The sequence below is a fragment of the Podarcis vaucheri genome, assembly GCF_965113315.1.
Source record: "Podarcis vaucheri genome assembly, chromosome: Z".
NCBI classification, from domain to species: Eukaryota; Metazoa; Chordata; class Lepidosauria; order Squamata; family Lacertidae; genus Podarcis; species Podarcis vaucheri.
The window spans coordinates 18,611,923-18,682,780 of record NC_138758.1 but is presented as its reverse complement, the minus strand read 5'-3'; the positions used below and the strand labels follow the sequence as shown (position 1 = coordinate 18,682,780).

The 70,858-nt window shown below is 43.3% G+C and overlaps 3 protein-coding genes and 1 long non-coding RNA gene across 8 annotated transcripts in view; 1 reads left to right on the top strand and 3 right to left on the bottom strand.

The window, feature by feature from the left end:
* Positions 1-25,876, bottom strand: part of CENPI (centromere protein I) — a 28,977-nt gene extending 3,101 nt beyond the window's left edge. The window contains exons 1-19 of one of the 2 annotated variants that reach the window (XM_082208021.1): positions 25,711-25,876; positions 24,161-24,295; positions 23,878-23,996; positions 23,592-23,699; positions 21,793-21,841; positions 21,340-21,386; positions 17,753-17,872; positions 15,612-15,698; positions 13,227-13,355; positions 12,469-12,606; positions 10,029-10,146; positions 9,533-9,624; positions 8,645-8,762; positions 8,485-8,549; positions 7,236-7,330; positions 6,970-7,105; positions 6,534-6,658; positions 2,233-2,281; positions 1,292-1,513 (exon numbers count right to left, since the gene is read on the bottom strand). In XM_082208021.1, the coding sequence (XP_082064147.1) occupies positions 1,292-1,513; positions 2,233-2,281; positions 6,534-6,658; positions 6,970-7,105; positions 7,236-7,330; positions 8,485-8,549; positions 8,645-8,762; positions 9,533-9,624; positions 10,029-10,146; positions 12,469-12,606; positions 13,227-13,355; positions 15,612-15,698; positions 17,753-17,872; positions 21,340-21,386; positions 21,793-21,841; positions 23,592-23,699; positions 23,878-23,996; positions 24,161-24,295; positions 25,711-25,843 (2,085 nt within the window). In that variant the 5' untranslated portion in view covers positions 25,844-25,876. The remainder of the gene's footprint in view (positions 1-1,291; positions 1,514-2,232; positions 2,282-6,533; positions 6,659-6,969; positions 7,106-7,235; positions 7,331-8,484; positions 8,550-8,644; positions 8,763-9,532; positions 9,625-10,028; positions 10,147-12,468; positions 12,607-13,226; positions 13,356-15,611; positions 15,699-17,752; positions 17,873-21,339; positions 21,387-21,792; positions 21,842-23,591; positions 23,700-23,877; positions 23,997-24,160; positions 24,296-25,710) is intronic. The other variant, XM_082208022.1, reaches the window with a different exon arrangement.
* Positions 25,877-28,436: 2,560 nt separating this feature from the next.
* Positions 28,437-48,280, bottom strand: TMEM35A (transmembrane protein 35A). 3 transcript variants are annotated; one of them, XM_082208632.1, is made up of 3 exons: positions 48,141-48,280; positions 41,647-41,848; positions 28,437-30,419 (listed from the first exon to the last, which is right to left on the bottom strand). In XM_082208632.1, exons 2-3 carry the CDS (start codon positions 41,764-41,766, stop codon positions 30,033-30,035), a joined length of 507 nt encoding a protein of 168 aa, XP_082064758.1. In that variant the 5' UTR covers positions 41,767-41,848; positions 48,141-48,280; the 3' UTR covers positions 28,437-30,032. The 3 variants fall into 3 exon arrangements, with proteins under 3 accessions (XP_082064758.1, XP_082064759.1, XP_082064757.1); XM_082208633.1 differs by lacking the exon at positions 48,141-48,280 and adding an exon at positions 42,457-42,563; XM_082208631.1 differs by lacking the exon at positions 48,141-48,280 and having other exon boundaries at positions 41,647-41,955.
* A 3,697-nt stretch (positions 48,281-51,977) lies between these two features.
* On the bottom strand, positions 51,978-67,918 carry ARL13A (ARF like GTPase 13A). Of its 2 annotated transcripts, none has more exons than XM_082208615.1 (10): positions 67,836-67,918; positions 66,578-66,697; positions 65,207-65,277; positions 63,818-64,067; positions 60,738-60,843; positions 59,369-59,574; positions 58,006-58,099; positions 55,624-55,843; positions 54,227-54,325; positions 51,978-52,972 (listed from the first exon to the last, which is right to left on the bottom strand). In XM_082208615.1, exons 1-10 carry the CDS (start codon positions 67,850-67,852, stop codon positions 52,896-52,898), a joined length of 1,260 nt encoding a protein of 419 aa, XP_082064741.1. In that variant the 5' UTR covers positions 67,853-67,918; the 3' UTR covers positions 51,978-52,895. The 2 variants fall into 2 exon arrangements, with proteins under 2 accessions (XP_082064741.1, XP_082064742.1); XM_082208616.1 differs by having other exon boundaries at positions 55,624-55,840; positions 67,836-67,917.
* On the top strand, positions 65,710-68,622 carry LOC309524186. Its single transcript, XR_014215833.1, has 2 exons — positions 65,710-66,116; positions 67,946-68,622. It is a non-coding gene; the product is annotated as an uncharacterized lncRNA (long non-coding RNA).
* The last annotated feature ends 2,236 nt before the right edge of the window (positions 68,623-70,858 follow it).

Sequence of the window (70,858 nt, the reverse complement as noted above, 5' to 3'; positions counted from 1 at the left end):
CTCTGCCTCTTCTAAATCCAGCTTGCACTTCTGGGAGTTCTCGGTCCACATACTGCTTGAGCCTTCCTTGTAGAATTTTAAGCATAACCTTGCTAGCATGTGAAATGAGTGAACCAAGCCTACTAAACTTCTAAAAAAGGCCGATGAAGCAAAGAAAAAGAGAAAGAAAAAAGCCCAGTTATGGACAAAGCAGATCAAAGAAAGAGGTCTGGTTGTGGTATGAAAATGAATCCACAGAAGGGGCAACAGGTATAATAAATTGTATCACATTGTCTTCTGTTGCAACAAAGAATTGTACTGAAGTTTGGTACTCCCTGCACACTGATTTGGGTAGCTGCTAACAGTTTGCTTCCTGGAAATAAAGCAGTAGTAGCTCCTGGAAGCTTTCCAGACCAGATATAGGAGGCTGGTCTCCCATTTTGAGAACTGCTGGTCAAAAAAACCAGACAGGGGGTACTGTTTACCCTGACAGGAGAGAGTGCACCTACTGATGAACCTGGAACTTCATCTGGCAATTCCTTTGGTTTTATACTTCACCAGACATTGCCCAAATACTCAGGCATATTTTTGCAATGGCAAAGGCTGGAAACTTGCTTTTTTAAAAAAAAGAAAAAAGGAACAAACAAGACTGAGGTGAAGTCAAATTCTTCAGCCCCCACAAGAAGCTGCTATATTACCAAAACAGACCAATGGTCCATTTTGTTCTGTATTGTTTACATTGATTGCAACCACTCTCCAGTTTTCCAGACATAGAGTCTTTTCCTGTCGTGTGTGGGGAATCCAGTGCTTGAAACTGGGACTTTCTGCATGAAAAACATGTGCTCTACCACTGAGGTATGGCCCCTCCCATATCCCATATCTTTAGTACACTTCTAAGGAAGAGAGTTGGTAATGATTCAAGGAGGAGGAGAAGCCTTCCTTTAAACTTGGGGTTCCAAAGAATGGAGCCAGAATGACTTGGAACTGCAAGGAGATCTCTTTTGTCTCTGCTAGTTGTTGCCAGAGGCTTGGCACTAAGCTTTCACGGTTAAATGGAGTGGTGAACCCAGGTCTCCCCATTCCTCCCTGCACAGTACTTATTCTTAATAAGCCCATGTACAGCTTGACTTTATATGGCATGGTAGAAGGTAGGCCATGGTGTGCCAAAGGCTGGAGTTTTAAAGGACACAATGCAGACATCATAGTAACTAACAGTGATCATACACACTCATGCTCAGTAGTCCTCAAGTATTACAGTGTTAAAAATAATTGGAAATGATTCTACTTGAAAAATGCAAACTGCTCTCCTCACCTTCTTCAAGAAGAGCATAGCATATCCCATCAGTGCAGGGTGGAAAACTACATTGAAGCCCTTCCTGTGGTCCTTCACCCTTGTCATCTCCAGCACTTCTGGGTCCAGCTGAATCCCCTGAGGGCAGGGGGACTCCTGGAATGCTTGTGAGGTCCACAGATACCCAACTATGGTTGATAGGTATCGGTTGTATTCCTGGCAAATCTGGTGGCTGAACTTGAACTGCAGTAGCACATGGTAAGACATAACATGACAATCTAGACAATATTTCAGGTTCATGATAGCTCCACATCATCAATTACTAGCAAGAAGTATCACTCCAACATGCATCCTGTCTACTCCATAATAATTACAGAATACCATTGATCAATCAACTAAACATCAAGCTTGAGCAGCTTGTGACCCACTAAGACAAATGTAGCACCACCATGTGTGTATACTATTGTGGATTGCCAGGTTCTTACGACTGAAGCATAATGGGAGGTGGTGGGGGGAGAGAAGAAAAGGAAAACATGTTAAATCTTTGCTTGACACTGAATGAAGTCAGATACATGTTATGTTTATAACTAAACCAGATGCATAAAATTTGCAAGCCACCTACTGGCAGTTTGGAAACAAGATCAAGAAGAAACAATGACTTGGGATGAAGCTTACTTGCGTGGGTGTCCCCCTCCCACCCCATTTCCAGCACCATATACGTTAGTTGGCCATTAGAATCACACAGAACCATCTATTTTCCTAAAGTCTGTAGAAGAGATTTTTCTCTTTGATTAGATATGCACTGAATCTTTGAAGTCCAAGAACATCTCATATGGGAGAAGAGATGTGAAAGATAAGGGAGGCAAGTTTTGTCAGTGAAATTATATTAAATTTCAGATGGAGCCATTAAATATATTTGTTCCAATCCAAGCATTTGCCATTAAGCACCTTATCTGCAGTACCTTTTTAATCTCGGGTTTTTGTTTTGCAGCCACCAGGTTGATTCGATACCTAAGTAAGAATTAAAAAAGATGATTATTCTGAATTGTAATATACCATATGTGCGCAGAATGAAACTGTGTAGTGGCTAAAGAAATCCCTTGCATGAGTCTTGATTCTTCAATTAACTCACTAGGTGGTATTTGGCAAAGCCAGTTTCTCTTAATTTCTGCTCCCTCATTTACTGTGAACAGTTCTTCAGGGGGGTTGTTTTAAGGACCACAGCTAGATAAAGCATGTGAAGCACTTTGAACACATGACAGTGCCATACAATTATTACTATGCACAGGTGAGCAGTGACTATCCCAGAGTACATAGCTATCTTTCACTTAGCATTATGAGGCAGCAAGATAGCACATATCTTTTCTCATTTGGTTCCATTTCTTGGGTTATGTTACATAAATCTCTCTCTTGCTTACCTACCACATGTCCTTGCAATAGGAGAGCCATCTACAGAGTATACTTTGAGAGAAAAACACAGACGCCATGCAGAACAGTTACTAATCACCCAATAGAGAACATGCTGAATTTGGTTCTGAATATAAAGAGATTCAATGAGTTCAAAGGGCACTTTTCACCGTTCAGAAGCAACTGTTACTTAGAAAGAAAGACAAACACTTGAATGGATGCTCATTTCTGTTCACAAGGGTGCGTGTGTGAAAAGAAACTGTCATGCATGAGCTGTAAGCATGAGACAAAAAGGTGGAGCACGACCTCAAGCAGCAAACAGCAGCACTGACTCCTTGTTCAGTCACTATAGAAACTGGAAGGAAATAGAAGTATAGGTCCTGGCAGCTGCTCTGTATAATAGACACTAGTTTCAGTGCATCTTCAGCAACTGCATCCTTCCATATTAATTACTCTGCAGCTTCCTCAAGCAGGAAGCTGCACAGAGCTCTACACCAGCTGACAACAATTGGCTACTTCTCACATCAGACACAACTGCTGGAACTAATGTTAAGAATGGCACTCTTATGTAGCATTTCCTGAAGAGAACAGGGCATTAAAAAAAAATATCACCCAGATGCATAACTGGCCTCAAAGGCTTGGACTTTTGTTAGTCAGTAATCAGCACAGCAATGCCATCCCAACACATATCACCTGTTTGAGACTCTGGGTTAAAAATTTGACTACTGGGTTAAAAATTTGATTCAAAAATCAGAATAGCTTCATCAGTGTCACACAGGTAAGTGTATGGGTTATGCAACAGAGAAGCTCAGTTCAGTTGAATTTCTGCATATGCACCACAAATGTGTGTGTAATTTAGCTTTGCTCTGGGCAATGAGGGTATAACCAGTGGCAGAGCTTCATGCTCCGGCACTGGGGGCTGGAGAGCAGGTGGGGACGTGGCACCCAGTGCGGGTTGGGAGGCAGCTCCCCCCGCACTCCTCTTCCTCTGCCAATGGGTATCATTGTAGTCACTAAAGAATAATATGAGCCAGCCTGATATAATCTGGCATGCCAGTCACAAATACAAGGTTCTCACCAACTGCAAAATCCAATACCACATCTAACACAAGTAACATTCCCAGTTCAGCCATTAATCTCCTACTTGGAAAAAATGAGCACCAGTCAGCAAACCTAAGTTATGTACCATGGTTTTATTTCCTGAGAAGTCCAAGTCTATCCCATTTCAGCAAAAGAAAGAGCACTTTGCTAAAAATAGATTAAATGAACAGAAACATCCTAGTGGCTGGGTTCTAACTCTGTGGCATGACAATTGACTCAATTCAAGATGTCTCAAGAACATCACATCTTTCTTTTTTATTTAATGTTGCTTATATCTGAAACTAGACCGTGTGAAAGAGCCCTTTCACTTGCATGGCGTGGTATTCTTAAGTTTTCCCTTTAACTGGGTGCACAAGGCACCTTTATTTCACCTGACATTCTCCCCAAGAGGTTGCTCTATGTTGCTCCTCCACACCACTTTTCTCCAAGACATACTATCTGGATGATGTAGCGGGTGAGGACCAGACCGCGGTGGCGTCTTCAACTGGAGGTATATCGCGAGTGAAACTACATACTGCCGCTCCTGAGTCTCTTTGCCACCAGCGCCATGCGTGCCGAGAGAGAACCAAGCTGCAGATGGATGCTGGTAGCAGAGGGACTCAGGAGTGGTGGTGGTTTCACTTGTGATACACCGCTGGGTGAAACAGCCATCTCACTATGGCCCTCATACCACAGAGGGCTGATGTAGCTTGTTCCTCCCTTGTGCTCGTGCGGGCAGGCACCCCCTTTAGACTTCTCCACTTAGGGGAATGTGGCTGCCTGCCCCTCAGTGGAGAAGTCTAACAAAGACCCCATCCTGCCTCCGGCTCACACAAGCTGGGGTGGGGGTTCCTTTACTCTTCTCCATTGAGGAGCGCATTCACAACATATTGATGATGGTTCACAACATAAAAATATAAGATAAAAACACAAAGTACATAAAAAAGCAAACACAAACCACCAATGCCCATCCCACAAACACATTTAAAAGGTCTTATAATATTAATCAGCCAAAGGCCTCTTTATTGAGAAATATTTTCACCTGGCACCTAAAGATATGCAAAGACACCAGGTGAGGCTCCTTAGGAAGAGCATTCCACACACAGAAAGTCACCTCAGAAAAGACCTGATCTTGTGATACCACCCGCCAGACCTCTCATGGAGGAGGCACACAAAGGTGGCCTCAGGACTTCCTGTTTGGCTGCTTTAGCGAACGGCTGCCCATTACCTCAGAGCCATCTCACACGACATATTTTGAAGATGAGATGGGAGTAATCATCCAACTTTCCCAAGGTTGGGGGGGGGGGCAGCTTCACCAGCAGATCACCCAAGACTTGCTCCTGGTCCGGAAGGAATGAGGGGGCAGGGAGCACTGGGTGTAAAGCACCGTGCGTTTCTTTGGCAAGTCTCCAAAGCTGTTGCCATGAGCAACGAATACCTGCTTTTTTAAGATGAAATTTGGACTTAATTAACAGGCATGCTCTGAGCGAGGGGAGATAAAGTATTCTGCTAACTGATTCAGCCACTGGGGTGCCAAGGATTTGAGTGGAAGGATTACCATCATTATGGGACTGGTATGTCAGAACAGAAGGGGGGGGTGAGCCTCCATTATTTCTTTTTGATATATTTTGTATTTGCTATCTTATTTGGCAAATCTCCCTGGAAGGACTGCCTGCCTGCCTGTTTGAGTAAGCAAGCAGGACTGGAAAGAAAGAGTATTTCATTATTGTTATAATTATGGTTTGACTATAGAATTAACTGTGTGTAACTGGTTTATGAATTTTGCAATCACTTTCAATGGCTCAATGAAAAAGAATAGGTGATGGAAATTATGGTTTCTAGCTAAAGTACAGGCTTATTTGTCTTGGAAGGAGATGAAACAAAGAAGTTTGGACATATGCATGGTACAAATGGTGGATGTCAGATTTCCTCCAGCTCAAGATGTGTCGCAGTAGAAAATTACAGGCATGAGAAAGTGAAAGTGAATTGCCACAGACTGCCAGAGTACAAAGAAGAAAATAAACACGAAGGAACTTTTTCACATAGAATCACACTATATTGGTTTAATCTGCTTGCTAGACGAACTCAGAGGCTGTTAAAAATAAACAAAGGATCAACATCAGAATGTCTTATTTGGAACTATCTGGACTAATTAAGAGAAGCAGCACAATTATGAGATCATCACTCCCCAAACCTCAGAGCATGGGAAGTCAACCAAAGACTTAACATTTGGCATAAAATTTGGACTGTTTGATTATTTTATAATTTGGAATGTTTTTAATGTGGCCTTTATTGGCTTGTTAAAATGGAAAACTTAATAAATATTATTTAAAAAACAAAAAACAAAACAAAAACAAAGGTGGCCTCAGATGATAATCTCAAGGCCCAGGTTGGTTCATATGGAGAGGTATTGCATCCCGAGCCTGAAATGAGGACTCTCTCATGGGAAATTTCTTTAGCAAGGAAAAACTCATTAAAAAACTTAAGCATCAGGGCCACAAGCGCCCCCCCCCCCAGGAATCCAAAGAAACCTACAACACTGTGAAAGTTAGCAAACTGCCTTCATAACACTCACTAAATGTAAGCACAACAAGTTAGAAAGGACAAATTGACATTCTGCCTTCTGGCATTATTATAGTGTGGAGAATCAAGTGGGCAATCGCAGATTAGTAGAGAAGTTGAAGTGGCAATTGGTAGTCTAGTACAGGCGAGATTATGGCCATGCAGAAAGGCTGAGGAAAAGCACAAGGGGCAGAAAAAGGAATTTTCTCAGTACCTGTACATAATGTAGCAGAGTTGGTCAAGTGTGGCAGAATTCATGCTGAGAAGTGCTGGATAGAAGACTCCAGTAGGAAGCATAATAACCAAGGGGAGGTTGTACTTCAGATATATATCAGATACCTACAAGTAGGAAAGATTGCTGTATAAGTTTGTATTCTCAGCTCTCTGCCCTTAGCACATTACCGTCACAGGAAAAACGGAGGAACAGCCTTGTTCTTGCCTACTCAGACATTATGTCTCAGTCTACAACATTATATACAGACGTTATACTTCAGAGGCAAACATGGGCTTCAAACAATCTACCCACTTTTCCCCCTTTGGATTTCTCTTTCTCTGCCTCCCCCTCAAATTATCAGAACCTCCCTCAGGATTGTCAAATACATAACGTCTAAAGCTATTAAACAAATTTGCAGTGTGAACAGCTTACATACTGTCTCATAGAAATCCAGGATAACATTCATCAACAAAGTAGAGTTGTTCTCCAAGCACAGACCAACAGATGAGAGCCTGTTTACAAAGTGAATGAGCTCTGCCAAGGAGCTTATCAGGTCAACTTGGGTGGTGTTCCTGCAACCAAACAAGATAGATATCAGCCTTAGCATCTAGTAGGAAGAGAATGGTTGTGCCCACGTGAGCTGCATTATTGCTTGATTGCCTCTGTTCTAGAGGTGTACCACTTTGTAAAGATTATACTTACAACACATCAACATTTGATTCTGTTGCCATGTCTGCTTGCATGTGGCAGTTCAGCATGTTCAGTAACAGTTCCCTTAGGCTTTCAAGAACTTCATACTATGGAAGAGCAAAAAACAAAAAAAAGGATCCATTGTATTTCAGATTTGGGGGAGCTCCATACCGGCAGTAATATGCTTGAAAAGGTTTTTAAAGCCCAGGTTATCCATACACACAAGTTTAAGAATTCTCCTAGGGTGCTTCAGTAGCCTGCAGTTGTGATGTTAGCCCCCAGAGAGACAGGAGATAAAAGCAGAGAAAAATTATAGGAAACTTGCATACTTCCAGCTGAAGGAAGAAAAGCAGCAACCATTCTTATTGCTATGGTGCTGTATTTGTAATTCCAAAAGGCTAGTTCACACATAATGCTAAATGTTATGTGCATTATTGTTATAATGCACTAGTGTTATATGTGAAATAAGAATCATGGCTTATGGCAAACAGTTTGTAGCTATACAAACCAGCTTCATAGCCCATTGTCTGAAGTGAGCTTGCTTGGTAACCACCAATGATTGTTGCAAGCTAGGATTCCTAGTTTGCGCGTAGCAAAAAGCAGAGATTCTGTACGTGCAATTAAAGCTCATTCAACTAGTTTACATACAACAAGAAATTCATCTGAGTCTGACAAGTATTTGGTCTCCTTCCTTTAACAAGGATAGCAATCCCAAACATATTCAAGGATTTGTCTTTTATCAACCGCAATGCGCCTGGTATTTTGCTCCCAACTGCCCTACTCTTGGGCACCTCAGACAAACATATTTCCTAGTTGTATGTCAGGGATCTAATTTGGTAATTCTTACATGCCAAAGCGGGACGCAGGTGGCGCTGTGGGTAAAACCTCAGTACCTAGGACTTGCCAATCGTATGGTTGGCGGTTCGAATCCCCGTGGCGGGGTGAGCTCCCATCGTTCGGCCCCAGCTCCTGTCCACCTAGCAGTTCGAAAGCACGTCCAAGTGCAAGTAGATAAATAGGTACCGCTTTATAGCGGGAAGGTAAACGGCGTTTCCATGTGCTGCGCTGGTGCTGGCTCGCCAGCTGCAGCTTCATCACGCTGACCCAGAAGTATCTTTGGATGGCACCGGCTCACAGCCTCTAGAGCAAGATGAGCACGCAACCCTAGAGTCGGACACGATTGGCCCGTACGGGCAGGGGTACCTTTACCTTTACCTTACATGCCAAAGCAGGCATTCACTGCCCACTTTCTCTCCATTACCTTAAAATAAAGAGATGATATGGAAAAAAGCTTCAACAATGGCTGGTAGAGATACGTCTTCATTTCTGAAAGGAAAGAAACAAAAAAAGGAACAGAGACTTTGAAGCAGGCCTGTCTGGACCACAAAGCAGGGTAAGATTGGTTTGGCTGCATCACATACCTGAGAAGCTGTTGGGAGAGATCCATCTCACCAGCTGCAGGACCTGTGACTGACAGCAACAGCCATCCCAGAAGCGCAGACTCTTCCACAAGAATTCTTCGCAGGCCAAGAAACCCCTCTGAAAGGCACAACTAACACTGCTAAAGATTCTTGAAAGCCAGCCCTTTTCATGCACCCACCCTGACAGTGCTCTTCCATAGCAGAAAATACTTAAGAAGGCCAAGACAGATAACTTCTAAGAATTCAAGGGATAAGCTAGTGAAGCAGATTAGTTGAGAGCTGCCATCTTAAAAGTACTTTGCTAGGGATAGCAAAAGTTTCTAATAATTCAGGTGATCTTCTTTGGCCCAAGAGCCTCTACCGCTCCTCCTAAAAAGCAGATCTGAAATTACTTTTGTTCATGCCACTCTTTTCTGCTTCCCAGTTTGCCTTCTTCAGGAACCCTATTTCTTGACTGCACAGATTTAGGCTGTGTCATTCACCACCTGCCCCTGGATGCCCTCTCTGTTTCCTTCATCATGCAGCTCTTAGGAAAAAAATAAGGAGAGCTGCAATTTGGCCACCACTGTCCTTTGATAAGGAAGCCCACAGCTGTGTAATTGATTTGGATAGCTTCATGACTTTCAATAGAATAGTTTTTTACTTATGGCTTATTATTAGGGTTTTCACATTACTACAAGAGAACAGTACATCCCCTTCGTCTCTTCCCACCTCCGCTTCTCTCCCTCCTGTGCTTTTTAAAAAAAAGCTACAGTATTTTCATTTCTGACATACCATTATTTAACATCCTACTAACAGAATATTGATGTTTTAGTCAAGGCATAGAATGGTGGTGGACAAAAGACAATGTCCAAGGAATGATGGGATGAGAATTGCATATGAACCAACCTGCAAGAAACACTCTGCTTTGAAGACTTCCTCTAAGAAGACCTTAAAGTTCAATTCATCTTCCTGGTTCGTCATCTTATACCAAGGGCATCCTGAATCAAGAGACAAAGGGGTAAAACATTGCTTATCCTCCAAATTCTTATTCTCTGACATCCCCAAGTTTTCACCTTTGTATATAGTCTGCCACCCATTTTGCCTTGGCACAGTTGAGGTACACTGAGATGGTGACCTGTGTCTGTGCAGTACCAAGTCAGATATTTGGAGAGGGGATGGACTCATAAGATGAAATGCTTCTCTGTACAAAAAAAATGTTCTGCAGATAGAATATTTGCATATTAGGTTAAAACTCAGCTCTCCAAGATCTATAATGCAGCAGAACAATCAATCATGTGAGCTCTCACATCTCAGACACAAGATTATCTCTGTGAGAATGAGGCCGTAGCCTAGATCTAAGGCATCAGTTTCTCCTATGTGGGAATCCAATTAGTCTCCCTACCTTCTTTTAATGTATGACCCATCCAGTAATGCATCCTCCTAGAGACCGATTTATCTTTGAGGCTGAAGTAGTGGAGCAACAGAGGATTGCCTATCACCGAGCCTATTTGGGCTGGAGGCTGGAAGAGAAGCCAGAAGAAACTGTTCAGAAGGGAACACAAAAACTCAGACTTCCAGCGCTCCGCCACGATGAAAGCAAATTTCATGTTAGCGGAGTCTGTTCACGGAACGTAAACCAGGACTAATTGGAGGCTAATTGTCCTTGCAAGCCACCCCCAGGGTTGGAAACAGTCAAAGATTTTGATTTTAACAGAATGTCTCATTTAATCAGCAGTATTTTTTTAAAAAATCTTCAGTTTATAGCAGTGTTTCCCAACCTTTTTTGGGCAAAGGCACACTTGTTTCATGAAAAAAATCTTGAGGCACACCACCATGCCAGATGGGGAAAGGTCACTTTTTACTTATGTAAAAAAAAAAAAAAAATAGTAACAGCATAGAAGGTAATGGTTAGGCTAGCATCCCTCTTCCAAATATGCTAGGTTTTTATTTGCAGGGACTGTTCTACATGGGAAAGCATTCAGCACTGTCATTCTCCCATCTGCCATCTGAATTGGTACTATTCTGGGTCAACTTACTCTGCTGCATGTGTAGATGAAAATGGCACCAAGTGTGGGGGAGGGGGCAGAACAGGTTTCAGATACAGGATATTAAGCATACACGTACTTCAGATTGAACTGGTTGCTTGCTTTGCAAGTTTTCATTTCCCAAATGACTGCCTTGGCAAGCGCAATACCTACCAGGCTCAACGCCGGTCTCGCGCTGCCGCTTCCCGCGCTATCAAGGACCCGGGAGGAGAAAGGCGTGAAGGGAATCCCGAAGGCGCGAAAACCTCGCGCATGCGCAGGCCTTCCGCCTGCGACAGCCCAGTAGGCCGGCCGAAGCGAGCGGCGATGGGATGTGGAAGGGAGCTCGCTCGCCGCCCCGCGTGTGCCTATGTGGGGCACGTTACAGCCCCGTGACGTCAGTGCCAGGCAGGCAGACGGCGAGAGCCCCGCGCTGGGCGGCCTCTCCTCGCCGTCGCCGCCCCACCTCTCGCCGCCCGACTTGCCCGCCTCCCTCCCACGGCACACCAGGCAACGTCTCGCGGCACACTAGTGTGCCGCGGAACACCGGTTGGGAAACACTAGTTTATAGAAAAGCCATTGCTTCTAAGAACACATATACTAGAGATCTCACATAACCAGAATTGAACAGGTTGGTTCAAGTCAATGGAAAATTTAGAGCCCTCCCACCACACCCCAACCCATGGTTCTTCAACCCACTTGCTCTTCTTTGCCTGTCCATACCCTTGCTGCCAACAGAATGCAGGTCCTCACGTCCCTAAGCGTTTTGCATAGCCAAAAGGAACCTTGCCTCACAGAAGTGCTTAATCAGCATGGCTGCTGCACCCTGAGCAAGCAGAACATATGGCTATTCCTTGGCACTACCCTGGCACAGCTGCTGCCCATCCAACTCCCCTAATAGTAGCCATCCCACATCTGGCTGTAGTGAATAAAGAGATGGATCAGGAAATAGGGCCTTCACCATTGACTTGACTGATGTACAAGTTCATTTTGCTCCTTCCTGGACTGTTTCCGTTCAAGCTAGTGTTTTCAAAAACTGGCATCAGAGTTTCCTTGCTTTCTTTTTGAATTACATCTTTTAGATTGCAAGTCTGTGGGCAGGAACTGTCTTGTTCTTAATCTGTGTAAGTGCTTAGTAAATCTTATTATAAATATAGTTCATAAGTGCCACCCACACCAAAGGATGAAGTCTAGTCGTGTCTAACTAAAAATCCATCATGTAGCTAGCTATCCTACACATTTAGTAAATAGCTCCAATGTGGCATTAAATACACATATTTCCTCCCAAATATGTGCAATTTCATATTCCGTAGGCTTTGTTACATTATGCTTTTTGCCATGTTTCAAATCTCTCACCTATTGTGCACACATAGTGCCTCTTTTCCACTCTGAATATTTCGTTCAAAGCAGTTTAGTTAAGCCCTCATTTTACGTGGTTTTTTGGGGGGCAGGTGAATGAATTGTTGCACATCTATAGTTGCAGTGGTTCAAGAAAAACATTATGACTACCACAGTATCTCACTTAACTGTTGCACTGGTGTTAACATTCACCTTTAACCATTCCTTTTTGTTTAGAATCCATGCTTCCAGGTTAAGTTACAGAAAAAATTGCCTGAGTAAGCAAAAACCCTATGGCTAGAAATTAGGAGAAAGGCCATGATGGTTGTTTAACAGAAGGCTACAATAAATCTTTACATTCATATTTTTACATTAAATTGGAATCATTGTCATACATTCTTAATTGTTTTAAAGCTATGTTTCATTTGGGGTCTATTTGACCCCTGCATTATATTAGTAAAGTGCTATTCACAAACCTACCTCTAAATATTGAATGTTCTGCAGAAGCTGGGAGAAGGTCTGCAGCTGTTCCAATGAAAAGAATTTATGCTTTTCACTCTCAGCTAAGCTTTCTGCATTGGAGCTGCATACAGGCGGAATCAACTTTGTATTCCTTTCCTATGGAGAAAACAAAATGCCAAAATCAAATGGCTCACAGCTACATCTCTAGATTATGCCTCTGTCAACCCTAATCCCAATTTAGGCTATCATATTATCTTCCAAATCTTTTCTAAAGTTGTTCCTTCAGTGATTAATTTTCTTTACAATTCTGTGTAATTGTAATGTTCAGGTGGAAGAAGAAAACCAAACAGTATTTCAAGCTTTGTGTGCTTTAAATATTCAATAAAAGGTTTACACTCCTCCTTAAAGTCTGCCTCTTCCTGATCAGAATTATAATAATAAAAAATGTGTGAGCTTTACATATTGCATTCCATTTATAATGTAATTGAAAAAATAAATGACCACAGAGCATCTGTTGCTATAGCAAGTGTGAATCCAATAATAATCAGAACAGGAGTCTACTAAAAGCATCATGTAAGCTACTCTAAACTTTTTCAAATATGAAAATATAATAAAGTTATTCAACACTTGCTACCATCAGGAAACCCTTTCCATATCTGAGTGGACAGAGATTCTCATGCCATCACTGACACTAACCAGTTGTCAATAAAGTAAATAAAATTAGCATGCACAGTTGTAGCCCAATAACTGCATTCAAACTATCCCCAGCAACAAACCTTCTTCTGAGATTGGGGATACTCCATGCATTTTAAAGTTAGCTGGGATGCAGATGGTGTTCCGTGAATTCGCAGTTTTACGTTGTCAATTGCTGTTTTCCACGGATGTGAAAAAGTCCTAAATGACATCTGGCGGGGGAAGAAGAAGATTGGTTTTGTTGAGATGAAGTTCCTTTTCTGTGGCAAATGGAGGGTATCCTCAAATGCGTTGACTCTGCACTTGCTCCAACAGGCTACGCAAATCAAACTTTTTACTGCCAACATGTGTGGAAGAGAACCTCTCCACTTTTGGGACATAACATAACAAATTGAACCATGAATGCTCAAACTGTCCTTGATAGAAGAGGGACTGCAATCCTTAATAGCAAAAACAGCAGGCATTGGGGGGAAACTGATATGGGTGATATCAAAACCCAAATAGAACTGAGAGCATACAACCACCCCCAACTTTTGCCAGCAATGGGAATCACCCCTCCAGGGCAGGTAAGCTATCCTCCATCCAGCGTGGAAGAGGAACTTTGCATACTAAGTCCAATGTTCTATTTACCTACAGTGGAGGAGGGTACCATTGAATAGGATGCTCTATACCAGCCTTGTACTCAACAATTAGCCTGGTACCATAAACAACTAGGAATTTCATGCAGATGAGTGAGCTGGTTGGTGGTGAAAGGACATGTAGCTCACTCCTTACCCAGCAACTTTGTTTTCATGTTTGCTGTGGAGGAAAGCAAATTTCTTCTTTCATTATAGAGCAGGCTGACAAATCTGCCAGTCTGCTTTAAAAAAACACAGCAGAACGAAAAAGGTAGCTCAGCTGATCCATTGGCAAGGTCAGCTCTGTGCTTCAGGCCTAGTAGGAGCAGCCCAGCAAACCTCAACAAAGTTTATTGGCAGAGGAGAACTCAGCACAAGAGTAATAAATGTCAGTTAAGATGACAGCTGGCTGCTCAATTTAATTTCTGCTTTGATTTGGCTAAGCTATATGGGCACATCCTTACCATATTTGGAGCTGGCATTATTTCATCATGGATCTTACAACAGGAGTACAGAATCTCCAGTCTGTGGGTCCATTTTGGTTTGACAGGTAATTTCCTCCAAACCACGCCCACCTATCCATCAGCTGGTGTTGCAAAGCAATAGCATTAAATTTGGGCTCAATTAGCTGATGACTGGGTGCTAATCCTGCTCAGTTCAGCCACGCTCTCTGGTTCCTACTGGGAACAGGCACAGGCAGCCAAAGACAAGCATTGAGAAAGGTAGCTGTCCCTCTTAAGGCCATCTACAAAAGGCAGCTTTTTAAAGTGTTTTTTTGCAGATCAGATGCAAGAAGGCTTTTTCACGTGTGCAGCGATGGCTGTAAAATACTGTCAGATGGCTGTTAATTTGTTTTTGTGAGGAACCCAGTTCAGTTGATTGATTGTGTGACTGCGGAAATGGATAAATGCCCCCCATCCAAACAATGACTATCATCACTGCAGATAAGAAAATAATAATAATTTTAATTGTTATCATCTACAATACTGTCTAGGGATGCGGGTGGCACTGTGGGTTAAACCACAGAGCCTAGGACTTGCTGATCAGAAGGTTAGCGGTTTGAATCCCCATGATGGGGTGAGCTCCCGTTACTCGGTCCCTGTTCCTGCCAACCTAGAAGTTCAAAAGCACATCAAAGTGCAAGTAGATAAATAGGTACCGCTCTGGCGGGAACGTAAACGGCATTTCCGTGTGCTGCTCTGGTTCACCAGAAGCAGCTTAGTCATGCTGGCCACATGACCCGGAAGCTGTATGCTGGCTCCCTCGGCCAATAAAGCGAGATGAGCGCCGCAACCCCAGAGTCGGTCACAACTGGACCTAATGGTCAGGGGTCCCTTTACAATACTGTCTTATTTATTTCATAGTACAGTACATTGATTATTGCTTTCATTTTATGGATCAATGGTCATCGATAGTAAAATTCATGTTAAATTGCTGTTTTAGGGGTTTTTTTTAAAAAAAGTCTGGAATGGATTAAATCGTTTTGCATTAGTTTCTATGGGAAAGCGTGCCTTGGTTTTGGAACGGACTTCCAGAACAGATTAAGTTTGAGAACCAAGGTACCACTGCACTTCAAAAGTAACTCATGAAGGATTTTTTATAACTATTATTGTCTGGTAGAAATTACAACAATCACATGACACCCTTTGCTTCACCTTCATTATCAATTTAATATTAAGCAACATGATATGCAAAGTTTAAGAATTCAGTTATGTGTACACCAGTTCCAATCTAACTGTTTCTTCCTCAACAATGAGTAGTTTAATAATTTGGCAACACTGAATTCAGATGCCTAGTCTCCCAGCGCAGATCTCACAGCACAGCACAGATCTCATTTGAAAGTATCCTCACCTTTGTTTTTGTAGGCAAAGTTATTGTTACCATTTCAGGACTAAAGATCTTGTACTTCCATAGCAGAGTCTGCAGAGAAGCTGATGTCTGAAAAGAAATGAGTTCGATGCTGTTGCACTCGATAATGTTCAAACATAGTAGCTGAGAAACTATGAAACCCACTGCATGTGCTTTTTTTCTGGCGGCAGTGGGGACGGACGGACGGGGGACGGCGACGCACACCCCTAAACATTTTGTGAAGCTAAGTTTGGTCTCATTGAGGGGCAGTATTTCAATATGTGAAGGGTAATGAAAGTGCCCCTAAACAAATTCCTTTTTAGAAAAAAAAGCACTGCACTGCATTAGACATAGCAAATCTCTAGCCATGACCCTACAAATAGGAGATGGTGGGCTATACCAATGCCAAACAAATGCTGTTGTGACAGACAGCAAGCCAGACCAGAATATGGTGATGCAGTCCCTCAGAATTCCACCAGAATTCTCTCTGATTAGCTACCACCACAACAGCCAGCCAGAGGGGCGAGTGTGGAGCAGCACTTTGGGAGGGAGAATAAAAGGAGGGGTTTCTGAATGAGTTCTTAGATAGGGATAGCGAAGGGAAAGAGCAGGAGGATAGAGTGTAGTTTGAGAGACAGGAGTTGATTTGAGATGAGAGAGAGGGATTAAGATAGGGTTTTGTCTGAGAGAATTGGTTCTGATTTGAGTTGAACATCCTCTCTGAGGGGACTATCTATAGCAAGAGGAAGGAGCCTCAGTTTAGATAGGAAGACTGGGTTGGGTGTCTGGTGAAGGTATACAGACATGATTTAACTGGAGGGCTGAGTCTGAGCCAGGAGAGGTAGAAGCTATGGGAATACAGGCTACCTGGGTCTCATTCCTGCCAGGGCGGGAGAGTTCTTCTAGGTAAAGAAGACTCCCAAGCCAGTAACAAGGGGTGAGGTGATCCTCTAGGTTTGGTATACTAATCAGAATACCTCAGAAATCAGATTGTTGAAAAAGTGGGTAACTGATGAAAAGTGCACCTTGCTCATGAACCAAATTAATAAACTGTGAAGGAAGTTGTGCTGCATTAAAAGCATTAACCTGAAACATCTGTCATAACTAAGTAAAATGAGAGAGAAGTAACAGAAACTGAACAACTGATTTCTGAGTAACTGAAGTTTCAGAAAAGATGTGCATATACTGTGTCTAAACAAGTACAGTGGTGCCTCGCAAGACGAAATTAATTCGTTCCGCAAGTCTCTTCGTCTTGCGAGTTTTTCGTCTTGCGATGCACGGTTTCCCATAGGAATGCATTGAAAATCAATTAATGCGTTCCTAGGGAAACCGCCTTCAGACCAGGTCCGGGGACAGTCTGTCCCTGGACCTCTTCTGAAGGCTGGGGGGGGGGGGACAAGGGCTTTTCTTCCCACCCCCAGCATTTTAAAAAGCCCCGGGACAGCGGAGGACTTCTCCGCTGTCCGGGCGATCTTAAAATGCTGGCGGGCGGCATTTTAAAATCGCCCCGGGACAGCGGAGGACTTCTCCGCTGTCCGGGGCGATTTAAAAGCCCCTGGGAAGGCAGGCAGGGGGGACATAGACTTTCGCCCCCCGCCCGCCTTCAGAAGGTGTTCCCTGCCCGCCGCCGGGCTTCGGAGCACCGTTCCGAAGCCGGGCAGCGGGAGGAGGTGTTCCCTGCCCGCCGCCGGGCTTCGGGGTGAGGTGTTCCCTGCCCGCCGCCGGGCTTCGGAGCACCGTTCCGAAGCCGGGCGGCGGGGTGAGGTGTTCCCCGCCCGCCGCCGGGCTTCGGAGCACCGTTCCGAAGCCGGGCGGCGGGGGAGGTGTTCCCTGCCCGCCGCCGGGCTTCGGAGCACCGTTCCGAAGCCGGGCAGCGGGGGGAGGTGTTCCCGTCCCGCCGCCCGGCTTCGGAGGAGCCTTCCGAAGCCCGGCGGCAGCGGGAGGAGGTGTCCCCGCCCCGCTGCCAGGTTTCGGAGGAGGTCCGAGGACAGTGGGGAAGACGCGCTGCGCTTCCCCGCTGTCCCGGAGATTTCCCTATGGGCTGTCGTTTTGCGAAGCGCCTCCAAAACGGAAAACCCTTTCGTCTAGCGGGTTTTCCGTCTTGCGAGGCGTTCGTCTTGCGGGGTACCACTGTAGACTTATACCTGAAGATGGGCCATCTCCTGTCTCAACTTTCTTTCACCAAACTCTTTTTCTGGAAATAAAACTTTTTTTGTTTGATCAACTCCTGCCTGAGACTCCCTGAGCTTTTCCTTTACACCGTTCTGGTGAGAAATATAAGCACAGAAGAAACCTTCAGAGGAACAAAAGTAGGAAATAAAGAATATACTGTGTTGGGTTGGCCTGAATATAAGCCTCACTTTTTCCCCAAATTCCGACCGTGAAGTTAAAGTGCAGCTTAAATTTGCGACCTTTCAAAAATAGGCTTTTACAATATTGCTGCTGAAACAGACATATGGTAAAACGGAACAAAAAAAATGTTTTATTGCCGATTTGCGAGCTTGAGATGGTTCATTTGCCATTTATGGGAATGAGTGCCTCCGGAATTGTAGCAATTGAATAGGGATTTGCGATTTTAGTGATTGTACGGTAACTTTTGCAGGCTTGCAAGATCAAAGGCTTAAATTGGCTCGGAGTTACAATTCTACCAACCGCAGCAATTTTCAGCCTGTAACCCAATTTTAAGGGAGTGGTTTATATATGGGTATTGTCTCCCCTCCCACCAATTTTAAAGGTGTGACTTATTTGCGGGTGCAGCTTATATTTGGACCAATATGGTAAATTGAAAACATTTGCGGATGACCTTGTGATAACGGTTGAAGATCCTATAAACTTATTACCAAAAGTATTAGAAAAAATACTGGAATGTGGAGAAGTATCAGGTTTTTAACTGAATAAAAATAAGACTAAGCTTTTAGTGAAGAACATTTCAGAGCAAGATAAAAAGGAGATACAGCAGAAGACAGAGATGAGTATATAAAAGAAAGTTAAATATTTGGGAATATGATTGCCAGCCAAGAATATTATTATATTTAAAGACAACTATGAAAAACCATGGAAATAAATAAAAAGGAACATAGTAATTTGGGGAAGGATGAGTTTGTCATTATTAGGTGGAATTTCAGTGATCAAAATGAACGCATTGCCAAAAATGTTGTTTTTATTTCAGTCAATCCTGGTGGTAAGCAATGTGAGCTGCTTCAAAGAATGGCAAAAATACATTTCAAGATTTATCTGGATAGGGGGAAAACCAAGAATTAAAGATAAATTATTAATAGATGTTAGAGGAGATTTCTCTCTACTGGATTTAAGATTATATTATGAAGCATCTTGCATCTGCTCGATCCGGGATTGGATAAATTTAACAAATGCTGATGTATTAGATTTGGAAATAGATTTGGTTGGCATGCATATTTATGGTATGCCTTACCATAAGGCAAAAGTTCATAAAAGTTTTTATACTCACATAATAAGAAACTCAAAGTTTGGGAGAAATACAAAGATTTATTAGAACAGAAAACACCACGCTAGCTTTCCCATTAGAAGTAATAGCTTTGAAAAAAGTGAGTATGAGGATAAATTGGCCGACATATAGAGAGCTATTAACAGAAACAGATAACCAACTAAAATTAAAAGGTTTTGAAGGAGTAAGAGGAAAAAGGAATAGACTGGGTACAATATTTGCAATTAAATTAAAAATTTTAAAATGATAAAAAGAAAGCATTTAGTTATGAAGTGTCAAGATTTCCGAGAGAAATAGTAGACGGTAGTACAAAATTGCTGAAAAAAACCACACAATTGGGGATGCTGGGGACAGTTGATTGAGTATATCCTCTCATGTGACCTCAGGCAGGAGCAAAGACTTGTGGGAGGCAGGCTGGCACTTCCTCAGTTTTTCAGATTCACCAAGCAGCAATGTTCGCCAAAGTACCAGAAACAAAACAACCTGCCTCCCTTCCTGGCTCATAAATCAATAAAAATAGAAGCAAGTGTCAAAATTGAAAAATTTATCTGAAGAAGCAGGAGAGCCAGGAAAAACATTCTGAGTCAGGCAGGAGAAAAAACTGAGGAAGTGCCAGCCTGCCTCCCACAAGTCTTTGCTCCTGCCTGAGGTCATGTGAGAGGATATACCCCATGAAATAAATTGTACAATCTGCTCTTGTAGAATTGGTGGGAAACCAAAGAGGAACAGGTCAAATGTGTTACGATAAAATGGGCGAAAGATGTGGGACATAATATTTTAATGATGGATTGGGAAAGGTTTTGGAAGTCATATATGAAATTTACTGCATGTATTTTACTCAAAGAGAACAACATGAAAATGATGTATTGGTGGTATTTAACCCCGGTTAAATTAGCAAAAATGTATGTAGAACAAGTTCTAATAAGTGCTGGAAATCTAAAGAAACAGAGGGTACGTTTTATCATATGATGTGGGAATATAGGAAGGTTGAAAACTTTTGGGAAATGATTTGTAATGAAATGGGGGGGGGGAAATGTTTAGAGTAACCTTTTTTTAAAAAAACCAGAAGCCTTTTTATTAGGTACTCTTGGAGTGGAGTTTCCAAAAGAACATAAAAAAATGTTTACATATGCTACGATGGCTGCCCAGATACTGTTAGCCCAAAGATGGAAAGAGGAAGCAGTCCCGACCAAAGAAGATTGGCAAACCAAGTTAATGGACCACGCTTAAATAGCAAAACTAACTGGAAAGCTCAGAAATGAAGATGACAATAAATGTTAAAAAGAATGGGAAATGTTTATCATATATTTACAAAAGTATTGTAAACAGGTTAATACATTGGCAGGATTTTAAGAACACTTGTAATTATAGAAATAGTATAGAAAATTTGAGGTGGAAAAAATAATTTGGAGTAGAAATGATATGCAGTTGAAAAGGAAATTTAAGGAACCAGGGGAGGGAAGTCATGGGATTCGGAGAATCCCATTTTATGGATTTGATATTGCTTTTATGTATATTTTTCTTTGTTTGTGGTTGTTGTTTGTTTTTTATATTTGTTGAAAATCTAATAAAACTATTATATATAAAAAGTTTTCCTTCACATAAGACTGTGGTAAATTGTAGAAATTCATTTAATTGGCATACCATGCAGTGGATGCACTATAGTTAATTAGGGGCAGTTAGTGGAGTGAGGCGGCTACAGCTGCTGTAGAAACAATCCAAAGAGATGAAAAGCTAACAAAAGAATCTCTACCATCTCTTTTGTTCATTTATGCTGTACAGTAGTACCTCGGGATGCGAACGGGATCAATTCCGGAGCCCCGTTTGCATCCCGAAGCAAACGTAACCCGTGTCCGCACATCTGCGTGGGTCATGTTTTGGCGCTTCTGCACATGATGTCATTTTGACGGTCTGTGCATGCGCGCGGCGAAACCCAAAAATGCCTAACCTGAAGCGTATTCATCCCGAGGTATGACTGTATACCTTTTGCTTAGAGAGCAAAGGACAAAGGTTGCATGCCCTCTCAGATGAGCTCAGTATTAGACCTACACCACCAGCAGGTTATAAAGAATAGTAGATGCTACTATTTGCAGCTTTGCTTTACGTCTTAGAATGCAAGATAATGCACCATTTAAATTACATCAGATATTTGTCAGCTATCCAAATATTAAGCTTTCATGCCACACTGGAGTTCCTATAAAGATTAGATTCCAATTTTTTAATAAAAAAGTTTTGTCTTGCTTCAACTTTCATATCTCAAGTGCTTACCATGCTGCCGTGTAAATTTAGAAGTTTCCTCACATGGAAAGGTTTCACTAGGGAGAAGAAATCAAAACTCAATACTTATTCGTAAAAGTTATGTTCTGCCTTTCACATATTCTTCTTCTTCTTTGACGATCACTCGTAACTGACTAACATTGTCTTCCAGAAACACAGTTTTAACAATGAGTCCGTACTCAAGGCAGCTGTAGGTAAAACAGCAAGGGGATCTTTATTCCAAGTAAAGTAGCATATCAGATCTAGAAACAAGATAGGTCATACTCTCTTGCACAAAATCAGCCAGTTTGAATAAAAGGGCTGAGCACACTTTTGGAGGGTGGTAAATCCATAAAGTGGGTCCCCAAGACTGGGTGGTGGGAATGACTTGCTTCCTGTGACAAATGACAAAAAGCTTACGATGCAATCACATAACATGTACCATGAATCTAATTAAGATCTCACCACTCTCCATTCTGGTCAGCAAACACAGCACATGACAGGCAAAGGGGAGCTACAGTAAGAAAGAAAATATATTACACAAAAGCAGTTAACAGGTAAATTCAGTTCTTTCCATCTCAACACAATCCTGAATAGCAGATGGCATTTAATTCAGCAAGTATTTTAGTGTCCAAGTGACAATGAGTTCTAAATTACTAGCCTGCTTATAGACAGTATTTAACTGCCAAATGTTTACTTAGAAGTCTCACTTTATTCATTGGAACCATTCTGTGCACAGCAGGGTCGGGGGAGGGGGGTTTACCACGAGCAGTCTCACTATTGCAGCTGGATGCTAGAATGCAGTGGGGAGGGCCTGGCATGAAATTCCTTGTTGCCTATGGATACCAGGCAAGTGCTTAAATAGAATACAGATTTAACTATTTGGCCTCTGCATCAGGCTTTTTGTGAAAATGAAATGTTTTTAGAAAAACCATCACTCAAGTTGGTATCACTGAAGCAAGATGGCATTTTGATCTGCTGTTCCTTCCTTCCCTGGAAGCAAAAATAGCCTAGCTTGGAATCAGTCACATCCAGAACCTACTATTCTCCTGATGCTGGACACAGTCAGGACATGTGATTGTTTAAACTTGCAAGATCGCTTTACAATTCTATGTTCCTTTGGCATTAGTACATCCTGGGCTGATCCACTTTTTAATTTATACTATGGGTCAGTGAACTAATTTTTGCTGAATGGAGGAACACTCTCATTGGCTGGGGCACAAAGCAGAGCTGCTAACTGCCACCCCTGCTTTTTGCCATGGCTATGGAACCCCTAACTAGAATTGTCTTTGTCATCTCAGACCATACATTTAAATATACTACAAGCTATGTAATGTCTCTGACTGTTTAGTATTTATGTAACATTCTGTCTTCCCTTAAATGTAGGCGCAATTATCTAAACTTTAAATGATTTAGGTGCTGGTATTGTTATTTACATTTGGTGGGAGGGTGGGTATATTCGTATCCAATTAGTTCTAAAGTGGGATAAAGTCAAATAATGCATTGTTATCATTGTATCAGAGATGATAAATATGTCTAATGCATGACTTTATATGTATGTTTGTTTTCATATGTGAAATGAATCAAAATTAAATACAGGCAAGCCCCTTTTTGTGTACGTTCAAAGAATTTGCAACCCATTTTTTGGACCTGGAAGAGGGAGAAGCGGGGCCAGGACATAATGGATTTATGCATGCTCCGCCAACATGCACGAAAACCCGGAACACAATCCAGGGTTGCCTGTACAAAAAAAAAGATTGGTGCAATGAATTTAATGGATCTATGTTAGTCATGCCAATTTCAATGGGTCTGAGTATGACTAACATTGGATTTAGCCTATTACAGTCATACCTTGGAAGCAGAATGCCTAGGGAGTCTAACGTTCTGGATCCCAAACGCCGCAAATATGGCAGTGAGTATTCTGGTTTTCGAATGTTCTTTGGAAGCCAAACGTCCAACGCAGCTTCCAATTGTGTGCAGGAAGCTCGTGTAGCTAATCGGAAGCTGTGCCTTGGTTGTCAAACATTTTCAGAAGTCGAATGGGCTTCCAGAACGGATTCTATTCGATAACCAAGGTATGACTGTCTATTTTATTGTTGTGTTCAGAATTCAGTATTTAGTAATGTTCAGGTTTTTTTAAAAGCGCCACTTTTTACATTGTGTCCTATTGTGTGGTCAGAAAGTATTCTTTATTGTTTGATTTTGGTTACTGTCAGAGAACAAAAGCTAGTTCCTTCAAAATAACACATTCATTTTTATCTTACCAATTTGTCATATCGTAAGAAGCTGAAGAAGAAACCATAGAGAGCATTAATATTTTCCTTCTGGTCAATGAAGTCAAACATTACAATTAGCCATTTTAGAACGAGCACCTATAGGGAGAAGATAGATATCAGTAAGTGAAAGCAAGACCAAGATAACAAACCCCTTCTGGAATATGTTCAGGAATTGTACAACATCTAGTTTAATAATCACCAGGATAAATAAGTCAGACTGGCAAAAATATCATTCTTCAGAACCAAGACATCATTACCATGCTTTCCAAGTTACCTGAATGTCACTAGAACACTTGCGAGCACAGAGCCAAGACACAGCTGAAATAACAGAATCCTCTGTTATTACGGAAATGGGAATCAGATTCTTCAGTAGCCTATTGCTTATCACTGTACCTGCAAGACATTGAAAGACACTGCTTAACATCTTCACTATTGATAATTTGTCACAAGTTAGAAGCAGCACAGGTTCTTGATAAGGGAGAAGGCATGGCAATGCAGCTGCTTTGACATACTTTACTGCCAAGGGGAAAGAGAGAGAAAATTTTTTTTTTCTTTACCAAGCTTGCCACTGAGTGCGATGTTCAGCAAGTTATGAATTTCTTCTGGTGCCAAGCCTCTCTCTTGTGCAATCTTTTCCACAGTCTTCAAAGGACCCTGCAAAGCTCTATTCTTTTTTGAGGCACTACCTTTAACTAGAAAAAAGTCAAAGTGTGAGTAAAATACATTCTTAAAACCATCCTCATGCATGATGGCCTTTCAAATGGCTTGCTTTACCATCAATTGGCAAGGTAGCCCCATTGAGATGCCATGGCATTTGGAAAACTATGGAATTCTTGTTTAATTTGCCATCTGCTTTCTTGATCTTTGGTTCAGTGTGTAGGTGCAGGTAGGGGAAAGTCTAAAGCTTTATTGAAATTCATCAGCCCCAGCCAGCATTGCCAATGGGCAGGATGATGAGAATTGTAGTTAAGCAACGTTTGGAGGGGCAGATGTTCCCCTAACCTGTTTTGCTGGTTAGTGTGCTAAGATCTGTGTACAAGCCCAATTCAGCTCATGGTACTTAACAAGGGGTTGCTTTAAACAAAACATTAGACTTCATACACTATTATGCTCCAATATACAAAACAGCCACTTCTCTATAGAAAGCTAAAGAAAATACAAGCTTTGGTGTTTGTAGATGGCTGTAAAGGTTGCTGAAAGTTTTCTATTTTACTAGTTGGAAACAGCTTCTAGGCTATGCAGGGCCAAGGTTGATTTGTAACTGTTACTATCCGCCTGCTTGCCATCATGCGTATTTGTGAACCATTTTTGCCAAAATATAAACACCTGCAATAGTTTCTGCTCACAAGGAAGCAGATCCTGCAAGAGCACACACTCCAAGAAGTCTTTATGAATAGAAACTAGACTACCCCGCTTGAGGGAAGAAATGTGGGTTTTGCTCCCACTGAAATGCTGTACTCTAAATAAGCACATCTTCCTACAAGTGAATACTAGCCACCTATCTGGGGAAAAATAAAGTGGTATGCTGAGAGAGATTGTCATGGTGGAGATCAAATCTGTTTTCAACAATCCTAACATCCAGAGAGAAACCAGATGGCAACTTTTTTTTTTTAACTGTGTCCACAGAACTCAATGAAAGCCAACCCCTTTTTGCATAGTCCTGCCCTTTGTTATGATCCCTGTCACATAAGAAGCAACATTGCCAATGGTTTGGTCAGGGTAAGTAGAAGCATGTTGAAATCTGCAGATGGTACCAAGTTCAGAGGGAGTAAATCAGAAAGAGGGGCAGTCCTTAAACAGCTGAACAGAATGGGATAAACTTCAATTGAGCATCCAAGCATTAAAATCCTTATGGTAAGGACCTTACCCAACCCTAGTTACATGTAAACACAATTTTAAAGTATGGCTTGTTGAGCTAAAATATGAATAGAAATATACATTCAAAAGGACATCCTATTGGAAACAATGCAGTACAGTACTAACACTCATATGTGCACCAGCTTAATTCCCAGTTCGTGATCCAGCAAGAAACAAACATACAAGAGCAGATTTACATGTATTTCTCTTTTTTTGCTGGATAAGCATTAAGCCCTATCTTTGTTCTTACTTTTATTCAAACAGTTCAAGGCTTCTTCAATGGAAAGTCGGTCATCTTCTATCTCTTCAGGCTCTGTGACACTTCTGGTTTGTTTACTACCAGCAGCTGGCAAAGTTTGTTCTGAACTCCTGCTTCTCTTCATTTTTTTCTTATTCCAGGAAAGAAACACAAGACAAGGTCAACTTTTTTTTGGTTTTCTTTTGTTAGTATTTTCCTGTCCTCCGATAATCAAGTTTGGTGCTGAAAATGAATGGAGAGCTACCTTCTAAAACAAGCAAAGGTGCCTTAGGCACATCAATGAACCCAATAACAACAACAACAGGGCAATAGCAATATGACGGAACCAGTGTCTCAGCGATGCCTCCCCCCCCCGATGTCTTCTTTGGAAGAGTTCATAAAATATACAGATATTTCGGTTTTGTTTTGTTCAAAGTGGGATCAGAGGGGACAGACGTGGAGCCGATGAACAAGAGAAGACCATAAACACCTCCTTTCTTGCCACAGGCAAAGCAACATAGGCGAGGAGGAGGGTGGGGTTTGAAAGTTTGGCTAACTTTAAAGTGAATAGTTAATTTACAGTGTCCGAGTATGGCATGCTCCACAGCCTACCTCTCTTCACCTCAAACAGTCCTTTAAAAAATATTTTTAAAATTAAATCCTTCCTTCCCACCAGCACTCCGCTCTCCTCTCGCGCCATTTTTCCAGTTTTCGAGGCCCACCTACCTTCCCCAGCTCGCACCGTCAAAACCAGCGCCGTCAAAAAACTCCCTCCTCAGAAGCCGCCCTTCAGTTCAAAAAATATTTCCCTGCGCAGGCGCAATTCGCGTTCGGGGGGCGGGGCCGTTGGAAGAAAGAAGGAAGCGGGTGCGCTCGGGAGAAAAGGCTCGGGTTTCCCTTTGTCTGCGTCACTTCCCACCGTCGGCACGAGCGGCGCTGGTCTCAGTATGAGCATGCGCGAACTGCTCGCGCCCCCTCCCTTCAGACGAAAAACGTAGAGGGAGCGGGGGGGGGGGAATGATATCACCGCAGGCTCCCGAAGAATAAGCGGGGAACGGAACTGGAGAGCTGCGCATGCTCACAAATGAAAGGGAAGGGTGAAAAAAAATAATGGGCGGGCTTTTGGTTCAGAGCGGGAGGGGTTCGTTTTACAGTCTCTCCGTCAGGCGAGAGGAAACCTTGTTTTTTCTGTCATTGTACTCGCTGTCATTTTTTCCCCTGTCGTTATTTCACGAATAAATCAAGCAGTTTGCCCCATTATAAAATTGAGAAGAATAATCCCATGTGTAAATAAGGCCGGCCCCTCGCGTAGTTCCACAGAACGCGCGTCAAGGCATACGAAGTGCTTTTGAACATTGAAAATCCCAATAAATGCTTTTAACTACTATCGTTTTAAAAACGAAACTGTGATTAGTAACAGTTTTGGGAATTAAAAATTGGTTCGTTCTTGGGGCGCTTAAGCTCTGTTCTGGGTTGAAAACCCAGTGAGACCACTGAGCCATCTAGTTCTGTATTGTCTGCCATAGCCAACAGCTGTTGTCCAGAATTTCAGAGAGCAGGTTTTTGGAGCTCAGTTTCCCATGAATGGATTTTAAACTCTTGCTTTTTGCATAATGTGCCTCTACCGGTGGGCCATTCATAAGCCATTTCCTGTATAGGGTTCTATATCCCATGTGGTCCTGGTTCTTCTAGTAGTTCAATTCAGTTAATTCTGCAACTGTGCAAGTTAGACCGCATCTGCTTTATACATTCAAAGCTCCATCATGCCAGCTTAAATCATAACAAATTGCGTCCTTGTATTCAATCCCTTCAGTACTTTGGACAGCAGTCTCTCAGGACTCATCCACAGTTACCTTGTGCCCCATGCTTCCTAGGCACAGGTCTGTGCTTTAAAGGCACTGTGTCCGAGTGTTTTGTTTTGTTGTCCCAGTGCTTTCTAATTTTGACTAATTTTCAGCATCCCTTTCCAAGGCAAATTTATTTAAGGAGTCCTCTGGCGCTGTGGGTTAAACCACAGAGCCTAGGACTTGCTGATCAGAAGGTCGGCAGTTCGAATCCCCGCGATGGAGTGAGCTCAGTTGTTCAGTCCCAGCTCCTGCCAACCTAACAGTTCGAAAGCACATCAAAGTGCAAGTAGGTTAATAGGTACCGCTCCAGCGGGAAGGTAAATGGCGTTTCTGTGTGCTGCTCTGGTTTGCCAGAAGCAGCTTAGTCATGCTGGACACATGACCTGGAAGCTGTATGCCGGCTCCCTCGGCCAATAAAGCGAGATGAGCACCACAACCCCAGAGTCAGCCACAACTGGACCTAATGGTCAGGGGTCCCTTTACCTTTACTGTGCATGGCAAAGGCTTGTTGCTGGGACAATAGGAGGCTGCCTTATACTGAGTCACACTATGGCACCATCTAGCTCAGTGTTGTCTACAATGGATGGCAAAAACTCTCCAGGGTTTCAGACAGAGGACATTCTACTTGGAGATACAACAGATTGAACTTGAGACCTTCTGCATGTAAGCAGGTGCTTTACCACTAAGCTATGGCCCTTCTCCCATTGCCTCTGCCCTGAATGAACTGCAAGCCTGTCCTACAGTTCTCCCAAAACTCTTTTGTGGCTATACTCTGCAGGAGGTAATTGGTAGTAGTAGTCGAGCTATCTGAAAAAGTGACTGAAAAAGTCAAGATCCCCATAAGCTTTAAACCCCAGGGATTCTAACAAAATCGTTCAAAATCAACTGGTCTAGAGTAATCATTTGAATTCTTTAATGTTACCATCTGGACATACATGAGCTGGATTCTTCATTGACCTGGGTTTGTTGCCATATTAAGTCTTTAGGTACAGTGCTGTGGGAAGGTCCTGGCTCACAAGCTTGCTGTGAATGCATATTCCATATTTTCCCCATCCAGCAGTGAAAGGAAGGAAATGTGGGCCATGTCTCTCAAGCTTAGCCCATCCCTGCTGTAGATGAATGACCATTGCTTATGGGGCCTCTGCAGGATGGAGTCTTAAGAGTTGGTCACACAGTCCTTTCACATAGTCATTTTTGAGGTGGAAAATTCACCAGCAGCATTTATTGTGTTGAAGCCCTGATTCTTCCCTTATCCAGGAATATCATCTTAAGGGCTTATTCTAGTATAACTACCCCAGTACTCAGAGAGGTCACATCAGAGCTCATAACAAGTTGAAAGAATCCATGGCCCCATATAATTTGAGGGGTTCCTGGCTTACTCCCTCTATCATCCAAGAATAAATAATCATGTTACTAATAGCAAGCTGGAAGTCACAGGCAGATGCAAGGCATTTCAATCCTAAGTATGTTTCACACACATGAAAAATCAACTATATACAAAGACATTTTCCTTCAAATTTCAAAAAGTTTATTTTTATAAATTAATGGGGAGGGCAAAGAAAGGGAGGAGGAGGTGGAGAATGCAAACCAGACAATACCAAAAAAGGCAACATACCATTTAAAAACCTTATTTCCCAGGACAGTTTAACCTTTCTGTTTATTTGCCCTCCAAGCTCAACACTAAAACAATTGAAGCAGCTTCTTAACAGGGACCTGACTATGTCTTGGCTCATCAGTAGATTCCCATGTTGGATGGAAAATGAATCCTGTTCTTAGCATCAAGCCCTCACCCACCCACAGTAACCTGTCACTTATTTAAAGTTAGAGTGAATGGATGGCTGAAAAAGCAGTTTTATGTGTAGGCAGACAGTGAGCAGTCCCTGATCTTTTGACAGCAGCAGACAGTGAGAATTGGGAGTAGAAAGGGTTTGGGGAATGACTGCTGGGTTTATTCTTGGGTATACAGCATTTTTGCTGAGATAGGTGGGTGGGATGCACCACTTGGCTCATTTGAAGCAGGAAAAAAAAGGTTTGTCACTCCAGTGCTAGATGCTAGGCAAACAGGGGCAAAGTACTGGGAAGGTGAGCAAGCACAGGGTTGGAACTTCCCATGCCTTTTGCCTCTGAAGAATACAGACGGATGCAGAGGCAGTTCAAGTTAAGCAGTTCAGTCTCTCTCTCTCATTCACACACACACACACACACACACACACACACACACACACACACACCACATGGTACATTTATTCCCCTCTAGAACCATTAGATTAAGTCATGTCTACATGTGTGTGGGACACAGGAGAGAGCAGCTCTAGAGGTTTGGAGTGCACAAGCCAAGCTGTTGTGGAGCCGGCAGATTAAGGTTTTCCCCATGCTCCAAAAGGTAACCCTTTACAAAAACCACAAAAAGAAAAAGAAATGCAAATCTTTTCAGGTTTTGGAGAGAGCTGCTTGGAGGGTCCCTGTGTGTCCCTCATAGGCTTCCCACTAGGACACCTTGATTTTTCCCTTTTCTGGGGCTGCCTCCGCAAGAGGTGGCTGCTCCTCTCCATTCACCGAAAGGGTCTTCTTCTCTGGCAACTGCTCCTCAGGCTGACGGGCGATCAGCAAGCGGCAGGTAAGCAGGATTCCAAAGACCAGGGCATGGGCATAGCGCTTGAGTGGGTCACCCACCAGCTGGTGGAAGAAAAGCACAGCCAGAACAAGCAGCAGCAGCAGAAAGTTAGCCACGTCCTTGGGGCGTCCAGGGACAAGTGTCATGACAATACCGCAGGCCACCTCTAAGGCTCCAATGCTCTTGCGGAGAATGATGGAGCTGACCCCCATCTTCTTAAGCATGGGCAGTGCACGGATATAGCTCTTGTAGGCTCGTTTCTGAAATAAAAGCAGCAACAACATGGGATTCAGTACTGATTGGGATCTGACATACAGATTCCCCCCCCAATCTAAATATACAGGCTCTAAGTGGAGTACAGCTTCTACTTGATTAAAGCTGTGAGAGGAAGTTCAGTCTTGCCCATAATAAAGCAAAGCCACAAGTCAGATATGGTAAGAAGTTGTTAGCACAAGCAGAGATGGGATTTTCCATCTTATATTCAGTTTCTTCCACCATAGTGTTGAAGAGTTATTTCTACCCTGGCTATTAATAATTGACTATAAAATGTTGTACTGATTAATACAATGAAAATATGTAAGCAGGTTATGTAAAAACAATAAAAACAGAATAAAATAGAATAACATTCAATAACTTTTCCTAAAAACCATATGTCACAAATATATGCATGGAAAAAAAAATACAAAGTAAGAGTCAGAGTTCAAGAAAGCTGAAGTAAGCATGTAAGTTTTTAAGAGGAATTTAAAAGTCTTTGCTGCCTCCAGCCTGAAGGAGGGCATTGCAGAGGTTGGGCACTATCACTGAGAAGGCCCATTTCTACACTGTCACCAAGTGACAATCCACCATTTGTAAAGTGACCTGCAAGGTCTCCTTGGAATATATGAAATATAAGCTTGTTCTGTAACAGAAGAAGTAGCCAGCTAGGTAGTGTGGGCCCAAGTTCTCAAAGACTTCAAAAGTCAACAACAAATGAACTTGGCTGAATAGCTGCGGCTCCTTCTCCTCCTTCTGCACGTTTTTTCACAAAAGTGACTCAAAGTGACTTCCAGAAACAAACATTGTAAACATGTATACAAGCAAGTGTAAAAACATCCTTACATGCCCACCAGTAACATGTAAATCAGGGCTGATCTAGCCCACCTCACTAAAAAGATGAGCAGAAGAAGAGGCTGCAAACATGCATTACCTTCCAAAAAGGGTTCACAAGCTGGATGAATAAAAACTGATAGTGGTGGAACCAAGCATGTCTTCCTGGGGGAAATGTTCCACAAAACAGGGAAGCACCACTGATCTCACAGTGCTGATGTAATAATATTTGCATAGCTAAGTGTCCCACTAAGCATTCTAGCAGCTACAATTTGCACTAGCTGGAGCTTCTGAACCAAGTACAAGGGTAGCCCCTCCTATAGCACATTACAGTAGGATTGGAGAAGATCAGTCTACATCCCAATCCCAAGGAAGGGCAGTGCCAAAGAATGCTCCAACTACCGCACAATTGCACTCATTTCACACGCTAGCAAGGTTATGCTTAAAATTCTACAAGGCAGGCTCAAGCAGTATGTGGACCAAGAATTCCCAGAAGTGCAAGCTGGATTTTGAAGAGGCAGAGGAACCAGAGACCAAATTGCAAACATGCGCTGGATTATGGAGAAAGCTAGAGAGTTCCAGAAAGACATCTACTTCTGCTTCATTGACTATGCAAAAGCCTTTGACTGTGTCGATCACAGAAAACTATGGCAAGTTCTTAAAGAAATGGGAGTGCCTGATCACCTCATCTGTCTCCTGAGAAATCTCTATGTGGGACAAGAAGCTACAGTTAGAACTGGATATGGAACAACTGATTGGTTCAAAATTGGGAAAGGAGTATGACAAGGCTGTATATTGTCTCCCTGGTTATTTAACTTATATGCAGAATTCATCATGCGAAAGGTTGGGCTGGATGAATCTCTAGCTGGAATTAAGATTGCTGGAAGAAATATCAACAACCTCAGATATGCAGATGACACAACATTGATGGCAGAAAGTGAGGAGGAATTAAATAACCTTTTAATGAGGGTGAAAGAGGAGGGCGCAAAATATGGTCTGAAGTGCAACATCAAAAAAACAAAGATCATGGCCACTGGTCCCATCACCTCCTGGCAAATAGAACAGGAAGAAATGGAGGCAGTGAGAGATTTTACTTTCTTGGGCTCCATGATCACTGCAGATGATGACAGCAGCCACAAAATTAAAAGACGCCTGCTTCTTGGGAGAAAAGCAATGACAAACCTAGACAGCATCTTAAAAAGCAGAGACATCACCTTGCCGACAAAGGTCCATATAGTTAAAGCTATGGTTTTCCAAGTAGTGATGTATGGAAGTGAGAGCTGGACCATAAAGAAGACTGATTGCCGAAGAATTGATGCTTTTGAATTATGGTGCTGGAGGAGACTCTTGAGAGTCCCATGAACTGCAAGAAGATCAAACCTATCCATTCTTCAGGAAATCAGCCCTGAGTGCTCACTGGAAGGACAGATCCTGAAGCTGAGACTCCAATACTTTGGCCACCTCATGAGAAGAGAAGACTCCCTGGAAAAGACCCTGATGTTGGGAAAGATGGAGGGCACAAGGAGAAGGGGACGACAGAGGACGAGATGGTTGGGCAGTGTTCTCGAAGCTACCAGCATGAGTTTGACCAAACCGTAGTTTGGAGGCAGTGGAAGACAGGAGTGCCTGGCGTGCTCTGGTCCATGGGGTCACGAAGAATCAGACACGACTAAACAACTAAACAACAACAACAATGATGATGAGGTTACCAACATATAGTCCATTGTGGCAAGATTATCCCTGTTCAGGAATTGTCAAAGTTGGTAATGGAAACTTCAAGCCACTGAGTTCACCTGAGCCCATCTGCAGGGTCTACAATCCATCTTTTCAAAATTTAGTCCCATAGCACTGAATCCCCATTCACTTAACCACTAAGAATATAAAGGTAGATTTCAGAGCTAGAGAAGTATTTTGAATATTTAGGGAGGCGGCATATAAATACAAAGTGCATTATTATTATTATTATTGCCATTCTGCTTTTTTACTAATGTCTTCAGAGTGGCTAACAACAAATAACACGATTGGGGAATCTATGGCCCTCCAAAGATTGCTGGACTGCAACTTGTATCATCTTTGATCACCGACTGTTATTGTTAAGGCTAAGAGTTGTAGCCTAGCAACATCTGGAGGACCTCAAGTTCTTTTTAGAATAATTTTTTTTGTCAGATACCAATGTATGCAGATTTAAATAAAGAAATCCCCCAATTTAAAATAATTGAAGTTCCTACAATTAAGCAACTAACAGTACAAACCTAAACACGTCTACTCATAAGTAAGTCCAGTGGAGTTCAGTAGGGCTTACTCTCATGTACGTGGAACTAGTATTGCAGCCTAAGATTTATTGCTGATTTAACCAGATTAACTCCCATATTCCCAAAACAATAGATTTTCCCCCTGTCCTTAGTTTGCAATATTGTGTTTCTCTTCTTGATTAATTTTGGCCCCAACAACAACAACAAAAAAGAGGTACCAGTTTCTAAACTGACCAGGAAAATAACCTTTTGATCGGGAAGCCTTATCCCCATTTCAGGAAAAAGGAAACTGGCTGCCCTACAGATTGTTGTTCATTCTACACATGCTCAGAATCACTAACATCCTCATTTCACATTGCTAGTGTTATAAGAATTTTAAAGTCATATATATAAAAAAATAAATGATCAGAACTGTATATATAAACCACATGTCTGAAACCCCATAGAAAAGGTTCTGAACAAATTGACATCAACTATTTCTCTGCAAGGTCAAAGTGGGAAACCTCCCCATTGTCTCTTTCCTCACAAATCCTGTCCTCACAAATCCTGTCTTAAGGGCACATTCAAGATATGAGCAGGGTGTGAGCCTGTGACCTAGATTCAGGAATTAAGCAGTTATAATAACAAAGGAGTGGTCAAAATCCAGATAATGCAATCAGGTAACTTGCCAGACAGGAGATTTCAGATTTCTGTTGTAGACCGCCTTTTCTGTGATGTAGGTATGATGTGATGGGGTGAGCTCCCGTTGCTCGGCCCCTGCCGAGCTGTTTGAAAGCACGTCAAAGTGCAAGTAGATAAATAGGTACAGCTCCGGCGGGAAGGTAAATGGCGTTTTTGTGTGCTGCTCTGGTTCGCCAGAAGCAGCTTAGTCATGCTGGCCACATGACCTGGAAGCTGTACGCCGGCTCCCTCGGCCAGTAAAGCGAGATGAGTGCCGCAATCCCAGAGTCAGCCACGACTGGACCTAACAGTCAGGGGTCTCTTTACCTTTACCTAGGTATGATGTATCTGGGGGGTTGTCTTGGGCTATACCCCTTCTGTGATGCATGTATGATGTTTCTGGGGGTAGTCTTGGACTCAAGGGTGGGTAATTTAAAATGTCAATATAAGGGCGGGCACACCTTTGTTCTGGGTCCTCCTCCTCTCTCTTGTGTGTGGGGGAGAACCCTGTTGCAGCAGTTAATAAAGATCAGGCTTACTAGCTGCTTTGCTTCTCAATATTCTCTGGTTGGTCTGTTATTTTCTCCTGCCGATAGAGAACCTACAGAAGGACTCTAGATGGGCTTTTGGGTACCCCATAATGGGAAAGGAGCAGTTTTATTTCTTATAACACTAGGTCAAACAAGATGCAGACACACAAACCCCACAGCACATATACAACTGAAATTATTCAACAACATCTACCATGTGTGGGTCCACCACCCACTATCCACCATCCAGGTCTGAAAACAGAGGAAGGAGATTAGAAGCTTAACACCTTACACTATAGTGGATCCACATCCACGCCTGGTAGAATCTGTCTAAGTTCGTTCTCTCACACATACACACAATCACCTTGGGGGGGAGGTGGCCAGATGCTTTCAAGTTGGTATGTAAGTACAGATAGGGCCACCTTGCGTGGCAAGGTCCCCCCCCCCCACACCTGGGATGTTGGAATAAAGACACATGAAAGAGTATTTTGGGTTAATCGGTGAAAAAGGCCACAGCATTATTGGTTATAGAATGCGAGTGGTATTGGCTTAGGCATTGGAAACTACACGACTATATCTGACTCCTGTGCATCCACAGGAAGTCTTGGAAGGGTTAACCACCAGTAGGGGGAGCCATGCTGATGCACAACAACTAAGAACTCCCCCAGGGTGACCGCTAGGTGTTGTGCCATGGCCCTAGCTCCCTGTCTGGGGCTTTGGACAGAGACCACATCCCTCAGATTCTTTTAACGGAATACCCTTGAATTAGGAGGGGTAGGTGATGGCCACTACCTCCACTCCCCTTCAACCAAACACTCCAATGCCTAACCGCCAAACCTTACAAAGTTGTGATGATTTGCTACGAGGTAGGCAAAAAACCAATTGGCCGGTGCCAATCTGCCAAGTGGAAAAAATTCCTACCAGGCCCCTTTGACAGGTGACCATCCGAGGTCCATAGCAAGGTCAAGAGATAAAGAGCCTAACCTTAGGGAGGGAGGGAGAACTGAGTGAGCAGGAAGAAAAGGGGGCGAGTCCTCGGTCATGGGCAGTTTAAATAGCCCGTGCCATGCCCCGGACCGTCTGGATTGGTCGGCCAGGGATGACACGGCTGAGAACCCCCCAATGGCACAGGGGCTATCTCTCCCTGTGCGCGTGGGTAGGGCTTGGCCCCAGCCTGCAACGTCATTTCCTTGTGAACAGGAAATGGTTTTCCCAAATCTCTCTTATTTTCTCTCGCAAAGGTTCCTACGGCTCCTAAGAATTAAGGTGTACATTTCAAACTATGGCGTGGAAAGTCAAACATCTATCGAGGCAAGCTTTTCAGTTTATTCTGATATGGACACTTTTAATTTTTATATCTTACCACCTGTATGTGAAACTCAAAGCAGATAGACATAGCAACATTGAGTGCATATTTATGCCTGCCCCTGTCTTCTCCCTATAGATGCAAGTGACAGAGGTGCCATCACAAAATAATGTGAGGTTGAATTTAGTAGAGGGGTGTCCATTTCATTTTAATTATTAAACTCTTAATTTTGTTTTATTAATTTATTAATATCACATTTGTTTTGCTATTCACATTGTTGTTTAGTATTATTTCTTGCTGCTTCTTGCAACAACATTAACTGGATTATTAATTTATTTGGATGACTTTGTATGATTTTATTGTTTAAACTTATGCTAATAAAGGTAAAACAACAACAACAGAGGTCCTTTAGGAGGCTGTCGTATTCTTTCCCCAGAAAGCCTTGGATTTTTTGATGGTCAACACACACAAAAATAGTTGACTGCACTGAAGGCTGCCATTCTCACCCCACTCCATCTCCAAATGTCCTGGTATGACAAAATTGTGGGATAACCAGCCTCATACAACCAACACAGGTAAAGGTAAAGGGACCCCTGACCATTAGGTCCAGTCGTGGCCGACTCTGGGGTTGTGGTGCTCATCTCGCTTTATTGGCCAAGGGAGCCGGTGTACAGCTTCCGGGTCATGTGGCCAGCATGACTAAGCTGCTTCTGGCGAACCAAAGCAGCGCATGGAAACACCGTTTACCTTCCCGCTGGAGCGGTACCTATTTATCTCCTTGTACTTTGACGTGCTTTCGAACTGTTAGGTTGACAGGAGCAGGGACTGAGCAACGGGAGCTCACCCTGTTGCAGGGATTCGAACTGCCGACCTTCTGATTGAAAAGTCCTAGGCTCTGTGGTTTAACCCACAGTGCCACCCACGTCCCATATAACCAACATAAAGGCAAAGGGACCCCTGACCATTAGGTCCAGTCGTGACCGACTCTGGGGTTGTGGCGCTCATCTCGCTTATTGGCCAAGGGAGCTGGCATACAGCTCCCGGGTCATGTGGCCAGCAGGACTAAGCCGCTTCTGGCGAACCAGAGCAGCGCACGGAAACGCCGTTTACCTTCCCGCAGGAGTGGTACCTATTTATCTACTTGCATTTTGACATGCTTTTGAACTGCTAGGTTGGCAGGAGCAGGGACCGAGCAACGAGAGCTCACCCTGTCTCAGAGCTTCGAACCGTCGACCTTCTGACTGGCAAGTCCTAGGCTCTGTGGTTTAACCCACAGCGCCACCCGCGTCCCATATAACCAACATACTTAAGTCTAATTAATGCAGGAAGGAGTTAAGACCATAGAGTAAGCTGTCCTGCCAGGCTTAGCTAGGTGAACTTCCCTTACCTTGGGAGGAAATGGGCAATCAAGCCTATCGTTCACCCTCCAATCTACCTGTGAAGCTCACCATGTGTAGAGGTCTGAGCTGGTTGCTGCAAATTCAGACTGCATGGCTCTCACAAGCCATTCTTGAGTTCTGATACAAATAATTTAGGAACTTTCACCACCATAACTAAGCCAAGTTTTACTGCCTGCACAGCTTTTTCTAAATGCTGTATGGAAAAGCACATAAATCTGACCTTTGGAGAGCTTGTAAGTATACTATTTTTAACTTTCCAAATGTGTGGTCTTTTTCTATGCTGGGGGAAGAGAGAAATTTTGGAAGCAACTTGTAAGGGGATATTTTAAAGGTCTAACAGCCTATATTTTCACACTTTGCAGCATGTTTTGTGATTTTAAATCTCTGTTGGGGCTTCTCTCATCAAACTGGATCTGGGCATCCAGAAATTCTTCTTTAGGTCTATATTTTTTTTTCTTGAACCAACATGAATATCTGCAGAATCTGGGAAAATAGATTGGCAGCTACCTGAAGGCATTAGTACCAAAACAAGGTGAGGCGCAGGGATGAAGTCACAAAAAATAGCACCATTAGGCCTCCTTTTATTCAACTGTAACCTGGGAACAACCATTCCATCAGCCTACTCAAGGCTGAAGTGAGCTCTGCTTCTCAAGGTGAGAAGCAGAGCTCACTTCAAGAGCTCTACTGTGACAGACAAGCTCCATCAGGCACCTTCAACCCCTGAACTGGGCCAGCTACTAGTTATAAGAACAAGTGTTCAAGAACTGATGCCTGAATTTATTCCCCATCTCATCTTCCCTCCATGTCCTTTTTCTCTTGTGTGCTCTGTTTGTTTATATTGTAAGCCTGTGGGCAGGGGTTCTCTTGTTTTCGGGCCCATCCATGCTTCTGTTTGTCCTGAATTTTGAAGTGACTTTGGTTCCGAGAGGTGGGTTGGGGTTTTTTTGGCCTGCCACTTTCCTCAGGAATAACCCACTATTTACTGCTGAATTGGAAAAACTTCATTCCGCTGATGGATGCTTGATCTGATTCCGCAACAAACACGGGACAAACACAAGGGTGCATAGGCTGTGGGTTAAACCACAGAGCCTAGGACTTGCCGATCAGAAGGTCGGCAGTTCGAATTCCCACGACGGGGTGAGCTCCCGTTGCTTGGTCCCTGCTCCTGCCAACCTAGCAGTTTGAAAGCACGTCCAAGTGCAAGTAGATAAATAGGTACCGCTCTGGCGGGAAGATAAATGGTGTTTCCATGCGCTGCTCTGGTTCACCAGAAGCGGCTTAGTCATGCTGGCCACATGACCCGGAAGCTGTACGCCGGCTCCCTCGACCAATAAAGCGAGATGAGTGCGCAACTCCAGAGTCGGTCACGACCGGACCTAATGGTCAGGGGTCCCTTTACCTTTACTTAAGCCACCCTAGGGGCCTTTTTATCTAAAGATATGGGGAAATGAATGCTATGAATGAATGAACGAACGAAATCAGCTCTATCTATTACTCTTGGCATTCATTTAAGAAGAAAATGGCACTGATTCTGTTCAGTTCTTCATTAGTTATGAAATAATGCATACCACTGATTTGGGGGAACCTTTGTCTTTCTAACTTGGAGAAAGCTCCCCAAATGTAACACACACATCATAGGAGTAATCAGAAGGAAGAAGTTACCTGAAAGGAGAGTTAAGGGTCATAGTAAGAGTAACAGTCAGAGCAATCTGCACTCTCTGCCAATGTTTGAAATTAGCCAGGTGCGAGGAGCATTTTGCACCTGGCTTTCAACCATTTGCAAATAAGTGAAGATACCTGGGTGCCAGGATGGCACCTGATACCTTCACCATCTGAGGATCATTGTATCTGGACTGTTTTACATTTTTTTCTGCACAATCAGAATGAATATCTGGAACCAACTTGCTTTTTCTGTGCAGCCAGAGCAGGAGCAATCACCATTAAGAAAAAGAGGTTCGAATATATACATGGACTATCCCTGGTTTAAATGACTTTTCTTCTTTAAGTTCTCAAAGTTCTTAAACTAGCTCAAGGTTGTCATCTGAACTAGCCAGTTGTTTTACTGAGAATCAATCACAGTCAGTCCATCATTTGAAAAATAAGATTTCAGAACCGTTTTGCTCAAACATGGCAACTAGCGACTACAATCTGTTTTAGCGACTGCAACCTTGGTTTAAGGTTCTAACACTGCTCTCTGCCACCTTTCTTATCTGAAAGTTACAAGTTCAAACTGAAAAGCAGACCATGTTGCAAATTCCAAGCATCAGTTAGTTGGGTACAGTGGTACCTCGGGTTAAGTACTTAATTTGTTCCGGAGGTCCGTTCTTAACCTGAAACTGTTCTTAACCTGAAGCACCACTTTAGCTAATGGGGCTTCCTGCTGCCGCCATGCCGCCACTGCACGATTTATGATCTTATCCTGAAGCAAAGTTCTTAACCTGAAGCACTATTACTGGGTTAGCGGAGTGTGTAACCTAAAGCGTATGTCACCTGAGGTACCACTGTATCTTGCTTATAAGGAAAATAATGGGCAGCCGGAAAATAATGGGCATTATTTCTATTAATATTGATATTATTATTATTTCTATTAATATCGATTTTGATTTTATTATTATTATTATTAATGAGATTAGGATTATTAGTAAAAGGAAAAAGCAAACTAAGACATACGTTGCATGATTTTCAAAATAAGATACAAAGAGGGGAAATGCAGAAGAATCGGAAAGCAGGGAGATGAAATCTGCAGCTGGCTCTTCCGAGATATTGTTAAAACCAAAGTCGTCTAACCATAATTCTAGACAGTAACATAACAGATGAAAAGGGTTGTTTTTGTGCGCATTTGTTTAAAGGGCCATCACAAAAAACCCTCATTAAACCAAAGACTGTGTTGATGAGGTCACTGATGCTAGTGATACTGAAATCTCATTAATAAGAGGGTAAGGGTAGAAAGGGTAAGAAATGAAGTACAGTGCTGATGAGATTTGTGCTTTATCGCCAGCCTGACATAACTGAACATTCCTATGGCTGCCCTTTACTCAAGGGTTCCAGAGTATTTTGCCAGTCCTTCAAGAAGGCAGCTTGGCACAAGCAGAGTGGAGGAGATCCATATCCCCCCGATATTCCAGATTGTGCAGCAAGGCAAGGAAAAATTAGAACATGTCAGAAAGTTCCATAGTTGTTTCTTAGGACTTCCAAGAAACTCTAGCCATTTTCATAAAGAAATAATGTATCTAGGATAGATGGGCAAAACATAGCTGAGGTGGTAGCAGCAGGAAGACTAAATGATGGGCAGTCACACTTTGGTTTCCTGCATCGCAACATAGGTGGGGCTCGCTGGTGGATTAATTATAGGCAAGAAACAGGAGGAAATGGAAGCATGTTGACTAACTGGAAGACTGGCACCATCTCAGCCAGAAATCCCAGGTTTATGAAGGACCCACATTTGTCATTTTCCAGAACCTTCTCTTGGGAAAGAAATTAGAGGGCAGGCAGTGGACAAAATCATATTACCCTCTGACAGAGTTGACCCAATACATTTTGGTACTTTCAGCAAAATATCCACAATACCCCACAGAGTGCCAATATGCTAAATAATTTTACAGTTTGTGGCCTTTAAATGGTACTCAGAATTCATGCCCTGACATGAGCTGCCTCGTTCTGCTGGGCTGGTTCTGTCCTTCGCCTGGGAAGGTGATCCACTTTAGATCATTTTGAGGCGAGGGAACAGGGATCCAGTGCCCTATGTTACCTTCCCCACAATCCTAAAAAATCACTTGGGACTGCCACCCTCCACGCCACTTCACTTGATGGGGAAAATGCACCCATGTTGTGATCAAGTCTTCTCAGATCAGATACATTTATCTTTTTGCAGAGCTCTCCCCCATCCTCTTCGCCCCTGTTCCGGCAGCCCTTCTCAATTTATAGGTGTTTTTGCTGTGGGGGTGGAGGGCAGCTTTAGAAATTAATGCCACAGGAGCCAAACCACCAGCTAACAAGAAATATAATTTCAGCAGCCGCAAAGGGAGGCTCAGGCTTCTTGATCTCTATTCCCAGCCAAATAAGGATGAGGATGTCATTCTGTGGTACCCATTTATTTCCCTTCTCCCACCCTTGGCACATTCACAGCAACAGCTGCCTTCTTTTTACATGGCTGATGCTACTTGCAAATAGAAACAGACAGCAGCGGCTGCAAGAGGATGAATGCCAGCCAGTGCTGGCAGTAAGATGTCTCCCACCCCAGATGTACTACTCACCATCTCGTTGTAGGCATCTCTGCTGAGCCTGGGGGTCAGTTTGATGGTCCCCATAAAGACGAAGAAGAGCCCCAAGGCTACCGAGAGGGCTACAATTGTTATAGTCCTGGGAGAGGCCATCGGGTCTGGTCCTACCGTGGTTTGGCTCCCTGGCTGTGTAAGAGATGGTCAGTCACCATTGAAGGCGATCAGGAGAGGAAGGCTGCAGAGGCAAGGGAAGATGACAAAAGAGAGAAGCAATTCTGCCTCTCCTGTTCAGCAGCGTCTGGGTCCTAATGTCCCACGTCCCTGACAACAGCAAGGCGACATCTGTTACGGAACGGGCAGGAAAATATTATGGACAAAAAGCCAGGATGTTGCTTTAGCACTCCTGTTCCAAAGCTATTTGCAAACCTTTGTGAAATCTACAACAGCTCCTGTCCCCAAAAGGCAATATGCAAAATAGCCTAATACACACACCGACTGCTGCATTACGTTTCATAGCAGCAACCGCTCCTCTTTCTAATAATGTGATGGTTAGATCTTGCATTTCCAAACCTGTCTCTATTCCAAAAAAACAAAAACAAAAACCCACACACCCCAACACCCCCCCCCGATTGTAACATGCCACAAATGTCTGCTATTCCAAGCTCTCTCCGCCCCATTTATTATTATTAATCCTTGGGGGAACCTCCGGAGCTATTCAAATCTAAGACGCAGTACAGTGTAGACATGAAGGCATTTAGGAGCTTCAACTAGCTAGCTGCTCAAGAATCTCTGTCTAGCACAAGGAAATTGTCTCACGATTTATCCTCCTCCTTCTTCCAATACCTTAGCTGGCTACTATGCTCTTCCTAGCTTCCCACGACGTTGAACAGACGATCACACCTCAATTCCTCATCCACGCACATATTTGTACTGAATACCATTTGGAGTAGCAATTTTGCTCTTCTTTAAATTGGCAGCGTTAACAGCTCCTCAACATTGAGCCCCAAATATCTCCAGTATAGATTATACAGGGCTCAGATGCTTTCTATAGCTGCATAATTACTGAGATAATGACCTCTCAAGTGTTATATACACATTAAGTAGTAGTATGATGATGATGATGATGATGATGATGATGATGATGATGATGAAGGAGTATTGCTGCAGGGAAATCCCAAAGAGTGGTTGGAGAGATATATGAATGCTAACAAACGTTTCAGTTTTGCCACTCCTCTGCAACCAATAAATTCTTGAGGACCAAAAGCAGATGGATTTTCAGTACGTTCATTAACAACCTGACTGCAATCTGGGGTCAGCTTCAGCTCTTTCTCCCATTTGTTTTGGCAGAACATGCACAAGAGGGTGTCTTGGTCTATTGCATCAATAATTTAGAAGACACCTTGCCAATTTCAAGTGGGCACTATTTCTGATTAGTGTGTTCAGAAAAAGAGTGTTGGTGAAGAATTATTACAGGGTTGATTGCAGCAGATGAAAACTTTTATTTCTGAAGCTCCTAAAAAACAGGGCCAGCCACTGTACCAACTTGATATTTTTAAAAAGATATTTTGCCCTGTTTTACAACCAATATGATCAAAGTTATACAGAACCAGGCTACTGGCCCATCTAGTCAGTATGGTCTACTCTGGCTTACTATAGTGGCAGGCTTTCCTACCTCTCCCTACATGATCCCCTTTAATTGGAGATCCCAAGACTGAATTTGTAATCTCATACATCAAAGGAAACTGTCCAGGCCAGACCAGATCTGTGAGCAGCCTTAGCTAGAGAGATATCCAGTCTGAAGCCTCTGTAGTCAAGCGTAGTCTGTAGGAGGATCTGCTCTGTTTTGATCATGGATGGACAGGAAACAGGATCCTTCCTCCAGTGAACTCAAGGCAGCATACAAGTCCCCCCCCCCATCTTTTATCCACATAACAACACTGTAATGTTGGCTGGCTGAGAGGTGGTGACTTGCCCCACTGAGGTCCACAGCTGATTTTATACATAGCCCAGCCAATCAAGATGCCTCTTACAGACTGCCTATCATGCAGACTGGAGCTGGGCTTTACTGTTAACTCCACTGAACTCAATGGAAGGAGTGTATGCAGGAAAGCCTACTGGGGGTTTGGATATATTCCCCAATAAACCCTGCTGCATTAAATGGCAGTGGGATGGGCTAGATAACATTGGAAGATGCTCCCCAACTATGCAGTTGTTCCTGCATAGCTTTGAGGTTCTAGGTTAATTATACAGATTTGAGATTTGCAGTTGGTAGAATTAGCTATGCTGTTTGACATCTAAAGAGTGGGTGGGAATTTTTAAAACGTGGATGAGGTTGACACTTTTTGAGCAGCAACATATGGTTGCAATCTCTGGAACGCTTTAGGGAGGATTAACTGGAATGCCTCCTCATCTTTCTCCGCCACCACATTACTAGGGTGGTTTTCAATTTTTATGTCTCCAGTATCTTGGTATAGTGTTGAAAATTCTAGGGTCTTCACAATTAAAGTGCTTGATTGCTCTATTGAAACAAATCCACTTTTTAAAAATACAGTAGTACCTCGGGTTAAGTACTTAATTTATTCCGGAGGTCCGTACCTAACCTGAAACTGTTCTTAACCTGAAGCACCACTTTAGCTAATGGGGCCTCCTGCTGCTGCCGCGCCACAGGAGCATGATTTCTGTTCTTATCCTGAAGCAAAGTTCTTAACCTGAAGCACTATTTCTGGGTTAGAAGAGTCTGTAACCTAAAGTGTATGTAACCTGAAGTGTATGTAATAATATAATAATAATAATATCTTTATTGTCATTGCCTCCTCTCGGGGACAACGAAATTACTTGACTGCTCCATAAAAACACTAATTAAACAATACAGTATAGTATAGCAAGGAAGATTAGATGACTTTCAAAGTCCAGGCTTCCCATTCAGGGCCGAGATCGCTCTGGAGAAGAAGCTGTTCTTAAGACGGCTCGTTCTTGTTTTCATTGTCCTGTATCTCCGTCCCGACGGCAGGAGCTCGAAGAGACAGTGACCAGGATGTGATGGATCTTTTACTATGTCCAATGCCTTCCTATGGCACCTTGTGGCATAAATCTGCTCTAAGGTGGAGAGTGGGCAGCCAACAATGCTCTCTGCTGCCTTAACAACCCTGCACAACCCCATCCTGTCCTGGGTAGTGCAGCTTCCGTACCACACACATAAGCCATAAGTGAGCACGCTCTCAATGGCACAGTGATAGAAGGCAAGCAGCAGTTTCTGTAACTGAGGTACCACAGTAAAAAAAAAAAAAAAAGACTTTCTGCACTTTGGAAAGTGACAGGGAAATGCACTGAAAACTGTAGAATGAACTAATGATTAATAAGAAGACATACAAACACCCCACAAGCAAATCAGGATGAATGCTCATTGTCGGATAAGCGCACTGCAAGCAAATCAGAACAAATGCTCAAAAAACACGGGACACAGTCTATCCACTATGTAAGCTTTAGGCAAGCAAAGCAGCATGAATGCTGAACAAAACTGTCATCTGCAGAATTCCTTAAACTAAGAGAAGAATCTAATCTGATTACTATATGAAGAAGAAGAAGAAGAGTTTGGATTTGATATCCCGCTTTATCACTACCCTAAGGAGTCTCAAAGCGGCTAACATTCTCCTTTCCCTTCCTCCCCCACTGCAAGTAAAGGTAAAGGTAAAGGTACCCCTGCTCGTACGGGCCAGTCGTGTCCAACTCTAGGGTTGTGCGCCCATCTCACTTAAGAGGCCGGGGGCCAGCGCTGTCCAGAGACACTTCCGGGTCACGTGGCCAGCGTGACGAAGCTGCTCTGGCGAGCCAGCACCAGCGCAGCACACGGAAACGCCGTTTACCTTCCCGCTATAAAGCGGTACCTATTTATCTACTTGCACCCGGAGGTGCTTTCGAACTGCTAGGTGGGCAGGAGCTGGGACCGAAAGACGGGAGCTCACCCCGCCGCGGGGATTCGAACCGCCGACCATACGATCGGCAAGCCCTAGGCACTGAGGTTTTACCCACAGTGCCACCCGCGTCTCTACATGCAAGTATTCTGGGTAATTTATTAAATCTATTGATGCTTCAGTGTGCATTCAACTTAAAACAGCACCCCCTCACAAAAAAAACAACAACAAAACCCTCACTCACTGCATTCAGAGATAAATCCTTTTCATACATTCATAGAATTGTAGAATTGAAAGAGACTACTTGGGTCATCTAGTCCAACCCCCTGTAATGCAGGTATTTTTTTTTGCCTAATGTGGTACTTGAAGACAGGAGTGCCTGGCGTGCTCTGGTCCATGGGGTCACAAAGAGTCGGACACGACTAAACGACTAAACAACAACAACAATTTGGTACTTGAACCCACAACCCTGAGATTAAGAATCTCATGCTCTACCGACTGATCTATCCAGCATATTACTGGAATAAATTATGCAAAAAGGTATGGTTTGCATGCATTGTACAATCTGGTTGCTTTTAAAAATAATAATTCTGGGGGCTATTTCCTTCCACACATTCTGAATTTCTTTTCTCTCCCCCATCCCCCAGTTCCCTCCTCTCCTAGATTTGCATTCAGAGGTGTACTTAGGGTCCCTTGCGCCCTTGGCAAGGAGCTATATTGATGCCCCCCCCATGAAAATAATCTTTCCTGCAACAGCTGCATTATTTGTCTAAAAATTACTGCTAAAATGAAATTAACTACTGTTGATTTAGTTGTGAATTCTTTAATTCCATTGATTAAATGTGTCATGTAATTTAATGGTGTAAATAATAAATAAATAAATGAAGCAAGTTCATGGTCCCTGGTAGAGTTAATACACTCATGTCTAGCACCCTGCTTTAACACTCCAAGCCTTGATTACATTCTAACACCTACTCGACCCAGGAATTTAGGGTGTCTGGCACCCGCAAACTCATAACACTGTAAATTCTATATGAGGAAATTGTGGTTTTCCAGATATTGGGACTCCAACTCCCATCAGTCCTAAAAATAATGTCCAGTGATGATGGGAGTTGGGAGTCCAGCATTTGGAGGGCTACAAGTTCCCCATCCTGGATATATAGACTAACAGTTTCTGACTTCCAAACTAAAATGACAACATTTCCACACAAGAGGGAGGTGTGAGCAAGGAAAAGCAAGGTTTGCAGAAGTGCAAAAAAATGTTTTAAAATCCCCTGGAAAAGGACTGAGCCACAGAATGCTGACTGAGTGTTGGAGGGGAAAATCCTAGGCAACTGGGTTGGGCGGGGGGAGAGACAGAATGGGATATTCTGAGAGAGCCCATGGCTGGTTGGAACACTGGCACACACCACATGTTAACATTTTGCTGCAAGTCCAACTTGTTCATTTATATTTGTGTCGTTTCCAGCCTTTCTCTACTGGCAGGCACATGATGCGGTGTGTGAATGCCTACTAGCCTACTGCACAAAGGCAGAACTGACATTTGTTGCCCCACTCACTATTGCCTCTGGACCCGACCACCGCTGACAGACCATGGGTACCGTAGAAGCCAATCAGAGCTCATGGAGTGTTAATCAATCAGGAGGGAGTGGAAATTTTTTAAAAATAGAACTGGACTGTTAAACTGCCAGATAGGGCAACCTGGATTATTTCCCTGAAGAGAAGGAAAAGATCCTAGAAGCGGCTATTGTTGGACCCATAAGCTCCCCAGCCAGAGACACAGTGGATTTTAGGAACCATCTACAAACACACAAAATATTACCTGCCCAAACAGCCATTAGAAAGCAACACAAAAATATATTTAGTTTTTAAAGTCTAAACTTTATCATGGCTCGGGATTCAAGCCATCCTAATGCAGTTCTTATAGCCATTCCAAAAAGACACTTGTCAGGGTGTGCTTTAACTGAGAGGCTGGAGGATCAGGGTGCAGGATCCAGACTCACCCTAATGCTGGGCACTTGCCATCCCAATGCTAACGCTTTCTTGCCTGAATGAGCTGAACAAAATAACACAACACGATGGCCAATAACAATGGCACTAAACACTATTTATAGACTAATACAAATGATCAGAAATTGCAACCAAAGTCTCTACATCTTCTTCACCAGTGATAGTAGAATAATTCAAAAGTTTGATATATACATAATCTGTCACCAAATATCGCCGGAACAGTTTCTGGATAATCAATCTGTTTCATTAGATGCTTCATCAGCCAATCTTGATCAATTCTTCATCAGCCAGACTTGTAAGAATTAATGTGAGAAAGATTGTATTAGTCTATAAATAGTTATTTTGTTCAACTCTTTCTTGCCTGGCTGCTTGTGGAAGGCCCCTAAAGCCCATCCTCTGGGCAACCCCAATTTCTCTGACCTGCACACAGTGGCGTAGCGTGGGGGGGGTGCAGGGGGTGCCGGCCGCACCGGGCGCAACATCTGGGGGTTAGGGTTAGGGGGTGCAAATCCACGGGTTAGGGGGCGCAAATTACTTGCCTTGCCCCGGGTGCTGACAACCCATGCTACGCCACTGGCTGCACACATCCTGAAATGCAATGTTTACCTGTAGCCAACCAAAAGGGCACCAATGCCTTTCAATGGCCATCCGGCATCATTCACTTTCAGCCTGTCTCCTTGCCTCAAATGTGACTGGCAATGCAGTTCTGGATTTATCTAGGCAGGGCTCCAGATGAGCCTTGAGAGTGATCACTCCCAGCCAGGTAAGTGGATTCAGGACTGCAGTCTTGGCGTTCTGAGGCTGGACTGGAAGCAACTCAGTAAATAAGCTCAGGATAACTCTTGAGACTCCCAGCGTCGTCATTATTATTATTATTATTATTAGTAGTATACTGCCCTTCATTTAGCATAACTAAATCATGGGGTTTCTGTGTTTGGCAAAGTTGAATCAAACCTTAATTAATTCAGACTTTCACTAAATCCAGGAATTTAGGGAACTCCCTCCTCCCATTGTAAAAATAATAATAAAAAAATAATCTTGTTAGAAGCTCCATCTTTAGCAAAAACTAAGAGTCTTAGTCCAAAACCAACCTTGTTTTGTTTACCATCAACCCAACGAAGTCTTCCAGACAACTGGAAAGCTTGCATACCCTTTTGGAACATTTTGACTGGCCTAGCATAGTAGGGCCCTAATGTGGAATTTACATTGTTCATATAAGTCAGCACAACTGCTTTTGTTTTCTTCCTGAGACATAACTATGTACACACCATGCATTTAAAGCATGCTCCCCTCCAAAGCATCTTGGAGACTAGCTTTATCTCCTTACAGTGGGTGCTGAGGCACAGCAAAGGCAAAGGTGGTGTGGTCCCAGATCTGCAGGGGGAGGGCGGTGGCAGGGCATTTTGTTTCAAGCTCCAAAATGTCCTGGGCCAGCCCAGAGACCTTTGGAGGAACTGGGGAGGGACAGTGTTGTCCATGGGCCCTTCCACGCAACATTTTTTAAATTGTGCATTCATGATGGCCTGTGCTCATGATGGCACTGGGGCAGTTATATGTGATCCCACTTTCAATACTGTTTGTGCCTGCAAATGTTTTGGAGCAGACATACTACTTCACTACCAATCAGTGCCTATCCCAGAACTTTTGGTTCTTACCTTTCTTTCAACCACTTTTCTTGTAGTATAGTGCAGGTGGCAGTAATGCAATAACACTGGGGAAGCTTTTCAGAACAGCTAATAAAGTGAACAGGTGTGCAGATGGTCCAGTATAAATCCACCACTAAGGCATTATATTTGCGCTAATGCCATGCTGCAAAATTTAACCACGAGAAAACAACAGCCTACCACCAGATTGGAAGGATGCTATTTCATGAGTCTTTATTGAGTTAGAACAGGACTCACCAGATGTCACTTTACTAAGAGTCCCATCAAACCTGGGGCCAGCTGTGGAGTCCTGTGTCCAGTTCTGGGTGCCACAATTTAAGAAGAACATTGATAAGTTGGAATGTGTGCAGAGGAGTGCAACCAAGATGGTCAAGGGTCTGGAAATCAAGCCTGATGAGGAACGGTTGAGGGAGTTTGGTATGTTTAACCTGGATAAGAGGAGACTGAGAGGAGATATGATAGCTATCTTCAAATACTTACATGTGGAAGATGGAGAAAGCTTGTTTTCTCCTCCAGAGGTTAGTATCCGAACCCATAGATTCAAATTACAAGAAAGGAGTTTCCTGTGAAACATCAGAAAGAACTTTCTGGCAGTAAGAGATGTTCAACGGTTGAACAGACTCCCATGAGAGGTGGTGTACTCTCCTTCCTTGGAAGTTTTTAAGCAGAAGTTGGATGACCATTTGTCATATATGATCTAGTTGAGATTCCTGCATTGAAGTGGGTTAGACTAGATTACCATTGGTGTCCCATCCAACTCTACCGCTTTATGATTCTTTTTTTTTTAAAAAAAATATTTTTTTATTGCTCAATTTCCACATAACAAATTATCAAACCATATAATGACCTACATAATTCCCCCCCCCCCGGACTTCCCTCAGCTCCTCTTCCTAGTTTCACTGCACATATTTTCTCTGCATATTATAAAATTGTATATATCCTTACATATCTTTCCATCATGTTATCAACAATAAATTTGTGTATGTTTAATTCAAAACCTGCCAAAGAGTCCAGTTCATTTTGTTGTGTTTTTAAATAATTTGTATAAAGTTCCCATTCCTCCTTAAAGTAACAGTTGTCCTTGTCGCACAGTTTGTATGTCAATTTAGCCAGTTCTGCATAATTCATCAATTTCTCTTGCCACTGTTCTTTTGTTGAGGTTTCCCCATTCTTCCATCCTTGTGCTATCAAGACTCTTGCCGCTGTTGTAGCATACATAAACAAGTTCCTTATGTCTTTGGCAGGTCTTGTCCTACAGTCCCTAACAAAAATGCTTCTGGTGTTTTTTTACAAATGTTATTTTAAACATTTTCTTCAATTCATTATATATCATTTCCCAAAGTTTTTTTAATTTCTTTACATTCCCACCACATATGATAAAAAGTGCCTTCTTTTTGTTTACATTTCCAGAAAATGTTAGAGCTGGTTTTATACATTTTTGCTATCTGTACTGGTGTTATATACCATCTATACATCATTTTCATATAATTTTCTTTCAGAAGGGAACAATCTGTACTGCTTTATAATTCTATGTTCAATCAAGCCACAATTGTGCTGTTTTAGGTTTATGGAATCCACAGAGGCTCTGGCAGTACTCCAACAGAAGACTGTTTCAGCCTCTGAGTACTCCCCATAGTTGTACATTTACTTCTTAAATTTATTTAACAAGAGTTATATCCCACTTAATAATAATAATAATAAACCCTCTTTAAATGGCTTACACAAAATAATATAAAATATTCATAAGAAAATATCAATAAAATCGACAAACTTTAAAAGTAGACACAGTAAAATTATGAAAGTACAGATGAAACCAACAGTTTTGAAAAACAATATAAAAAATAAAATATCATTTGGTACAGGTAATGGTCCTAAGGGAGTGCCCACTTGTCAATCACAGTTGGACATAAAGGATAAGGCAATTTCTAAGGGTATCCAGAATATCGATCCTTTCTTCTTCATAAATATGATGCCTGAAAACTCTCCCTCTTCATAGGATGAGGCAGGAAGGCATATGCACACATTGCTGGTTTAAAGCATACAAAAGCCATTTTAACTCAGATTTACTCAGTGAGCATTTATGTAAACCCATCTTCACATTTATGCTTTAATGTCAATTTCAGGTAGACTTATGCTGGTTCATGCCATGCACATCAGTCGTCATGGTGTGATGGGATGGATATGAATTGTTTCACTGACATTCCCTCCCCTCAACTAGCCTTCGAAGGTCTGTTACTGCTTCCAGAAGTAATGTAACCCTATCTGCTTTCCACACCTGAACAATTGTGAAACCATCCAACAACTAGGTAGTCACACAATGTGCTTCCTGATGTCTACACAACAGAGCGATGCAAATTTATATTGCATTTCCCCAATGCTCTCAACTTAAAATAAGAATGAGAAGAAGTGGAGAATAACTTCAGAACATGTGTTGGATATGTATGATGTAGTGTGACAATTTGGAAAACGTCTGCACTTGCTGTGCACAGAATGCTTTTTAAAATTTGATGTGTACACAGCCCAAATCTTGTTGAATTCTAATTTCTCAGAAGTGTCTGGGAGAGAGGGAGAGAAGTACTGAATGTGTGTATGTTATATGTGAGAATAGATGCATGTGGGTATAATGTGTGCATGTGTATGAATGCAAAATTGTATTTGTGTGTGGATGTACATAAGTGTGTGTGTGTGTGTGAGAGAGAGAGAGAGAGAGAGCGAGAGAGAGAGAGAGAGAGAAGAAGTGGCCCCGCCCCCACCCACCTTTTGCAATGGCTCTTCCCACCAGTAGCATGTGGCTCATGGAAAGTTAGCCATCAAAGAAATGAAAAAGGTTCTTCTCAACTCCGAGTATATTTCACTTCTCCATCGCTGCCCCAGAGCCACCCAGGGCCAACTCAACTATTAGGCAGAATGAGGCAACCAGTTCAGGCAGGAAATGCTGGGAGGCAGGGAACAGCAGCAAGATTCTGGGGAGCTGTTTGCACAAGTGGCCTACAATTTGCTCCCTAGGCAAGTCTACTACCTTCAGGCATGGTGGAGATGCTGTTCTGTTGCTAATGCTGAAGGCAGAGATTCAACCACCAGTCTTGTTTGGCTTCTTGTGTAGAATAGGGGGCGGTGGACACACCATCTTGTCTTCTGCCTCAGATAGCAAAGTGACTTGGAGGAGTTCTGAAGGCCCCCCACTCTTCTACTTCTGAGACCAGGGATGCTTCCAGTTGCCTTGTTAGTTGAGCATTCATCCTGATTTCATTGCAGGGAAATTAGCTGCCATTGGCTATTTAATGAGGATTTGTTATGAATTGCTTCCAGGAAGTTAAGATGATGCTTGTGTCAAAACTGGCATTATCCCACACATTCCAGTGCCTTTCCCTTTCCTTATTGCAAAAGAAGTTCAGTGTTCTGAGGGAAGCGGATTTGTTGCGCAAGACCTCTTATAATTGCACAACTTTACTTTGCCAGTATGTGATTGAACTCCCTCGAAAACAGAGACAGATGGGAAGCTCCCTGGCTTTCCATTTGGGGAGGGCTCTTTCCATCGACTACCAACTGTATGCTAACACCTGCCCCTTTAAACACCTTGCAACATCTTGCAGATGAGCTTGGAACACCTCAGAATCAGGTTTGGCCTCGCTGCTGCAGTTTCTTCAATTCTCTTAATACCACTTTGAATCCCAAGGGAAAATGTGCAGCACCTCATTTAGGGAGTAGTTGTAGACTGTGGCTTCCGGCCCTGTGGCTGCATTTTCAAAGCCAGCATGGCTCTCCGATACAAATCTGTGGAAGAAGGAACCATGGATGAAACAGGGTGACCACTTACCGATTGCCAGAAAGAGGAAAAAAGAGGACATACATTCAGTGGCGTAGCGTGGGTTGTCAGCACCCAGGGCAAGGCAAGTAATTTGCGCCCCCTAACCCGTGAGCCAGGTAGGGGCAGAGAGCTGCAAGTGCGAGCGCCCCCCCCCCCGATGTTGCGGCCGGTGCGGCCGGCCCCCCCTGCACTCCCCACGCTACACCACTGCAAACATTTGCACAAAGTGGGGAAGATTGTGACCAGGACACCTGCTCAGTCTGCAATCCTTCTGCTAACTGTTGATGGGAAACTTCACTGGCCTCTGAAAGTTCTCCCTTTTTATGGTTCTTTAAAGAATTTTGAAGCAGACAGCCCTTCAGACAGGGGACCATCCTGTGTAAAGTAGGACACAATCACCCTGGGGTGATCTAATTACTTTTTCTTAACTGTTATACATACAAAGGAAATAACAAGACCTCTAGTCCTACACAAATCAAAAGTGGAGTCCCTAAGGCAGCTAGATGGCCCTTTGTCCACCTCCTTCCAGCAACTCCTGCAGCCAAGCTGGTGCTAAACATACTGCTCTGTTTTCCTTTGGACTACATCAGGGGGGCTGAGAGGGAGAGTCTTGTCCTCTGGGGATGCCAGGACCTCCACACTGCCCAGGCTTGTGCCCTGGGGAGATCACTTTGACACTGCCTTCATCCCCAGAGGTGCACACCAGTGCCTCTCAAGGCAGATGAATGCCAACAACAACAGGTGCCTCAACAGGTGGGATCATATAAATCTGACAATTATTTAAGAAGATGCATACCCTGGTTATCCACCCAAGGATGAACAAGACAGCTAAGTAAATAGTTAGCCTAAAGTAGGAATGAGCAAATATGTAAAAGCTGGGTTCTCTCAGTTTATAATTTTTCTAGCCTTGAAAATTTATTTATCCACATTTCTACATAACTTGGCAAGTCCTCATGAACATTTTCCAGCATTTTAGTGAGAAATTTTCCCTTATACACTTGTTTTGTATGCAATTTTGCCTAATCCTGCTTCCACCTCAATATGGAAGCACTGCTACATGACTTCACATTTGCCCACAATCTGGCTCAATAAAGACCCTAAAACGCGCAGAGCTTTTGTTTCCCTCCAAAGCTAATCAACCTTATTTGTTGCTTTAATGAGTATCATTGATATTTTGCAACCCTTCCCACAAATCCCTTTCCTAGCTGAGTAAGATGTACCAAAAGTGCTTGATAGGTGCTCGTTTGGCTGGGTCTGTGATGATTCCTGAGATTTGACTTTATTTTTCAGTCTTTTATTTTTCTTCTTTGTGCTTTGTCCTGAAAAAAGAGAAGTGGGGAGGGGGGAATGGAATAAATTCTCTGGTTTACAAGCCACAGTAAACTATGGTTTGACATATAGTTACTGGTTAAGGAAGACAGAATTAACCAGAATCCCAGATTTGTGCTACAGACTCAAACCTGATTTCAGAGCCACATCATAGTAACTAGCAGGGACAGAAGGATCTGTCAGTAGTGGTTCTCTCAATCTCTCATTTTTCCAATCATAAATTCAGTTCTCTGCATGTATGTAGCATTTACACACATATTTTTTTAAAGGAATCCTCACAAAAATTCACCAACGTTTGGGGAGCATGGCTAGCCAAGGAGCTAAATTGCAACATAGTTTAGTGTCTCTAATTGCCTAAGGACTACTTTGATGCAGAGTAGACACATACAATTCAAAAGCCCTGGCAGACTAAAGCTACACAGACTCCAGGGTCCAAAAAAGAAGTAAGCAAGACTCAGTATTCAAGAAGAAATTGACAAATCCTTCTTCCAGGCCTCAGATTCAGAGATGGTCAAGGGAGGAATGAGAACACAAAAAGGCATGAAAATGCTAACAACCGTGGAGGAAGACAAAGAATCAGACTACTACATAAGCAAGATAAGGAAAGCTCCTGTCTCAGATCGGGCAGAGCTTTCAAACAGAAGTTTAAATATCTATCCGGGCAAATTGCAGACTGGACTAGTAAAAGCAGTAGAGCTAAACCTAGAGCTAAACAACCAGGTAGACATTCAAATGCTACAAATGGCAACAGAAGATCTGGCCCTAAAATTGGAGGAACAATCTGATTGAGCAATGAGGGGTTTTCCCCCCAGTGTCAGCATGATGGTTCATCCTTGTCCACCTTCCCTATATAAGGTGGTGTGAAACAGGGCTGTGTTCTCACCTTGACTCTCTTTAGCATATTCTTCTTCCTGTTGCTCTCCAATGCCTTCAGCTCGGCTGAGGACAGTGTGGACTTCCATTCAAGGAGTGAAGGAGGCTTGTCCACGCCAAGATGAAAGCATGGCAGATCCTTACCTGTGAGGTGTTGTTTGCAGCTGACAGCGCACTCTGAGGAAGTTCTACAGAGAAGCACTCAACCCTGAAGCTCACTGAAGTGATCTTGGGCCTGTCACTGTCTCTCAACCCTAACCTACATCAGAGGATTGGTGTGAGGATAAAATGGAGAGGGGGAGCACTACCTCAAGCTCTTTGGAGGAAAGGCGGGATGGAAATATAATATTGCTACTTCTTCTTCATCGTCATGCTTCTAGCGTTTCTATCATGTTTGTAAGAAATCTATGTTTACCTGCTGGGGGTGGAGTTGATTCCAGAACTCTGGGGTTCTCTTGGGCAACCTTGTTGCTGGGACGGCGGACGGTGACACCTCCCACTTTGCTCCCACTTGCTGCTGCTTTCGCACTGTCATCTTCTGCCAAGGTATTCTCCGACTGCACCAAACTTTTCTTCTTCACCTTCAGCTTTAATTTCCCTTTCTTTTTCTTGGAGGCCACCGGCATTTCTTCCTGCTGAGCAAAAACAAAGTGCGTGCGTGTGAGGAAAAGCCCTGTCTCTGGGAATGCTTTCAGAAAACGTGGCACAGAAAATGTCAGGAAGATAGGAAGCTGTATAACTGAGCCAACAATTGGTCGATCTAGCTCAGTAATGGACTGGCAGCAACCCTTCACGCTTTCAGGAAGGAATTATAAGTTGCACCGGCCAACTTGTAAATTCTAAGGATTGAACCTGGGCATTTCCGCCTGGAAAGAAGGTGCTGTGCCATTGAACTATAGCCCTGCGCACTAGGGATGCTGGAGAATTCCAGTGAAAATGGAAACTGCCAATGTTCACCTAAAGTGGTACCTCTGGTTACGTACTTAATTCGTTCCGGAGGTCTGTTCTTAACCTGAAACTGTTTTTAACCTGAGGTACCACTTTAGCTAATGGGGCCTCCCGCTGCCACCGCTCCTCCGGAGCACGATTTCTGTTCTCATGTTGAAGCAAAGTTCTTAACCTGAGGTACTATTTCTGGGTTAGCGGAGTCTGCAACCTGAAGCATATGTAACCTGAAGTGTATGTAACCCGAGGTACCACTGTATTCATCTCATGTCCAGAACAGAGATCAGTCCAGCAAATACAACTGGCATTCACTGTTGCTGCTGCTTTCAGCCTGCAAACAATACATAATTGATTACGTACCCCCCCTCCCACATTTGCATTGCATTTCCTTTGCATTGAAATGAATGCGGTGGAATAGCATGATGACAACATAATTTACGTAATTTATGGAATTAATTACATAAATCACATAAATTATGTAGTTTTGCCATGGCGGACAGTGAGATAAGCAACAGCAATTTTGATGGAAGATGAGCTGCTGAAATGAATGCAAGGTGGAATGGAACAGAAAATGATGCCTTTTTTGTGTCCCCATTGCCCACACATGGATTGTTCTTTAAAAAAAATTAAAAAAAAATTATTACATTTCTCAGATACAAAATATGCAAAACACAAGAAATACAAAAGAAAAACAAAGGAAAGAAAAAAGGAAAGAAAGAAAGAAAAAGGAAAAGAAAGAAAAAGAGAAAGAAGAAATCCAACTTTTCAAAACTTTTTAAAATAACCAACCGGACTTCCCCACATCTTCCTCATCCTGCGTTCTTTGCAATAAAGATATCAGCAAATTATTACCTTGTTTCATATCTTATTTTGTACCTTTCAAATATTATATATTTAAATTTAAATTACTTTTTATCAATTACTTTTACCTTAAATTAATCATAATATTACTTTAAATTTCCACCTTTTCATACTTATAACTTAGTTTCCTGTTTCATCAAATCTAATTGCTGAAGCTGAAATTTCCACATCGTGCAAATTCTTAAGATTCATACAACTTATAATATTTTTGTAAATAGTCCTTAAATTTTTTCCAGTCCTCTTCCATTGTTTCTTCTCCCAATCTCGGATTCTGCCAGTCATTTCAGCCAGTTCCATATAGTCCATCATTTACGTCTGCCACTCTTCCAGTGTGGGTAGATCTTGTGTCTTCCAATATTTTGCGATGAGTATTCTTGCTGCTGTAGTTGCATACATAAAAAAAGTTCTATCCATCTTTAACACTTTCTGGCCGACAATGCCCAGGAGGAAGGCCTCTGGTTTCTTGGGGAAGGTATACTTAAATACCTTTTTTAACTCATTATAAATCATTTCCCAGAAGGCCTTCACTTCTGGACAGGTCCACCAGAGGTGAAAGAATGTCCCTTCAGCCTCCTTACATTTCCAACATTTATTATCAGACAAATGGTATATTTTTGCAAGCTTGACTGGGGTCATGTACCACCTATATATCATTTTCATAATATTTTCCTTCAGGGCATTACATGCCGTGAATTTCATTCCGGTGGCGGATTGTTCTTGACTTCCTGATCATGAGTTTGTTTGAGGGAAATGACCCATGATTTCTGGCTCAGATGTAATGCTAAGGCAGGAATTGTGATCTGTTTCTCCCCAGTGCTAGCAAGGAACAAACGGGACGCAAATGGTTCACGTGTGGTAAATAATTACGGTAACTGTGGTTTATCGTGATGTCTAAACCTGCCCATTATGCCACTAATTAATTTTATGAAACAATGCATCTTTAAAAGTGTAAAATTCCTGGCAGACAAAATATAGCAGAATCACCAGTTACCTGGGAGGGGATATTCTGGGGCAGCTTTGTGGGTTTCTTTTCCTCCATCTTGGCATTTCCTCCTTGGCTGCACTCTCTTCTGGCCAATGACTCCCTAAAGGCAGATGTAAGAAATTATTCAAAAGATACACATATGTACATGTTATTCTATTCCTTCAACTTTGAAACTAAGCAGTGTTGCTAAAAACAGCTCTGCCATCTTCCATGTCTATGTGGTACAACAAATAAATGTAGTTTTTGGAGAACTTGGTCTCTATTCAACTACAGATCTATTGGTGGACCCTTGAGCAAATCAGGTGCAATCCCTACTATGTATTTAAAGCACTTTAGAAACACACGGGTCCCCTCAAATAACCCTGGGAGTTGTAGTTTACATAACTACATCCCAGCACCTTTAACAAATGACAGTTCCTAGGATCCTTCAGGAGAAGGTGATGTGCTTTAAATTTGTGTTAAATATATGGTGTTGATGTGGCCTCACTGTTTCTCACCCTCAGTTTCTCAGCCTCAGTCAATATCAAGTAATTGCTGCTGTTTGGGTAGTATTTTCTGTCTCTGGTCTTTCAGCTTGTCCCATTTGCTCTACTTTTTTGGTCTGCGGGCACACATGCCCCGCACATGCACACACTTCATTTTACCAAGGAATCTGGGTAAAAACCAGATCCAATAGAATTAAGCTGAGCTTTGAAGACCACATACAACTGAAAAAGGAAGTGGGAAAGAGCGCCACTCTGTCAACTTCCTTCTTAATCTCTACGTACTTTTAAAAGAAGAAAAAGGCAAGCACTCTCTTTACCTTATGACCAAGAGGGCAGTGTGTGGGGGACACACACAGAGGTTTTGTTGGCCCCAAGGTAAGACTTCAAGGGTCCTATTGGAACCTTGGGTGCCATGTTGTTGACTCCTGCTTCAGTTTCCGCTCTAATTGTTTCCTTCTTGTCTTTTGCCCTTTTGCCAGCTTGCTCTCTGTTCAGCTTTTCATCACCTTGCTCATTCCCCTTCTCTCTCTTCACCACCCTGCACTAAGCAATCTTCTTATAAACTGACCTTTGTTTTCATTTCTCACCATTCTGCGCCCCTCCCATATGCATTTTAGGAACATAAAATGTAAGCTGCTTTATACAGTACTGAGTCAAACCATTGGCACATCTACCTCCATATTGTCAATGTTGACCAGCAGCGGCCCTTCAGGATTTCATACAGGAAATCTTCCCCCACCCTTATATAGAAATGATGGGGATTGAACCTAGGACCTTCAGCATGTAAAGCAAGATGCTCCAGAACTGAGCTATGGTCCAACCCCCTCTAAGATCTTAAGAGTAGGCATTACACACAGCATAGGCTTGCAGGAAGAAGGAGGAACCTGGCTTCTGATGTCCTGTTCCTGGATTTCTGTACTTTCTTGGATACCTCCTGCTCTAGTGACACTTGCTGTTCAGGACTGTCTTCCTGGATGCGACCACACAGTACACTGTAGTTGGTGGCAATTGTACGCAATAGCCAATGTAGCCCTTGAACGATGGTCCAGCATTGCATTTTGGGAAGCCTTTTGGAAGCTGAACATGGTTCCTGTAAGATGAAGGTAGAGGACAGCCAGTCTGAAAACCCAGCTGCCCCATTCAAGGCAAAGAAAGTGGAGGAGTTTGTGAGTTGGCAGATGGATGCTAACAACATAACCATAATACCTATGGGAGGTCTGTTACAAGAAACTCTGGCAGGCCCTCTCTGGTGACATGTTGAGACCAGCAAGCAAAGGGGAGACATCTCCTGGTGCAATGCAAAACCTGCTACATGACAAGGGAAATTGTGTATGAAACGGCTTGCTGCAAGAAGCCGCTTTATGCCAAACAACCATCAATGTATTTTCTATGCACCAGGAGTTGTTAACTATACTACTACTACTATTATTATTATTATTATTATTATTATTATTATTATTATTATACCTTTATTGCCACTACACCACCTGTGTGCAGTGAAATTAAATGAACCCCCCTCTGCCCCACACATACACTCAGTCTTGTTCGCACTCTGTGTGCTTGTCGGAAGTCAATTGCACCACTATTTCCCCCTCCCATTCAGCAGCCCAACAGCCCACAATTAAAAACTGTCCTTTAACCTGTTGGTGCGACTGACTATACTTCTGTATCTCCTGCCTGAAGGTAGGTGCAAACTAGACCTTATGTGAGCTACATACTGCTAAAATAGTGCTGAATTCCAGGGCCAACCCATCCAGGAGGCAAGGGGAGATGTCCGCTTGCTCTCAGTTAGCCCCTACCTGCTTGCCTTCTTACAACCTGTGCAGGGGGGTCACTGGCTGTTATCTCTACCCTTTTTTAGTCTTATGGTTGCCTTTGTGCAACCACAGGGAGCTGGATGGGGGCAAAACTAGAATTATTTGGCTCCATCTGTCATGGCTTCTGAGTCTGCTGACTGGTGTCTTACCAGTCCTAATAGCCATCAGCCTCCATTATTCCAGGTGTTGTGGGACTACAACTCCCATCATCTCTGACCGCAAGGACTTCCTGCCCAGATCTCTCTGACCCAATTGCCTCAATTCCATTGGGCAAGAATTAAAATGGGATACGTAATCTGAGCAAGAGGAAGTAACAATCTGTATAAACTCCATGGAAATGATCATCATGAAGGGCAGAGTGGACAAAAGGGAGACTTCCTTTCCATCCCTTGTGAAGAATAGCCAACCTGTGTAAAGAGGGTATCATTTTACTTACAATTCGACACAACGACTTGTTTTCATTCACCAACTTTTCCAGAGACAGGTACTCAATGATCTCACAGGGCAAGAGAGCATCCAGTTTGTCCTGCTTGTTTGCCAGCCTTGAACCATTCACATAGAATTTTGAAAACAGAACAGATGGAAAGGCAAGATTCCATTAGCAAACAGCACACTCACTGTTGTAACTATATCATTTAAAAAAGCAATAGGGAACCTTCGGCCATTCAGATGTTGTTAGACTACATGTCCCATAACTGCTGTTCATTGGCCATGCTGGCTGTGGCTAGTAGGAGTTGTAGTACAAAGGTGAGAGGATCTGTCTACTTCTCAGTTTCTCCTTTTTCCAATTTTACATCCATCAGCATTTTAGGGCAAATTTATCCTAATAATATAACTCTATTTTGTATGCTTCCCATTCCCACAATATCTCCATTTTTATGCATGCTTTCCCCTTATATATGCATTTTTGTAAACATTGTTTGCTTGGAGAACTGCATCACAAAATTTGGGTAAGAATGGATTACAAATAATTGCTGTGTTTTGGTTCACATATTGTTTTAGAAAGTGCAAACTTGATAGACTGAGCTTTGAAGCTTTAAATGTGTGCTGAATCAAATTTATCCTCTAACCCAAAGTCCAACAGCATCTGGAGGGCAACAGGTCTACTATGCAGTCTTGAATGGGCAGATCCACATGCTTAATAATAATAATAATAATAATAATAATAATAATTTATTATTTGTACCCCGCCCATCTGACTGGGTTTCCCCAGCCACTCTGGGCGGCTTCCAACAAAGATGAAAAATACACTAAAATGTCACATATTAAAAACTTCCCTGAACAGGGCTGCCTTCAGATGTCTTCTGAATGTCAGGTAGTTGTTTATCGCTTTGACATCTGATGGGAGGGCGTTCCACAGGGCGGGCGCCACTACCGAGAAGGCCCTCTGCCTGGTTCCCTGTAGCTTTGCTTCTCGCAATGAGGGAACTGCCAGAAGGCCCTCGGAGCTGGACCTCAGTGTCCGGGCAGAACAATGGGGGTGGAGGCGCTCCTTCAGGTATACTGGACCGAGGCCGTTTAGGGCTTAAAGCACATTTAACATACATTTAAAGCACATGACTTCCTCAAAGGAATTCTGGGAACTGAAGTTTACCCCTCACTGAGCTACCATGCCCAGCACACTTAACAAACTACAGTTCCCAGGATTGTGGTTTTCTTTGGGGGGGGGGAGAGAGCTATGTGCTTTAAATGTATGGTGTTGATGTGACTTTAGGCTTGATAAAAGACTACTAATAGCTCTGATATTCTGCCAGTGTTATTCCATGGGTGCTAAGAGGGCCCAAAAAGATAAAGTGATGGTCAGAGGAGATGACTCATCCCGATTTACCCCTTCTAGTTAGGAAAAGGGTTAGGAAAGTGCTAAACTGTCTATCCCTGCTTCCAGACCATGGGTAGGCAAACTAAGGCCCGGGGGCTGGATCCAGCCCAATCACCTTCTAAATCCAGCCCGCGGATGGTCTGGGAATCAGCGTGCTTTGACATGAGTAGAATGTGTCCTTTTATTTAAAATGCATCTCTGGGTTATTTGTGGGGCATAGGAATTCGTTCACACACCCCCAAATATAGTCCAGTCCCCCACAAGTTCTGAGGGACAGTGGACCGGCCCCCTGCTGGAAAAGTTTGCTGACCCCTGCTCCAGGCTGTCATTATTTTGTGGGAAGGATTAAAGCACATAGTAGCAAATTAGGTCTGCACAATTAAAGTAGATTAAAGCACTCTGCTGCTGTAGTACAATAAATCCATTTAGAAAAAAGAAAAAAGAAAAGAAAAGAAAGGAAAGGGGTCACCTTTTTTAGTCAGGAAAGTGATGGGGGAAGGCACTGAAAGGTGTGGGATAAACAAATTATTAATGGGAAGAAGACATATAAACATCCCACACCCAAATCACAATGAATGCTATTTGTTGTATCACTGCCTCATCAAACAAATTAGAGTTGATGTTCAAGAAAGAGTGGACGCTGTACAGCCTCCACAATAGCTTTGGGCAAGCAAACCAGGATGAATGGTCAGTAAATATCTGGAGGAGCTCCAGAACTCTGTAAGGTAACAGTATTTGGCTGTAGGGAGCAGCACCTGTTTCCAGTGAGACCTGGGCTTTGGCTGTCTTTTGGAGCATTTAACCTGCACCTCTGCTCTCTCTGTGTGTGTTTGTAGATAAACACAGATATGACAAAACACCAATGAGCCTCCAGTAGCCTCCTTCCAAAGGGAACTAAAACCTGCCCCCTGGAGCTTTTCACTGATCACAGAAGCAGGCTGAGTGTAAGCTGATTGAGATGGCTTGAAGATGCATTGTTTCCCCTGTAAACTGGCTTGTGGATCTGATCATGACTTGGAAGGTATAAAACCACTCCCTTTACTGCTCTCTGTGGCGCTTTGTAGTTGCCTTGGATCAGTTCTGCCTGCAACCTCTCTTTCATGTCAGTGGATCTAACATGCCCAGCACCTGATGTTATATATAATGTCAAGTGGATGGCAGGTGGATGTAGCTTGGCTGAAATGGCCTCATGGGCCTAAAGATGAATCCTAGGTAAAGGTAAAGGGACCCCTGACCATTAGGTCCAGTCATGACCGACTCTGGGGTTGCGGTGCTCATCTCACTTTATTGGCCGAGGGAGCCGGTGTATAGCTCCCGGGTCATGTGGCCAGCATGACTAAGCCGCTTCAGAGCAGCGCACAGAAACACCGTTTACCTTCCCACCGGAGCGGTACCTATTTATCTACTTGCACTGGTGTGCTTTCGAACTGCTAGGTTGGCAGAAGCTGGGACAGAGCAACAGGAGCTCACCCCATTGTGGGGATTAGAACCGCCAATCTTCTGATCGGCAAGTCCTAGGCTCTGTGGTTTAACCCACAGCGCCACCCGCGTCCCAAAGAGGAATCCTAGTGGGTCTAATAAAACAGGAGAGGGGGGAGAGGAGAGGGGAGAGAAATCTCCACCCCTGTTTTACACCCATTCATTCACCACAGGGTACAAAGGAAGGAAAGAAGATGCCAGGAGAATCAGTATCTCACAGTAACAGAGGCTTTCCTGAAACTTTGGGGTGCCCCAGAACACGGGAGAGAGTCTTCTTGGCCTCTTCCATCCTTGCCACATCGCTGGAGTCAAGCACAAAGATAATCCCATGTGCAGTGCTGTATTGGTCCCTCCAGGTTCCCAAGGACTGCTGTCCACCAGGTAGGTCAATGAGGGACACCTCAAACCTGTCCACCCTGAGTGCCGTCTGGTTTGGCTTCGTGATGGGAAGCACTTCACAGGAGAGGACTGCAAACAAAAGTAGCAAGAGCAAACGAAACAACAACAACGGGCATCAGTCTCAAGTAAAAATACAGGTAAGCTCATACACCACAGAAGCTTTCCTCTAATTTCCAGAAAAATTATAGGAAATTGCAAGGAGGGCCTAATATAAAACGTTACACGGTGAAGCATTCCTGTTCAGGTCCTTCCTGTTGCATAAACCATTGTATTTGCCCACTCAAGCTCTGTTTCCCATTATATTCCCTTGACAGTCAGCATACACTCAGGCTGTGTATGCATCCATGCATTTAAAGCACATTTATTCCCCCAAACGATACTGGGAACTGTAGTTTGTTAAGAATGCTGGAAATTGTACCTCTGTGAGGGGTTAACCACAGGTCCCAATATTTTTGGTGTGTTGTTTGTGTGCTTTAAATGTATATGGTATGTATGCAGCCTAAGTCCTTATTATATTGCTTTGGTAGTCTCCCAGTTTTCTGTTCTTCTGCAAACCTTGGGGTTTCCCCAAGCCTACTGATACTACTCTCTTGGCCATGAGTATCACCATTTTGGCGGTTTGAGCAATGGTACTCACAGCCCAAACATTGGGAATTAAGGGAATTATAGAGCTTTACTATTTAAGTGATGGTTGTACAGAGTAATGTGTCAGGTCAGCCAGTGCGTACAGGGCTCATAGGCAGCTGAAATCAGCAACAAGGGTTATAGGTTGATGCTGAGACTCAGGTCTACCTGACAGCCAGTCTCCTAGAACTAAACTATGTAAGACTGGCTGAGGAATGTTATATGAAAGAAAGGCCTTCAGCAAAGGCTGTGGACTCATTCACACTTCCTTTTGCGCCGCATTTCTAGGCACAAGTCTGGGCCTCCCAGGTCTATGTCCCAGCATGTTTTACTGCTGAATCAGAGCAAATGGGTTGCTGTTTGCTCTGGTGGTAAAACATGAGTTTTCCTTGGGAAAGCACCAGAACGGAACAGAATACTCAGATACAGACCTGGAAAGCATGGATCTATAAACTCAGAGCAAAGGTTAAGTGTGGATGAGCCTTTAGAGACACTCCTGTCAGCTCTACTAGGCACTGAGTTCAGGTTCTGGAGTGGAAGAGCTGGAAAGCTTAGCTGACATTAAGTTCTGCTCAGCAACTCACCTCTCTGGATTTCTTTCACGAGGGAACTTTTTCCTGCACTGTCTAGGCCAAGGACAAGGATGGTCACTTTCCTGATGGGAAAGAGAAAGCTAATGTAAAGATGCAATCTGGTAACACCTTTGCAGGGAGGGAGGATTAGAGTTCCCATAGTAAAGTGAAATCCAGATGAAATGTTTAAAATGCATGGGCTGGCCTTTTGATGACATTTTGTTGCAGGGGACACTGTGAGAAACTATTTTGTTGCAGAGGGACACTGTGAGAAACTATTGCATGGAAACACCTTTAAAAACACACACAACTGCTTTGTGCACACATTCCACCCTTCCTCTCTACCCATATGGCTGTACTTTTTTGTTAAGAAAGATGCATGGCAAGTCCTAAGCATGCCGCTTCAAAAATGTAATTATTGTAATGAGTACTTTGGCCCTGAAGCTCTCCACAGTGGGACCAATAATTCTTCCAAAAAATGTTTACAAGCCATTGTTTTGTGAGGAGAATTACCAGTGATGTGAAGGGTCTGTTTTATTTCTCTCCTCTCCCCCCCCCACCCCACAACAGGTGGAGGAGATCTCTGTTTAAGAATGGCAGGCAAAAATGAATCAGAGCACATATTTCCTCATCATTGTATTGCCATTCTGAGGGAACATGGCATACTCATCCCCTCTCTTTGTGAAAATGTGGCATGCGTAGTAGCACAGGGCAGGCCTTCTGTGTTGCTATAGTGATTTTTTGTGGGGCGCAGGCCTAGTTGAAAGGGCAACATATACTTGGAACAGAAGTGGATGGCAGCACGAAGTGCATCACTTGGCAACCAGCAGGGCTTCAGCTTATTGCCTTAGCAACCTTTGTTTGGCACTATGCAAACAAACCAGAATTCAGTGGTCGTATAAAGCTGGGAGAGAGATGTATGGTGAGTCTCTCGTTACCTAGAATGCTCTGCTTACTTAGGCACTAAATGCAGCAGTTCCTTTATAATAAAAAAAAGGAAAAAGATATTGAGGCTAAAAGCAGGACCAGAGCAAGACATTTGCTGTCTGAGGAAAAGAACAAGATTGTGCCGTCTCCCAGTTCCACATGCAGAAGTCAACGCTTTTCATTGCGACGTTAAATCGCTGCTGTTCTCTCACCAAAGAGTACTTTCCTCAAACTTGGGGCTTGACTTCCAGGATTCCAACAACTAGTCCTGGGGCTGCCACCACATGTTACTTTCATCCTCCTTAGTATGTTACCCTTGTAGAAATCCATAGGAATAGTTAGCTCAACCTGTGGCTTCATCTATAACTGACCTTGCCTTCACCTGTACACTGACTTCCCAGCCTTCTTCCCCACTAGTCCCACCGGGCACCAGATATCCTTGCTCTCCAGATTTACCTCATTGGCTCTTGGATAGCCTGCAGCCAAGACCAGCAGTAAGAGAAGAGGTGAAACATACTCCAGCAAACCACAGAGATGAACAGGGGTAGGGTGAGTCTCTGGCTTTCCCCCGCCGTCCTTGAAGAAAAATAGCAAAGCAACAACAATCCTGTTGTAAGATTTTCTTCCCTTAAAAAATGGGGGGGGGGATGCTTTACTCGTGGCTATGTGCGTACTTCAGTATAGGGCAGGTTGATGGCTTAAATTAAATAAATAGCAGACTTTAGATTTTAACTAAGACCCCAGGATCTATCAACAGAACCCAGTACAAAACACATGCTTAAAATCACAGATTTTGGACTCTACAGTTTTGTTTTGAATAGCAGAACTGAATGGCGCTCTCTCAGTCCTTCCACACACATGAGAACATAAGAACAGGCCTGCTAGATCACGCTAGTGTCCCATCTAGTCCACCACAGTGAGATGCCTGTGGCAGACATGCAAGCAGGGCATCAGTCACCTGAGCACAGCAGCAGTCTCCCCTCCTGAAGTTTCCAGCAATTGCTATTCAGAAGAATTACTGCCTCCAGTTGTGGAGGAAGATCATAGCCATGAAGGCGAGCACTCACTGATAGCCCATTTCTCTGTCAAATCCTCTTTCAAAACCATCAGAGTTGGTGGCCATCACTGGCTCTCATGGGGGTGAGTTCTGTAGTTTAACTGTGAGCCAGGTGAAGTAGGACTTTTATTTTGTCTGTCCTGAATCTTTCAACATTCATCTTCATTGGAAGCATTAAAAGGGAACAGCTTTTCTCTGCCCACCTCCTCCACGCCATGTATAATTCCTTATACACTTGTATCATGTTGCCTCTTACTCAGCTCTTCTCTAAGTTACTCCACCCCCAAGTGCAGTGAGTATACCTGTATATTATACAGTTGTAATCTATCCTGGAACCTTACAGTGAAGTGCAGATTTTTTTTTAAAAAAAAAACCTTATAAATAAATAAATACATCCTTTCCTCAAATCTCTCTTTAAAAAGCTCTTTACATGGACTTTGATCCAGGATTTGGCTCTGTAAGAGATTGATGGTCCCTTGCTTCACACACTACATCTCCCCTTTCCTCTTGAAGACCATCTCCTAACAGTCAGTTAGGCCTAACCTAACAGAAAGCCATGGCCAGGAATATATTTCAAGTATGTGCGGCTAGCAAACCAAGGCAGGCTGAAGAATTCCTATTAGGTCAGGAGGGTGAAATTAAAACAGAAACTCTCACCTGTTTCTTGCTTTCATATGTTGCTCTTCCCTGTTGATGGCTCCGCTGCATCCAGCTAAACTTAATCTGGATTTAATGTATTCACCATCCCTTGTTTCTTTAATCCCAAGGACATCCAAGAGAGGAAAAACGGCAAATCCAAAGGACTGTCAGTTTGAAGGCCTTGCTTCTTTATCCAGAAATGACAAGATGTGTGTGAGAAGATGCCTACGATTTCCTGCGCAGGCTATGCCCTGAGTGTCTGAGGAAAGGAGCAATCAGATTTGTCACTTGTTTTAAATGGCTTGAGAAAATGGAACACACCAATTGGGCAGTTCAGCAAATCTCTTGTAATGGATCACATCATGGTTCAGTCAGTCATGTGTTGGTTTAATCCTGGGATTGACCTCTTTGCACCTGCAGGAAAGCACAGCCATTCGTTCTACAGTCATTCTGAAACTTCCTTATTCGCAGGCAACAGTCAGTCAGTGCACTGGATAGATCAGAGATCGGGAACTTGTTGTCCTCCATAATTTGTTGGACTACAATTCCCATTGCCCCTGATAATTGTCCATTCTGGCTGGAGGTATTGGGAGTAGGAGTCCAGCAACATCTAGAGAGCAGCAAGTTTTGTATCCTTGGGAGAGAGTGTCTTGGATAAGTGGGCAATGGCAGCAGGAGAGCCACTGTGAAGCAATTTAAAAAGCAGAGACAATACATTGAAAAGCTTCAGTGTACATAAGACCAATTCATAAAGCAGCATCGATGACAATACAAACATATTGGCAAATAAATTTTAATAAATGAACTACGCTTGGCTGCCCTTTTGCATGATTATTTTAGTATGTTTCATACTATATTCTCACTCTAGGAAGCTCAAGGTGGTACGTGGTATTATCCTCTTTATTGTGCATGAGGCGAGGTGAAGCTATTTGCCTTGGGTGGCAGATCTGAACCCCTCCCTGCCACCACGGTTGTGCAGCTGACAGCCCTGCTGGGGCTTTGTGTGTGCCACCCACCAAGTGCCATTGCCCTTACCCCTGCTGCTGTGCCCTTGTTGCTGCACCCTTGCAGCAGCAGCGGCAGCACAGGTACAGCACATGGCACAGCAGCGGCAGCACATGGCGGCAGCACAGGTACAGCAGCAGGTGAGTTGTTGTGGTAGGGTTGGCAGCAGTGTGAGCACAATGGCAGAAGCAGGGAGAGGGGGGGACAGGACTGTCAGGGTGTTCTGTTCTACCTTAAGGAACAGGCATGATTGTTGTGTGTCACATGTCTGTTTACACTTCAGCTCAGTATGCTGGGAACTTCTGTTTGTGGGCAGTGGTACCTCGGGTTACATACGCTTCAGGTTACACACTCCGCTAACCCAGAAATAGTGCTTCAGGTTAAGAACTCTGCTTCAGCATAAGAACAGAAATCGGGCTCTGGCGGCGCGGCGGCAGCAGGAGGCCCCACAAGCTAAAGTGGTGCTTCAGGTTAAGAACAGTTTCAGGTTAAGAACGTGTTAAGTTGTGGGTGAACATATCCGACGACACAGTGATTCTTCAAACAGCTCTTGTTTATTCACAGGTCAGAACAGAACTGAACTGAACTGAAGGGTTCAGCCAGCCTGCTTATATAGAGCTCCACTAGAACGCAACAGTAACCACTTTCTGTAACTATCCAGTCACTGAACGTCACTTTCGATCCCTTATTTGCATATGTTGACCTGAGTGAAAACTATCTACAGTATCCTCCTGCTGGCCCAGGGTGAGAACTTCAGTACATAACAGAACCGACCTCCGGAACAAATTAAGTACTTAACCCGAGGTACCACTGTATAGCTTTCTGTTTTGCTTTGGACACGAAGGAGATCAGACATGTTTTCCTTTTGTCCTAATCTACTCTGAATAAACCTGCTTGTAAATATGCACACACAGCCTCTCGTGCCACTTCTGTTTGCACAGTGTTTATTTTGCTAACTGTGTGCTCAGTCTTCTGAAGCCTGGGCCGCAGATTCATGCTGCACCAAGGGCCGGAGTTTGCCCAGCACACTGCCTGGTGGGCTGGAGCCAGCTGGGGGCCTGCCAATTGCCCTGGTTTCCTTGGGTATATGCCAACAAGGGCAGAGGCTCAGATTTGTGGGTATCATTGGGGCAGGGGCATGGGTGGGGGAATTTTGCCTACAGGGGTTGAGCCAACCCTGCAAACTAGACTAGTCTGGCACTGGAGAAAGGTGGTAAAATTAAAAAAAAGCTAGAAGATGAGAGTGCTATAAAACTAGTTAACTGTGAGGGATTTGAGCAGATTAAAATTGTGTCCTAGATAAAGTCTGCTGTGATGAAGGGCAGTGAGAAGGGGGGGGGGACGACAAAAAATAGTGGAAGACTGTGGTGTAGTATAGTGACAGAGCGGGGGTGGCTCTCATGCCAAAAGCTCTTTGAAAGGAATCGTGTCAGACTTTTGCAAAAACAATCTTTCCTTCTCCCAGCAGAGAGTTTGGCAAGGAGGGACTGAGAGAGGAAGAGAAAGGGTTGTCAGAAAGAGACAGGTGCCAGGAAGAGTGAGAAAAGAGAGGTGCCTCCCTCCTGGATCTCGCCCTGCCCAATACTGTCTTCAGCCCCACAGAATGCCAGCATGCAGCTGATATATCATCCCACAAGGTAATGTGGGCTCTGAGAGATTAAAAGGTTCCCACCCCTTGCTTACAGCGTCTGGCTATAAATCTTCCAAGGACAGTAGTTTGAAAAGCAAAATGAAGTCCCTGCACAGGTGGGTGACCTTGGTGGGTTGTCACTTTCTTTCACACAGAACTGGTGTATATTTAACCTATGTGTGTGTGTGCGCATGCAGGGTTGAGCACAGCGCACTTTATGGGAAACAATTTAGATGCATTAAAATCTGCTGGGAAATGAGTTCTGCATTAGACAGGAAGCAGACTCACACTTTGGCTAAACTCCAGACTAAAATCAGAAGCCAATAATGGTGTCACATTAAACCATGGTTTATTTTAAACTGGGCTTGAAATGTGAATGAGCAGTATGCTGGTAAACACAGCTCAA

Coding starts and splice junctions, on each gene's coding strand:
- TMEM35A (XM_082208632.1), bottom strand. CDS start 41,766: ATGGCCTCTCCCAGGACTATAACAATTGTAGCCCTCTCGGTAGCCTTG. Junction 30,420..41,646: donor GAGATGCCTACAACGAGATG/GTGAGTAGTACA, acceptor CTTTTATTTCAG/AAACGAGCCTACAAGAGCTA.
- ARL13A (XM_082208615.1), bottom strand. Junction 65,278..66,577: donor GCTATCCAAGAGCCAATGAG/GTAAATCTGGAG, acceptor CTTTCCCATCAG/GAAAGTGACCATCCTTGTCC. Junction 52,973..54,226: donor GCACCTATCAAGCACTTTTG/GTACATCTTACT, acceptor CTTCTTCCACAG/ATTTGTATCGGAGAGCCATG.